Source organism: Chiroxiphia lanceolata, chromosome 10, assembly GCF_009829145.1.
Source record: "Chiroxiphia lanceolata isolate bChiLan1 chromosome 10, bChiLan1.pri, whole genome shotgun sequence".
Classification (NCBI taxonomy): domain Eukaryota; kingdom Metazoa; phylum Chordata; class Aves; order Passeriformes; family Pipridae; genus Chiroxiphia; species Chiroxiphia lanceolata.
Window position 1 is genome coordinate 11,813,786 of NC_045646.1, and position 70,669 is coordinate 11,884,454.

Here is a 70,669-nt window from a genome sequence, read left to right on the forward strand (position 1 = left end):
CTAGACAGGCAACTTAATGTGATACAAATTCATTACTGAAGACTAAAGCAAAGACCTGTGTGTGTGGAGTAAAGTGCATGATCACTGGAATGGACAGCTTTAAAGCTTTGCTCATAAATGTAGGGTCATAAAGGTGGCTCTGTTGCATTAAAGCTGCTGTGTAAATGTGAATGCTCCTGGATTTCAGCTTCTATTGGTCTGATTTGAACATTTTCAGAGAGAAGTATTCAAGAGAGAAAGGCAGGAGAAAACTATATTCCCAATTTGGAAAGCTGTGACTTGTGTCAGGTCAGTACACTCTATGCCAATTCTCCTGTATATTCCTGGTTTCTTGGCCTTTTCTTATGTCCTTATTTTTGTCCAATAATAAATCTTATTAAGTGATCAAAGAGCTTGATTAGTAAAACGTGAAGGATGTCCAGAGGAATACACTGAATTCAGAAAAACTCTAATTTAGGAAGCTAGAAATGGACTTTCAGACCTTTTCTTAGCACAGAGCTGGCTGTAACCACAGGGATTATTTGCGAGAAGTCCTTGTGTGAATAGCAGAGGGATTAGAGGGAGGAACAGGGCAGAGCTAGGACTGTGACAGGAGATAATCTGTGTGAGCTGCCCCTTGGAGGGGCAAGACCCTGAGACTAATCCCCATCTGTGTAGTGTGGGTCATGCCTGCACCATTCACCTCCCTGTAAGTGAGTACTGTGGCCTTCTAGGCAGAAGGCTCATCAGCTCTCAGTGTGTCAGCACACAGGAGAGGTGTTCTAGGTGTGTATATGTGAGAAGGGACACTTCATGAGAGGAAAGTCCTGCTTATCAAAGCTGATTTCCTTTTATGACAAGGTAACCCACCTAGTTGATCAAGGGAAGCCAGTTGATGTAATCTTTTTGGATTTTAGTAAAGCTTTCGATACTATCTCTCATCATATCCTTCTGGACAAACTGTCCAGCACGCAGCTGAATAAACACATCATGCAGTGGGTTAGACTCAGGGGAGACCTCATTGTAGTTACAACTTCCTTGTGAGGAGAAAAGGAGGGGCAGGCACTAATCTCTTCTCTCTGTTGACCAGTGACAGGATCCAAGGAAATGGCCTGAAGTTGCATCAGGGGAGGTTTAGGTGGGATATTAGAAAAACGTTCTTCACACAGAGGGTGGTTGGGCCCTGGAACAGGCTCACCAGTGCCATGGCCACAGCACCAAGCCTGATAGAGTTCAAGAAGCATCTGAATGATACTCTTGGGCACATGGTGTGACTCTTGGGGATTGTCCTGTGCAGGGCCAGGAGCTGGACTCAATGATCCTTGTGGGTCCCTTTCAACTCAGCATATTCTGTGATTCTGTAGTTCAGTGACTTTCTCTCTGGAGAAGGCTGAGTGGTTGAAAGGAAGATAAAGGTAGTCAGATTAAAGACAGTCTATGCATACCTGCTTTCGAAGCACCATTTGAAAGGAACAGAATTAAGGACAGACAGTTCCTGAGTTTCAGAAAACAGGACTGGAAAATTTGGGAGTAGTACAAGGCTAATCCTCTGGAAATATTTATTTTTTTAAAAAGTCAGTTTCTTTAATGGTTTTGCTTTTTAATAAAATTGAAATATTATTGCCTTTGATGTCTTTTTTTGAGATCTGACATCCCACTCTGTCTCACTCTCAGCTCCTGTTGCAGTTGCCCAAGGTACAGTTTCCTGGAGCCTGTTGGAGAGGTGAAGCAGGAAATGGGCTCAGTCTGTGTATCCCCCTACTCCCCAGTGGCACAGGGGCCATGGGCCATTAGAATAGGAGCTGGAAGCCACTCATTTCAAATGTGGCAATACTGATCATCTTCTGCTTGCATAGTCCTCAGCTACAGAGTTATGATCAAAGCACTTAACAGTTGACATGAGTGACTGGTTTTGCTGAACACAGAGCAGAAGCTCAGACATCCCTAAACCCCAAATCCTCTTCCTCTTATCTCCTCTCCTTTGTCAACGGGACATCATCTCATGCTGTTCCTCTGCTGCTGGTAAACAAAGGTGGGCTGCGGCTGTGAGTCCTCCCCGTCTGTCCTGAAGGCTGGCACTAACCCGCACGTGGCAGAGCACTAGTGGGGTTTAAAGGCCTCTCAAGGTGCTCCTTGATGAGGAATCTGTCGCCTGCACTGCCCTGATCGAGAGGCGCCCCTCCCAACAGACAAACTGACCATCCCTCCCCCTGAGAGACGAGGTGCAGGGGCCGTGACACCGCTGAGCAGTTTCCGCTGAGGCTCGACCGGGACACGCCTGCGTTTCCCATGACGGCGGGACAGCAGCGAACAAGGGGGTGGGATGGCTTTGGGATGGGGATGATGGGTCAGAGGCAGCCAGATCCGGCACGGGGGACCCGAGCTGTCCGAGCGGTCTGACAAGCCACCCCGACACTAGGAGGGGATCTCCAGACGCCTCCTCAAAGCAGAAAAAAAAAAAAAAAAAAAAAAAGTGAACTATAAATAAACGCCCTCGCAGCCTCCCCGTCCCGCTGAGCTCCTCCTCGCGCCCCGCCGGTGGAGGGGAGGGGGAAGCCGCCCGGGACGCCCCCGCCCGCCTCCCCGGAAAGGGTCGAGGGGCGGCGAGGCGGCCCCGCTCCGCCCCGCCCGGCGCTTTCTGTCCGCTCTCCCGCGCCGTACGGCCCGGCCGCGCCGGCTCCATCCGCTCGCAACTTGGCGGTGCGGGGCGCGGGGGCACCGCCGCGGCGCTGCCCTCGCCGGGCGGGGCGAGGCCATGGCCGGCATCGGCATCGACCACTCCAAGCTGCCCGGAGTCAAGGAAGGTGCGGGTCACCCCGGGGGACATAGGGGCGCTAGACGGGACGGGGCTGTTTGGCGAAGATGGGGGGGGAAACTAAGGGAGAAATGTTTGGATTTTTTTTTTTTTAATTTGAGGTTTTTTTCCCAACATTATTGTTTTACAATTTCCGAGCGCCGGGGCGGTGCCGAGGCGCCGGGTCAGCGGGAGGGGATGGGGGCGCTCCGGCCGCTGCGCGGGGCTCCCCGGGGCTTGCGGGAACGTCCCGGTGCGCCGTGCGGGATGTCCGGGGGTCCGTGCGGGATGTCCGGGGGTCCGTGCGGGATGTCCGGGGGTCCGTGCGGGTCGCGGGAGTGGAGGGAAGGCGGGGGGGCCGCCGGGGGAGCAGCAGCGCTCTCTGGACTGAAAGCCTGGCCCCGCTACCGACTCTCCCTTCCTGGAGTGAGGGGCGGGGGGCGGGTTGGAAGCGCCGCTGCTCCCCGGGAGCAGGCGAGGAGCGGCGCTGGGGGAAGGCGCAGCCCTTTGTCTGCGCCGGGGCCGAGGCCGCCGCTGGCGCCTCTGCCGCGCTGCCCCCGCCGCGCCCGGGCAGCCGGGATGGGGGCACCGGGCTGCGCTCCCGCGGGCAGCGAGACAGCCGGGAGACCCCGCGGGGGATGGACGTGCGGACATGTCCCTCGCACTTATGGCTCGGCCGTGTATTGGAGGTTCCGCTCGGGGCGTTGAAAAAATGGGAGCAGAACAGTGAATGTTCGCAAATTTGAGGGGGACTGGTGATGTTGAGGTCTCGGTTATAAATACTTAAGCCCAATGGTTTTTATGAAGACTGCCCTGCATTGAGCTCTGGAGCTCCGCCTCGCCCTGCAGACCCCCCGTGCCTGCCGGAGCACAGGGCGGGGAGTGCCCCCCTCGCTTTCCAGGGGTCCCGCTGGCTTGGCCTGTGCTCAGATCACGGATTCACCTTCCTTTGGGCCAGGCTGGCCTTGGCTTCCCTGTTAGCAGAGTGTCTGCCTCACACGTGTGCTTTTGAGCTCAATTAAACGTGCCCTGGAGCTGCTTTGGGTTTAAAAAGCTTTGCACGAGATAGTTTGTTCTTTCTGACAGTGATTTGTGATATAAACCAGTAGAAGCAGTGTTACAATCAAGTTAGTTTAGATTTACGCTCTGGTAATAGAGAGCACTCTGTGCCTGCCTAAAACAACCACAATTCCTTAAACTTTTTTCCCTCGCCATTGGTAATTTATTTTTGTTTTAAATTTTTTCAAATTTCAATTCTTACAAAATAGCAAGTGTGAATTTGATGATTCAGCTGGTCAAGAGCAGAAAACATACGTCTGTGCGGGCAGCTGGCTGTTACTTTTGACCTCTTGTCATCCTTCAATGCTTCAGTCAGTGCTACTGGAAGGAAAGTTGAAGTTTTAGGGGTTAATGTTGTCCCTATTAAGTCATTTGCAAAGTTGTTATTGGTCATTTTAGTGGTCAAGATCTCATCTTAAGGGTCTGTCCACACATGGTTACTCAAGAAAATGAATCCAATTAACCTCTCCTGTGGGTTGATTAAAGTGAATTAAATCCTCGTGTAGATGCTCATATTCAGAATTTAGGTAGGCTTGATTTGTCTTTATTAATTTCTGAAGTGAACTAGGTGGACCGAGCTAAGGTCGCTTACACGCTGAATGGAAGTATATTTACAGGGCTGCAATATAACTCAACCAGTGCATGGTAAATTTGCACCTATGGTATAGCGTGGATTAAGCTTCAAGAGTGTCCTGTTACAACGATTTGTTGTTACATGATAGCAATGGGATTAAAGTAGAATCCCAGAGCAGCTCCGGCGTACAAAGTAGATGAGGTTTGAGCCATGTTCTGCAAAGTCTCAGGCATGTGTCGCGCAGTTCAATGGCATCAGTTGTTTTTATTTTGGAAGTGTTGAAACTGAGCTATGCTTTGGATTAGGTCTTTTCATGCTGTGTGTTAATGCCAGCCAAGGAAAGAAATGCATCGCCTTCCACACCTAGGGAAATATTGATTGCTCCTGATAGAGAAATCACTGTTGATCCTTCTGGAAAAACATTCCCTTTCTTCTTTTGGGGTAAAGGTCGGCTTAGTCATTCATTAACAATGAAGAACATAGTTTCGGTTTGAGTAGTTTGTTCTTCACCAGCTCTCCTTCAGGAGTGGAGGTATTGTGTCCAGGTCCTCCCTGTCTACAGGTAGCTGGGACTGCTGAGAGGCAGGGTCATCCTCTTCTGGAATGGTCTCAATGAACTCCTCTAAAAAAGTGAGATCATTTCAGTGCAACGATGGTAGTGAAAATCTGATAGCTGTAGCTAGGTGCTGCAGGAAGTCTTGCTTCGTGTGTTTACTTTCCTTTCTTATCTCTGAAAGCATTTATATCAACTGAAGGCCTGATATAGATGGCATTTTGCAGGTGAAAACTGCTTCAGCTGCTTGAGTTTATTTTGTGGACAGGGGTTTATGGGTGTGAAAGCACACTTTTCCTACTATAAACTAGACCTTGCTGCTGCAGCCTGGAGTTACAGAACCATTTTTCCATGAGCAGTAAAGTGGATGTTCTGACCACTGTAGTCAGTAAACCTCTTGTAAGTTATTTGCTGAAGGCAAAGTTGAAAAGTTAGTTGAAATCTGTGGCCTGAATTGCTATGCCTGCGTTTTTGTTCACCTCCCAAATGTCTGTGACGTATTTGCTTTTCACAAAGTAGCCTTTGCTGTTTGCTCTTTTGACCTGCCTTAGGAGATTGCTCATCTTTATGTGAGTAGACCTTTTTTACCAGAGGTCTTATTTGTGAGCCTTTTGGTGATTAAAAAAAAAATCCTAGAAACATTATTTTAATTACTTATTTCTAAAGCAAATACAATAAATTCACTTGGACTCTGCTTGATCTGTCTCACATTGCTTGTGATCTGATGCATTACTAGTAGCTAAATTTGGGAAGGGCTGCACCCTCTTCTTGGCTGCTTGTTGGAAATGAGCTCTTGGACCTGAGTGGCATTTGTGGCTGCGTGCAGGCAAGCAGAGCTGCACGGGAGGCGTTTCTGAGGAGGTCTTTTGGAGTTGTGCAAACCTTGCCCACCTTTGGAGGATGTACCTGTTGTCCCGTCTGCTGTTGTTGCCTTTCCAAAGGGCTGAAGAGTGTGGCAATGCCTTTGTGAAGGAGGTACCTGTCTGCTAGGACTGAGGCTTAGACCTTGATCCATTGCAATCTCTGAGAGCCATCAGTTGTTAGCAGCAGCAGGAAAAACCCAGGGTTGGGCATCCTCGCCAGGGGCTCCTAATCTTTCTGCCAGTTTGAATCCTTTGTGAGGAGAGAAAAGGGAGAGGTGGGGGGAGGACCTTGAACTCTGTCTGCCCCAGCAGTGTGAAGCTCTGGAAAATTTGCTCTGGAAATTTGCAGTGGCTAAAGTGTTTTTATTGAATTTTTTTTTGAGTAGTGCTATAAAGACATAAAAGGCAATACATCTGTGCCAGTCATTGGAACTGGCCCTGCCACGCTGCTCTCTGGACCTTCAGCCTTGACAAAGGCTGATTGTGGCACCTGTGCTTGGAGAGACACAGCAACAATGCTCATACTGTTGTTTCTACTCTTTGTTTTAAGCATCTGATTTGACTTTTGGGAGCTCCAGAGCTGTACATTCAAATGCTGGTGGTTGTAGTCTGCTGCCGGAGAGGCCAGTTTCCCAAACGTGGTAGTAAAAGATACAGTTCTCACTGCGACCTTGGGGAAACAGGAGGGGCTGGAATATTTTCTGTCTTGGCAAGATGTTCTCTGGGGCAGGCAGCCTGACTGTCTGTCTTTTGCCTTAGCACAAATTGCATAAAAGTTTGCTGTTAGCATCAGTCTCTCTTCTTCCCAAGTACAGACCTTCCTGCTGACCTCTGCAGCTTAACATGACCTGTGCTGAGACTCCTGCAATAAAAACCTCCTGGCCGCTGACATTCCAAGTGACTTGGGGAGGGGGATCAGCTCTCATGTGCAATGTGGCAGGCTCTCATGGAACAGGCTGAGCTTATTGGCTTATGTTGGGGCCTTTGGTGCCTGTCTGTGCTCAGCAGCACAGTGGACAAGAGAAACTTGATGTCTGTCAAAGGTGGAAGGGGATTCAGGAAGTGTTGATGGCTGGCACGGTGTCTGATGAGGAGGGATTCTGCTTAAGGGTTTTTTCGGGAATGGTTTTGAGGGATGAGCTGTCAGCTGTATTCATGTGAAGGAAGCATTGGCCTTTAACTGGATTAGTATAATCAGGGCAACAATTTTGAGAGCAGCTGAGGGTCAGCCAGGTCATTGTGAAGCCACCTGCCCCATGCCCTTTGGCTCCAGCTGGGATTTTGCCTTGCAGCATCATGATTTTCTGCTTTTGTGACTTGTAGAAGGGCTCTGAAAAATTCAGGCAAGCTGGATGGCTTGAGGGCAATGGGGAGGTGGAGAGTGATGGAATATAGATGCAGGTCACTGGTTCATGTCCACTCTTCTGGGTAGTAGGAGATCTGTTTTTTTCAGCATGCATGAATCCAGTAGCTGAGGCTGTGGTGCTCATTTCACTTCTGGTTAAGGCTGGGTGGAAATTTTATTATGCATTCAGTGGTTCTGGGTCTGCAGTGCTTGGCAGAGATGGGCAGGATTAGCATATTTCATGCTCCTGGCTCTGAAAGGCAGCTGAGCAAGCAGGTCTGCCTCCTCCCATCCCTAAATCCTTAGCACTTGTCCTCTGCAAGCTTCTGTGGAGGTTGTATTGAGACAAAAAGATTGCTCAAAAAGCAGTCTTTGGCAGGACAAAGCTTCCAGACTCCTGTTGATGCTTATTGCAGAGATGTTTCCTTAGCTCCTGACAAATTTTTGGACTGGGATAAGAGAAAGCACAGCCTGTTTTGCACCGATTCCTGGAGACACAGGGCTATGATGGAGGGTTTTCTCTCATGTGTGATACTACCAGGGCATTATCCATCAGCCACTGCTGATCTCTGAGTAGTGATCCCAGCTGAGTGGTGTGTTTGTGGTGACCGCGGGCCTCTGTTTAATCTTTAATTTCCTGTGGCCATGGAAGGCCAGAGGGTGCGTATGTGCCAGGCAGGAGTTGGAGATGGCTGCTGCAAGGAGCAGGAGAGGCCAGTTGTGCTCACTTTGGCACAAGGAAACCCTGCTTGGAGAAACAATGGGATATGCCTTGGGGCTGTGTGAAACTTCTGTTTTGCTGAAATAAGCTTTCTTTTTCTAGCTCAGAGTCATCCAGTTCACATGAATGTGGTGATTTATAGGACAAAGCAACAAGTTCCCTGCCTGCTTCCTTGTCCCCCTTCCCAGAATGTCCCCAGATGGCTGGCTTCCCACTTGCTTGCTGCTCTTCCTGCTTTGTGCTAGTTTGAAGGCTGAAGGACTGAGGAAGAAGGCTGGTCTTTTGGTAAAACTACCTTAAAACTTGAGAAGCGTTAGGTCCATTTTCTGGCATGGCAGTCACTGCTGGCTTGTCCTTTTGTCGTTCTCCAGAAAGGTGATAAAGATAGTTGCCATTCTGCTGCTGGTGGATTGCACTGCATGGAGTAAAGGGCATATTTGCTGGACATTTCCACCGGGAAAGCTGTTGTCTCCCTGGAGGCTCCTGTGTGTCAGGAACACTGTTCACCTTACAGTGCTGGCTTTTCCATAGGACACATATAGGACTTTGTGGAAGTCCCTTGACACTTCATTTATAGTTCCTTTTCAAAAAGCAGAAAATGGAGCTTTCCTGCTGTTTTCTTTCTCAGTATTTAAAAAGATATCACAGAGCTTGCTGAGTGAGTGCTGTGTGACCATGGCTGGGAGACGCTTCCAGCAGGGCCGGAAAGAGAGCAGGAGAGTGCAGCACCATTCAGTATGTATGAGATGCAAGGCAGGGCTGTTGTGAGCTTTGCCTTGAACAAAGGAGATCAGTTTAGGCCTGGGTGCTCATAAAATTTACCCTGTAACCCCAGGCACCCTGTGAGTTAAGCTTGCCAGAAGTGTTACTCTTCCTGGGGAGAAAGGTGTGGATGAAAGCCTGCACAGAGCCCGCCACAGCCCTTCTGCCCCTGCCCAAGAATTTCGTGTCAGGCTCCAGAAGCTCAACTGATGATTATTTTAATTGCTCACCATCCCACAGTGCCACTGCCACAATGCTCTGGCAGCCAAATAAAAATAGTGAGATCCTTTTGTCTCAGGCCTGGGTTGGTAGAGGTTTTGTCCGTCTGCTCTTGACAGCTCTGCCCTGTGGTAAGTGCTCTTCAGGATAGAAAGTCAAAGTGGGTTTGTAAGTGAGTCACTCTTCTTCACTTCTCTTTTCAAAGGAGGTGTAACAAGCTGTGTGCAGTAAAACGGAGTTCCTGTCTGCATTTTTGTTCGCTCATTTCCGAGCCCTTTTGCTGAACCAGAACTTGGTGGCTGGAGGAATCAGCTCTAAGAGGAAATGTTATGTGGGCACAATATGAGCTGTTCAGAAGTGATGACAAAGGGGAAAAGGTTGTAAATGAGCAAATATCTGAAAGCACTGAGACACAGAACATAAGGACACTGACAGGACTGACCTGAGAAGTAATGGGACATAAAGGAGGAAAGAAGTTTGTGCAAACAGGGATATTTCCTGGCAGTGGGGGTTTTAATTTCTTTCAACAGAAACCTCTCCAGAAGTTATGATATGTGTACTACTGGCTCTTTACATCCAGGTGGGACCAGAGGCTGGAGTGTGCCCTGGCTGAGAACATTCTTTGCAGAGGAACTGTTGCCTCTCACCTGAGACGTGTCAGGGTAGTGCTGGAGTGGCTCGGGGCAGCCTTCGCTGGTGTGGATGGAAAGCTTCCCTATGTCTGCACAGCAGAAAGGCTTTGCACTGTAAAAGCACCTGAGCTTATCATATATGTCTGTTCCAGATATGGCAAACGTGACTTGTGGCGTCCTGGTGGAAATAAGTGTCTTCTCCCTCTGTTCTGATGTTAATGTTATTATTGGGGTGCCAGCTGGTGGGACGGGGAGGATTTATGTCCTAAATTCACCAGTGCCTCCTGGAACCTTTGGTAGTGCTGCTGGGTGCTGGGGTGAAGTGTGGAGGACAGCAGGGAAAAGGCCTGGGAATTTTCCAAGCTGCCGGGGTGTGGGCTGTTTTTGTGGCTGGCAGAGAGCACTGCCGTTCGCAGGACTGTGCTCTCCTGCAGGCAATCTGGTTGGCGCCAGGTTTCCGAAGGAAGTCGGTGTTGGGAAGAGGCTGGGCTCTCCTGGCCTTATTTGCAGTGCTGGAAGGACTGCGTCCTTGGCTAGGGCTGCACAGCCCTCCCTGGATTCTGCACATCCCTGATACGAGGTGGAAAAAGCAGATTTGTCTCCAGCTCAGTGCTCAGTAGTACCTGGTTCTCCAGGCAGTGGGCATTGCCCACAGCATCAGCTCTGGCCGTGTAACAGATGAACTTGTTTTGTCCTGATTTTAATTGGGTTTTTAATTATTATTTTTTTTTCTCTTTTTAAGAAGCGGTGAATATGCAATATCACCTGAGGGTGATATAGTTCCCAAAGCAAAAAACTTTACTTTCACTGACCTGGGGCTCATTTTGTTCTCTTGGAGAGGAGAAAAGGCTGCCAGCCTGCTTCTTCCTCACATTTTGCAGTGCATGTGAGCTGTGGGCTCAGATGCCACAAAGCAGTTTGCATTGGGAGCTCTGCCTCCCTGTCCATCTAGCCTCAGATGCCAGGGACTTATTCTTACCTTCATATTCCACTGTTTTAAATCTGTAGTTGCACTAATGGCAGTGTGCCAGCACAAGGCTGTGACAGGAAAGTGGACTTGTATTGTTAGTGCTGCAGCTTTACCTGTTTGTGACTCATTTGTACATGGATGTGGAACTCTGACTGATCTGGGGCCAGTTTTGGTACTTTGTGTTCCCCAGAGTTGACTAATAAATCTGGAGAAGTTAAACATAGGAAGCAGTGGGAGAGAGGAGAGAGTTCCCATGAGGAGCTGGTGGAGCAAAGAATAGGGGTTTTGAAACTACGTAGAGCATCCTCAGTTGATTGGGTAGAGGAAGGTTGTTCTTGCAGAGTGGATTTGCAACGCTGACAGCAGCTGAACATGTGACAGACAGAAGTCCTTCCTTACATCCCAGCAGCCACCTTTCTAGGGAAAAGAAAGCTGATTAGGAATCTCTGCAAGAATAGGAGCTGATTGCAAGATCAGTTCAGGTACCTTCAGCTTCCAGTGCAGCAGCTGGCTGGGTTTCCAGCAAGGCTGGGAGGCTGCCCAGAGGCCCATCCTGCATGAGCTTTGCTTCTCTTGCTATCTCATCTGGATGAATGAAACCTGGCTTGTTCACATGTGCACTGATACTGTGGTCCTTCCAGCTGCAGCTCTGGTTTAGCTACAAGCCTCGGAACAGTGTCAGGATTAGCTCTAGTCACCCAAAGGCTGAAAATAAAGTGGTGTCTCTGGGGGAGTCTTTCTTCTGCTTGTTTTCTCCAGAGATTCTTGTTCCTCTGTACAAATGCAGGTTACTGTTGTGTAAAACCACTCTGTGGGGTTTTGAGAGGAACTTGAACCTTTTTTTGACATTCTCTGTGTTGGTGTGAGGTTTCCATCAGTCAGCCTTTTGTAAGCAGTCACTACACTGAGTCAGGGCATGAAGTTGTACCTGAGGGGCATTGAGAGCTCCTGTTCCGTATCCTGTCTCCCTTGTATTTTGCTATATTATCTTTTAGGATTAAGCTGGAAGAGAAGCCTGGGAGAGCTGACACTTTGCATTATCTTCACTCCCGTCTGCCTGCCTGCTTCTCTAGAGCTGCTATGGTGTTATTCACCACAGCCCGAAACCGAGGGTTTAGAAATGCTGGTGGAAGATCTGTGACCCAGGGTTGCCATGCCTCCTGAAAGCTACCCTGAACCACAAAGTGGACCTGCCAGCTCTCTGCAGAGAAACTGCTGAACTGAACAAGGAGTTTAGGTGTGCATTTATCAGAGAACGGAAGTTTTGCCTATCTGGGAAATTCAGTGTGTCATTCTAAGAGTTATATAGTGTAAAAATGCCTAAAATGCTGAAAAAAAGGCTGAATTAAACAGGTTGAAGCAAAATACAGTAATCATTTTTGGAGGTGGGTGTGGGGTAAGGGAGTGTACATAGTGCACATCTTTTGAGATGGCAAGCTCCATGCCCGAGCAGTTTTCTGAGTGGGTGGCTGTTTTGAGTTGTGCATGAAAGAAAACTATTTTTCTTTCCCTCCCATCCCTTACACCAATTTAAAAATTAGTAGTGTTGGGCTTAAAGCTGAAACTGCCATGATGTCCTGTCATCCTGCAAAAGAAACGAAAAAAAAACCTCCAGAAAAAGACAGTGTTGTACAATCCCTGGGGAACAGCTGAAGGCATGATTTACAGCTACAGTGGTGTTCATGGGGATGTCTGTGAGAGCCAGGGATTTTGACCTCTCTTGGTGGAGGCAACTCCTGTCCTGCTCTCCAGTGACATGTGTGGTAGTTTGCCTTTGGGCAAAGTGAGGATAAAACACAGCTGTTGGAGGCAAGTGTTGTTTGTTTTGCTGTGGTCTATGGTTGGGAGGCAGTGGTTAAAACTGACTTCTAGGAAAGCTTCTCCCTGTCTCTGTTGTTGGTTGATCATTTTGCACATGTGGTATTAACCGAGTCAACTGAAGCTCTGTCAAATACTGGAGAGAATGAACTACACAAGCAACTTTAGTTCTCGTTGATGATTAACTTCTTCCATACACAGACCCAGTTCATCTTGGATGTTGAGTGAAGTGTTCGATTGCCTGAGGTCTGCTACTTGGCTGTGGTGTCAAACTAGCCAAACCATCCCTTACAAGTATATCTACCTTGAGGTTTTTGTACCTGCCCACCTAGGTGTTACTGGTGGGTCCACAGTGCAGTGGCTGAGCTCACTGGTCATCTTTTGGGTGTAGGTAGTCCTGTACAGGGTGATGGACACTGGGACACTCAAGAAATTTCTACAGAGATGAGTGTTCTGAGCTTGGCAGGTAATGACATGCAGACATTAGCATGTATTGTCTTACCTATCTACTCTTTGCTTTAAAGTGGCAAAGTACTGTATGTGTTGGGCCCCTCGAATAGAAAGCAGCAGCTGTAGGAGGAATGTTGGCTATAGGATTTAGCAGTATTGGAAAGTTCTTGTGACTCGAAGTACTCTGTATCTGGGAATCCAACAAGACATGGCTGAAAAGGACAAATTTTCAAAGCATGGGTGCTAGTACTCCTTAAGGCTCAATGCCATTTTCAGGTACGTCTGTACGTCCAAGCTTGAACAAAGTCTTGGGGCAGAGTGGCTGGAAACCCGCCCAGCAGAAAAGGACCTGGGGGGGTGCTGGTTGGCAGCTAGCTAAATATGAGCCAATGAGTGCCCAGGTGGCCAAGAAGGCAAATGATATCCTGGCTTGTATCATTAGTAGTGTGGTCAGTGGGACCAGGGCAGTGACTGTCCCTCTGTACTCAGCACTGGTGAGGCCATACCTTGAGTGCTGTGTTCAACTTTGGACCTCTCACTGCAAGAAGGACAGTTGAGGTGCTGGAGTGTCCACAGAAGTGCAGCAAAGCTGGTGAAGGATCTGGAGCACAAGTTTTATGAGGAGCAGCTGAGGGAGGTGGGTGTGTTTAATCTGGAGAAGAGGAGGCTTGTGGGGAACTTTATTGCTCTCTACAACTACCTGAAAGGAGGTTGTAGCCAGGTGGGCGTCGGTCTCTTCTCCCAGACAACCAGCAGTAGGACAAGAGGGCATGGTCTTAAACTATGCCAGGGAAGGTTTAGGTTGGATATTAGGAAGACATTTTTTACAGAGAGAGTAATCAGGCATTGGAATGGGCTGCCCAGGGAGGTGGTGGGTTCAGCAACCCTGGAGGTTTTTAAAATTAGACTGGATGTGGCACTTAGTACCATGGTCTAGTAACCACAGCATTGTTGGATCGAGGGTTGGACTTGATGATCTTGGAGGTCTTTTTCAACCTGATTGATTCTATGATTGTGTTTTAAGCGTTGAGAATAAGAAGAGTTGCTCTTATTTGGAAACGTTGTGGATGAGAGTAGGTAGGATGGAATTATCCAGTGATGAAAAAGATGTCAGCCTTCTCTGTATAAGTGGAATGATAAATTTTATCAAATTTTGTGGCTGGGAAATGCTCTAGGATAACCTTTTGAGGTGCCTTGTGGTATTTTTTCACTATCTTGAGTATTTCCACCTTACTGTTATACCATGCAGTCACATCACCTTCTGTTTTCGGGTGTCCAGCAGATGCTCTCTGTTTGAGGACTGCTCTGTGGTACAGTGTGCAAAAGTGAGAATGCCAAATTAGCAGCCTCAGAGAAGGCATTTTGTGTATGCTGATGATTTCTGTTTCAAGGCAGGTTAACAAAAAGAATCAAATTCTGAGCATTTGTTTCCAAAATGCATAGAGTCTTCCTTTTGGCAGCACTGTTGGGCATGTGAGAGCTTATTGTTGGAGAGGAGTGTAGACAGAGCACAAAAATCTCATGGCCTTGACCTCAAAGCATTTAGCTTAGAGCAGAGAGGATAACCTCCTTCCCAAATCCCAAGCTGTTCTTAGCTTCTAGGCCAAGACTGCTAGTAAAAAAACCATGGTGGTTTGGTGATTTATTTTTTTTTCTTTTGCATGTTTACACATTTAAGAATTAGGCCAAGACCCCTCAGTTTGGTTCCCTATGGGGTCATCCAGTCTCTCCTTGTGCTGCCTCATAGCTCCCAGCTATGTGTGATGCTCTGGTGCTGTGGCTGAGAAGCAGAAATTGTTCCCTTTCTCAGGCTGCCCAGACCTGCCCTCTGTCTGGGACCCACCTTCTCCCTGCGTGAGTTTTCTGATGTCCTTGGCGCTGATGGGGCCTGGTGAATAAGGTCCTAGGAAGTCTGTGGAACTGCAGCAGAGGAGACATGTCCTGGCCAGCCTCTGTCAGCACCCGTGTGTGGTAGCAGGAGCTCGGGTGTCTCCTGGTGCAATGGGAGAGGCAGGGCAGAAATGGGAAACACTGGGGTCGGGCCGTGTATCTCACAGAGCAGCTTTGCTGATTCTGGGAAGGAGATGTCCCAGTTGCGTGTTTTATCTGGAACCTTCCTTCAGGGTAGCCCTTCACCTCCACCTGGGTGGCTGCTTGGTCACATTGGCTTCATTTCAAGGAAACAGTCTGCAGATTTTGGAGGCTACCTGGCTTGGAGTGGCCTGGCCAGTCTCTAAGAGGTCCCAGCTTGCCTTCTAATCTGCAGGAATCTTCATAACTCAACATCCTCCTGAGACTGCCAGCTTGTAAAAGGCTGCATTTGCTGCTTGCCACATACTTTATCAGCTCTGTAGGCCCTAAAAAGTGATTTTTAGTGAGGAAACTTTTTTCCTGTTACTTTTGTCTTTTCTCTCCCTCCTGACCTTCAGATCAGGATTCAAAAAATGCAGATGCTCTAAACTAAGCATGACTCACACGTTCTAGTTTATTTTGTGAATTATCTAGCACACGATGCTGACAGAAAAATGTTGGGAGTGGAGAGGGTGGGGAGCAAGAGGTGGTTTTTAAGACCCAAAAGGAAATGCTTGGAACATGCATCTGTGGTCCCTGGGTCATTGAACTGGCTGATGTCCCAGAGCATGTTTTATGGGCCACGTGAACCAAGGGGGCCCTTGGGCCCTGTAGTGGATGTCAAAACATGGTCTAAGACTTCAGGCAGAAGTGAGGGGAATGTTTTACTGTGAGCCTTGCTTGAGAAGGCAGTGGGGTTTAACCTCTTGTCGAGACACTGCATGTTCCACACCACCCATTCCTGGGTGTTACCTACCTCTTTGTCACACACCTGAATATCACTAGCAACATGTAAGGCTGCCTTTGCTCCTCTGTTGTGGTTACCTTACTCTGTTTGAAGCAGTTTGGTGTTTGAAATGCTGAGGTATGGAGCTGAGGTAATCTGGAGAAAGCTAGTGAGGCAGGTGGCAGAATATAAAAAGGACAAGGTTATTTAATGTAATTTTGCCAAGTTCTGTACCTGGGGACTTCCTTATCTTTGTGATAAAGGCAGGGCTTGCAGCCAAGCTTGCAAGAGCCGCAGATGCACTCATGCATGGAAAGGTTTGTTTTCAGGGTGAACTACCATAGGAAAAGACCTTTGCTTGGAGCTTGCAGAGAGGCTCTTGAGGATCCCTCAAGCAACTGAGCTCCCTCTTCCACGCCACTGCATGAATTTTGGACTCCACCACTGTTGCAAAGGATGATGCTTCTGCCCTCATCCTCCCCTGCTGGCACCTCTGCTGGCTGTAGCAGCAGCTGGGATTTCTGGGTTGGCATTTTTTCTATTGACAGCTGTGCCAGAAGCGGGTATTCCAGGTCTGCTCCCTGCTGCGCCAAGGCTGATTGGCTTAATCAGACTACGGTAAACCTGTTGTGAATGTTTCACGCTTCACTGGACTTGCCAATTGTAGCTGCTCTGATTGCACCCCTGCTGCTTGTTTGACTGCCTGATGGCTTCCAGCCAGGGCCTGGGGATGGGAAGTCAAGTTGATTTGCAGCAATGAAGGTAACTTTAATCTTACCTTTCATTTTTTAGGCATACAGTTAGGGAGTAATGAAATGGATTTCTTTTCCCTCAATACGAAGCCTCTTGGAGAGGACAGTTGTGAGTCTCTGTTGTCATTGGGGCCATCCTATTTCTGAGCACAAACCCAGTGCACGTAATACCTAGTAATCAGTGTGCTGGAGCAACACTGAGACTGAGCAGGGGATGAGGACTAGTGCTGATGAAATTCATTTCAGACCATGCCTGGCTGGTCCACATCTCCAGTTATTCATAGTTGCCTCATTGTTGGATGTGCATCTTCAAGGACAGGAGGGTTGCTTTCCTTGGCCTCACTTGCAGCTGCCGTCGTGCTTGACTCGGTGCCATGGGTGCTGGGTCTAGTCTTGAGGGAGTGCTCTGCACTGCCACCACCCCCAGATTTGCTAGGGAGTTGCAGGTGTCCCCCATCTCTTCCCACTTGGCTGTTTGACAGTGCTTCGTTGTGTTCGTAATGGGATGTTCTCATCTTCCTTTGCACGTTGTTCTCAGGCTGATGGGACTTGGGAATAATGTGCTCAGATGAGCTGGAGTCAGCCAGCCCAGCCAAATTTCTGACAGTGACGAAAGTTCTTCTTGTGCTGTCTGCCCTGCCAGCAGCTACAGCAGCACAAAGAGAGGGCTGTGTGCTCGAGCCGTCTGTTTGGGTTTGTAAGAGTGGCTTAACAGGAGTGTGTGTGCAGCCAAATGGCTTCTTCAGCAGTGCATAAATAAATGAAAATGTGTGAGCAAACCCAAGGCTTGCTGCTGCCCCACCAGTCTGCTCCTTGCTGTGTCCTCTGTGAAATGGGGTCACTGGGGAGCCCCGACACTTGGGACCTTCCATCATGCGTATCACTGGTAACTGTCCAACTTCCCTCTCTCTCTGTACTGGATCTTGATGGGTTAATATCAGTGTTTTAAGACCCAACCTCTGTGTTAATGTCTAAGCCCTACAACTTGGGGGCTCATCCCAGGGCATTGTCCCACTTGCTTTGACACTGTGGTAAGACAGGACAGGTGGTGGCTGGGCATGGCCTCAGGTCTGGGTGCTGTGTGGCTGTGTTGGCACTGCATCTGAGCTCGGTGGCTTTGGGTCAGGAGCTGGGAATTGCACCAGGGAAGGTGGTACCCAGGGCTGTGTGTGCTTCCTGGCCCAGACACTGAGCTCCTAAACAGGAACCTTGGTCCCTGCTTTGTGTCTCTTAACATCCAGCAACTTTCAGCTGTAGTCTGTAAGAATTGAGGATCTGAGGAGTTTTGATTGTTTGTTTGGAGACCCATAGACTACTTCCAACAGATCTCTGGAGGAGCAGCTAGAAGAAGCAGGTCCATCAATGCAACACAACAGTATATGGACTTGGCCCTATTATTTTGAGTCCATGCTTTCTTTAGGAAGTTCTTAGTGGCCCATCAATCCAAAAGGGTTAAACAGTCCTTGCTGAGGAATAAACCTCACTGGAGGGGATCAGACTTTCCTGGGGCTGGAAGCAGCCATGTCCTACCACGGCCCTCCCACTTTCTCAACAAGCATGTTTCTGTCAATATGGTTTTTCCCAAACAAACAGTGTGTGTGTCTGGGTGTGGGTAGAGTGGAGTAAAAAAACAAACCCCTGAACTCCTCCTATGCACGTGTGCCTCTCTGGGGAGGATGGAGCAAAGGTCTGCAAGTGCAATCAGCAGCATGAATGACAAGGCAGAGCTCTGGAATACCACCGGGATCAGGGCAATGTGTGAACCTGTGCAGAAAGGAGTTAAGAAGGGCTGGGATGCAGTTTTATAAGCATTTCTTACAGCAGTGATCTTTATGCAAAAGAAAATGTAGCTCTGAAATGTTCATCCTTGCTCCTGTGCTGCCTGCCTTGTCTTGCTAGTACATCTGTTTGGGCAGCTGTGCAGTGGACTTGCTCAGAGACCTATTGCAGTTAAAAATAACACTGCCTTCCCCTTCTCTTTTGTTGTTTTCCTTTTTTTTCTTTTTTTTTCTTTTTTTTTTTTTTAACAATCAAGAGCAAGTGCTGCTTCCTGAATACATAATGGTAATAGCACAACCCTAGATTTGGGCAGACTGTGGCTCTGTGTTGAGGTGTCTGCTTAGCTCCAAACTGATAGTAGGGCTCAAACCTCCAAGTTGGATATCTCTTTCCAGCAGGCCAGATGATGCTTCTTGTAAGCAGTAGGTAGTTGTTCCACAATCATTCTAGGAAGCTGAAGTAGTATTAGGGACCACAGAAATCAAGTCTCTGTGGCCAAGATTCCCCTGGCCTATCCCGTAAAAATATGTTTGACTGCCAAGCACCCTGGGTTTGTCACCTGAATAGAGCTGCTGCCTGCAACCCATCTGTGGCTTTTCCAGTTCTGTGGCTGAAGGCAATGTTTCTTTCTTTGTACACAAATGCCCACTTGGGAAGCATTTTGGTGCTATTTAGTTTTTCATATAGTCTTTCTCTTTTTAAAAGAAGTTGCAATAAAAAAACCCTAGCAAAACCAAAACCTTAATTACACAATCCAGAATTGTACATGCTTAAAGTGAGCCACTTTGGGATCATATAACCATAATCTTTGTCCTCATCTCCACCCTGCTGCTTGTCACTATCCTTCCCTGGAGCGCTGCTCTGGCTGTTAGGAGCTCTTGTCATCTCTAGAACACCCTTCAGTAAAGAAAGACTCAACAAAAAATTCCATTGAATATGATAAAACATTTATCTGACCTCTTAGTGCACACAACTCGAAAGTCTTCATGACATTTTGTGAAGAAACCTGGGTTTGTCTTGATGCTTCTCTAGCAGAACTTGAATGTGAGAAGTGGGAAGGCTTGTGGCTCAGGAAAATATGGCTACTTTCTCATTTCCTTGTTTTTTCCACCCTTTGCAATGATGGAAATATTTTATCTTTTCTGTCTCTGAAGCCTTTCTTAAGCAGAATCCTCGTAAATTCCCCTTGTACTTTTGATACATTCTGGGGGGTTTGGGGTTATTTTTATTTTATCTTCTAGGCTGTGCCTGTGTTCTTCTAAAGAGAAACCTTGGTCTTCCCCAGAGGTTTGCCCATGGAGCACAGCAGCAGGGGTTTGTACTTCCCACTGTGGCTTCAGAAGCACCTCATAGTCCCCTGCTTTGTGACCTGTATTTCAAGTGGGAGGTATTCCCCTCTCAGGTCCTGTTAAGCTTCTTAGCTTGTCATATTGAGGGGAAAAATAAGTAACAGACTCCTCCAGTATAAATTTTTCAATGCCACTGCCTTAAACTCCCGTTGAAGCAGGCAGAAACCCCGTGTGAAATGGAGCCCCATCCTGCCGTTTGGGAGCACAGGTTGTCCTTGGTTCACAGAGGAGCTGATGTGTGCCTAGCACCAAACGGCTGAACCAGATGCTGTGTCTGTCCCTGTCCCCGTAAGTATGTGACCTGAGTTTTGTTGGCCCACTGCCTATCGTAAGTTAAAAATACACACTGGTGTTTTTCTGCAGTGTGGGTAGAGCATTCCCTTTTGCAAGTTCAAGTGTGAAAGTGATAGGCATTGGCAAAAATCTGCTGCTTTCAGACTGGTACCAAAGGGAGCTTGTCCTTTTCCTATTTTGCTTGTCTCTAGGTCATTTTCAACATCTTTTTAAGAAGCTGTACTTATTCTATGCAGCCCCTAACACTGTGGTTGATCCCATATCTGGGTCCTAGGTACAAATCCAGCATCTGCATTTAAAAAGTCAATGAAACTTACAAGAAACATCTATAAAATGATGCCTGAACTGGTAGAAATGCCTTGCAGGAAGAGCCATGGAGCTCAATCTGCTCAGCTCCGGAGGGGTGGCAGTGTGCATGTACCCTTTGTGCCATGAAAATGCTGTTCCCAGACTCTTTAATCTGGCAAAGAAAGTCACAGTAATCACAAATGCTTACCCTTGTTTTCAGTTGAACACAGTCAGCATGGGCATGGGTATGAATTTGAATGGAATACAGGTTTGTACACAAGATCTGATCCTGGAGTGGCATGGGCAGTTCTGTTCTTGAAGTAGAGGGAGAGTAAAGAAGGCTTTTTATGCCAACAGGGACAATGAAGTAAGTGCATGCAAAAACGGACATGAGTGAAGGATGGGGAAAAACACAAGTCCAGAAAGTGTGACAAAAGTCTGTATATTCCCCTGACTCCCACAGCTCTTTTGGTGCATTTTTGTTTGTTTGTTTGTTTTTTCTGATACTAATTCTCTTTACTTTGTTTCCCTGTTCAGTATGTCGAGACTTTGCTATTCTGGAAGATCATACCTTGGCCCATAACTTACAGGAACAAGAGAGTAAGTAGCAATAAGGTTGAGAACAAACTGAAGCAAACTTGTCCCAGTAGATAACCTGGCTTTATTTGATTTTGCTAAGAGAAATGCTTCCTGCATTTATTCAATTTTTATTCTTTTTAACAGAATACAGTTTATTATTGCTGTCTTGACTATCCTGTAACGCTACACTGCCTTCTGCTCCAGCTCACATTGTACCCTAGAGATAGTTGCATTTCATGTTTCGGTTTTGTGCTCTCCTTTAGAGTTGAGTTTGTTTATGATGTTTGTGATAAAATTGTATGTAGGAGTGTGCTTGAGGTTTTGTTGCTGTGCAAGGTTTTTAGAAATGACTAGCAATTTTGGAAGCTTCAAGTTTTATAGGCTGACCTGAAGTACCACCAGAAGAGGTCTGTTTGTTTACTTATTTCAGAATTGCCTGTGTCTGCCTTTTGAAAGGAGGCTTCCTTTTCAGATATTTTGAGGTAGGGCAGCTTTTAAACCCTAGAAGTGTTTAAAAAGGAGAAAAAAAAGTACAGCCAGGAACTTCAAAGTGACTGGTTCTTTTTTTTTAAAATGATTTTTTCATATGCTTTTCTGTTACTTTGGGTATGTTTACGTTGCAGTTTCAGGTGTGATGGCCTCTAATCAGCTTCTCACCAGTTTGGGGTCTGCCAGTACTAGGTGCTAATGCCATTCCAGCTGTTCCACCAAGGGTGCAGCTTCTTGTGCCCTTGGTGCTGGAACCTGAGACCACTGAATTAAAGATGACTCTCTGCTGCAGCTCACATAGCCATTTTTTCTTTCAGGCAATATCCATGTATGGTAAAGGCATCACAGTAGTATTCAGTTGCTCTGTTGCTAAATATAAAGGTAGTGAGATTTTTGGAACCAATTATGCTGGGATTGAGAGGAGTTCTCTTCTCTAGGGGTTCTTGAGAACAAATTAGGGAAGCGTCCATCAGAAGTGCTTTAGGTTCAGCTTATCCTCACTGGCCTCTGGTGGTCCCTTCCAGACCCACTTCATTCACTTAGGGTGATTTCCCATCGTCAGAAAATGAAATTCAAAGCCTAAAAAACATTCTCTATAAACCTGGATGTGTTAAGATATGCAGATCTTGTTTTGGTAACAGAGACATGTATACAGCCCCCGCAGTGCTAAAACAAGGCAATCTCAAGCTGTTAGCGTAATTTCAGTTCAGGACTTTCCCACCTTTAATGATGATGCCTGGTGTTCCCCTGCCAAGATCTGTCTTCCTCTCTGGCCTGGAATCTCCCTCCCACTTGGTTTATCTTGTTCACGCAATGAAGTTCTGCACCCTGATTTGGGGGTTCTTGTCTGTGTTTGTTTCCAGTTGAGCATCACTTGGCTACAAATGTTCAGCGTAATCGTCTGGTGCAACATGACTTGCAGATGGCCAAGCAACTGCAAGAAGAGGAGGATAAGAAAGCACGTGCTCAAAAACACCAAAAAGACTTGTGAGTTTGTGATGAAGCTGTTGAAATGGAAATGCTAGTTCCATTTGGTCAGAGCACTGAAATCAGCTGCTTTGATTTGACACTACGTGGGGTTCAGGTTTTGCTTTTGTTTCCTTTTTACTTTGGCTGTCCATTGCTATAAAAGTATTAATACTAGGCACAGAGTAATGAGAACAGGGTGGAAGTAGATGGTCCTGGGGCCCATCCTGGCTTATATTCTGTTGCCTGTCCATGAGAAGGAGTCTCCCCATTGTACTGCTCATTGGCAAAATGGAGTAACTTGGCCACTTGTGTTGACCTTGTGTGGGCTGAAGTCTGAGAAAGAAGGAACCATGCCACATAAATACAGTGTTACAGTGAATGAATTCTCTCTCTTGTGAAAATTGCAGATATTGATATGTTTGTACTGGTGCCTGGTGAGTGCTTTTGAGGAACTGGGTGTCCTGCTGCACTGAAAGCTGGAAGCCCATGCTTGTGCTTGCAGATATTCAGTGTGAAGTGACCTGGAAGGGGAAACTGCTGCCCCAGGGTCACTTGGTGGGGATGGGTGTTGGGGACAGGCCTTCTTTTGCAGTCACTGACTTCTGTAGCAGCTGTGAGAGGGTGTTTAATGAGCAATCCCGTTTGCTCTGCAGGTTTGCTCAGTCCCCACACAGCACATCGAACCCTGTGGTTTGGCTTTCTGTGCGCCATGACTCTGAGCTGTGGAGCTGGTGTGGAAATGGAATGTGGCAGTGCAGGGCAAAACAAACTGTACTTTCCAATCCAGAGTGGACTTGTAATGCATGAGATGTAACAAATGATTTTTGTGACAGATCTCAGCCAGATCCTGCTGGTGAGAGATGGCAGGATGGGGGTCACTGCAAATGCAGGGCTTGCAAGGCAGGATGCATCTCCCAGCAGCTGTGCTGCCTCCAGACTTGTGGGATGCCACCCACCAGATACAGCTGGTGGTGGATCACAAAGCCTGGGTGGCTCATCTGGCAGGGACAGTGATGAAGCAGAAGAGCTCTGTGTTGCAGATGTGCGAGATACAGGACTGGCTTCAAAGCAGTGGCTCATAAAAGCTTTGAAGCTGGGGCGTAACAGATCAGCCATTGTTTTCAATGTTCCCAGCACACTGAGGCAACTCTGGATAGATAGATATATATATATATCAAGTCTGTGGTTTTTTTCCAATAACTTTGTCTTTATTACCAATTAGAGACGTGTGTGTAAATGACAACATAAAAATTAATTTTGTATGGCAGAGGTGATTCCTCTTTGTTACTTGCTGAGAGCTGCAAATGATTTTCTTCTTGTAGGACTCTGTAAAATGGGATTTACAAACTGTGAGCCAAGGCACAGGCAGAACTGCTGATGCAAAATGTTGTGTCAGCAGCAGTTCTGCTCCTGGAAGCATGAGCTCTTCTGCAAGAATAGTAAAAGAAGTTAGAGGCATCCTTTTGTAGGATCTTTTTCTTCCTCAATTCTTTGTATGTTCCCACTCCTCCTTGTCCAAGAGTAGCATATTCTGGCAACAAAATAATCCTCGCTGTTGATGCTTTCTGTATTGTGTAGGTCAGTTTGACACTGCAAGGTGATAGGAGAAGTAAGAAAGTAAAAGTAGGGGGTCTTTAGAAACAGGAAATGTACAAAAGCTCTTCAAATTTGTAGGCTTTCTTTTGTCTTTCAAATCCTAAATTTTCTCAGAAAGACTTTGTGAAGGTAAATAAGAGAATAGAAATAACTTTTTTTTTTTTTTTTTAAGAATTCAGGGAAGCATCAAGCCTTATTTTTATGCTTCTTTAAAAGCATCTCTCACATCTAGCTGAGCAGCCTGCACGCTGCTAAGTGTAGTAGCAAGATGACTAAAATAAAATAGTGTGAAAATATGTCCTTTCCTCGTTTTGCTCCCAGGGCTGTAATGGTTCTGTTGTATTAATGTAAGCTAGTTCCTTTGAATAATTCCCTTAAACGTTTCCTTTTTTTTCCATCATCTGGCAACAACTAGTAACTATAATCAGTGTGAATGGTAGGGAGCTTTCTTATCACACAGATTTTTGGGTGTTTTCTCTTTTTTGTTAAACTGATACAGAGTTTTCCCAACACTTTTAACACTCCTGCAGCCCAGGAAGGAAGGACACGTAGGTGGAATGTTCAGGAAGGGTGATGTTTATGTTGCTCTGGCTGATTTCTGGAGTCTGATGGGCGCTTGAACTCACACTAAAGAAACTGAAGGATGAGAAGGGCTGTCAAAGTTCTTTAACCTCTTTTCTATGCACACTTAAGTTAAAACACTAGCTTATGTTGATTTACTAATCAAGTCTCAGTATTTAGTTACCACTGAGCAATAAACCCCAAAACCTAGTCCTCTGTTCTTGTTCAGTTCTAAGAAATTGATATGGTGTATTCCAAGATGAGTGTCATCAGGAACAAGAAAATGCTTCTGCATTTGCATTACTTCTAGTGTTCTTTGCTGCAAATGGAGAGGCAATGACCTTGTTGCCTTGGCTCTGAAAGATGATTAGCTGTTTCTGTGTCCTGTTTGTCTGTAATAAGATGTATTTTAAGTATTTAGCAAGTCAGTTTGTGCTGATGAACTTGGCACTTTATCTCTGCTCACAGGTGCCAGGGGAACTGGAGACGTGCAATGCCTTGATGTGTCTGACCTTTCTAACTTGCTTTCTACCTGAATTCACGTCCTCAGAGGCTGGGGTCATCAGGGATCCACTATCAGGCCTACTGGCAGCCTGCCCCCTAGGATTTGCTTATTCAGCTATTGTTTTGCTGGGGGCTGTGGTTCTTTGCTGGGTGCCAGGTTTGCCAAGGTCCCTTTATATAAGGCAGGTTCAAGAACTAGAGTTGCTGCTTTGTGAACTCTTGAGCCTTTGAACACGTCTCCCTCCGGAGTCAAATGAAACACACACAGGCGCATGCTAAAAATACCAGGTTTCATTACCTGGATGAAAGAAGCTGATGTCCTGAGATGTTTGACCTATTAATAACTCCAGCCCGATTGCAGGTCTGCTTCCAAGGAGCAGTTGATAGATATAAAAAAGCTTCTTTTCCCTCCTGCTGCGTGTACCATTTTGTTCCTTAAGACAGATGAGTTGTTTCTTGGTGACATTTAGCCTCTAAACCCTCTTGTTGCAATGTCCTTCTTCCATGTATCCACCCTTTCTGCTTCTCTCATTCCTCACTTTCTGTAAAAGAAGGCTCTGTGGTGCCACTGACTGCTCCAGCCATGCCACGTTTCTTGATTTTGCAACTTAAAGTGCTTATCTGCACTTGAAACTATTTTAACTTCCTCTGTTCATGTCCTAGACTCTCCTGCAGTCCTTTATCTCCAAGTTCACTAGGTTGTTTCTACCCAGATCCTTGCTCAAGCCTAGAACTAGTTACTTCATCCCACACAGCGCAACTTTGACACAGCACAACCTGCTTCTCTTGAATTATTTGCTTGTCTTCCATAATGTGCTCTTGATAGTCTTCCCATCACCTATCTGATCATTGCCACTGTGTTCTTCAACACATTGTATTCTAATAAAGCAGGCTCTGCCTGTTGCTGTTCCCATTTTTGTCTCCTCCTATGCCTTGCCTTTCAGTAGTTGCAATTGCAGGGGTTGAATTTTTGGACCTGTTTAAAGCTAGTCTTTAGCTCAATTTCAACAGTGCCGAAAGAGACAATTTTTAATCTTTCTTCTCAAATCCCCCAGCCCTAAGGGGGCTAAGTTGCCCTAAGGGATCATTGGCCATTGTTCCAGCCTGTTTGCTGGACATTGGAACATGCTGCACTGTTCTTGCAGATGCTTTTGCTGTGATGCCCATGAAATACAGCCTTCTAGGTCTGTCTGCCCAGCCAGAATTCTCCTGTCTCAATTACTCTGGTATCTCTTTCCCCAGTTAATGCAATCTTGTGTTCCTGCATCCGCACTGGCGGGGTGGAGATGGCTCCCTCCCCCCGCCTTCTGACGCATGTTGCTCCCTCGCCTCTTGGCACTGGTTCTGCTTTTGTGTCTCATCCCACCTCAGCTGCATTTCTCATCATTACTGAACTGGCGCCTCCAACCTCCACTTGGCCTGTGTACTGCATTCCTGCACCTTCTTCTTTCTGGCTTTCACGTGAAAACCACTTCCCAGGTATACCTGCATTAACTGTCCCCTGAACCCCTCCTTTGATAACACACATACAGAAACTCAGCAGAGTTAAACTGTTTGCAGACTCCTGAGTGCTACCTTGGCCTGCCCTATTTTGTGGTACCTACCTCCTTTCTTAGCAAACTGCCGATGAATCTGTTTTCTTTTACTTTATAGTCTTTGAAGGTTTTGGGAAGTATTTTCTAAATTTGGTTAGCAGTAGGTACAGAGAGTACCCGTCCCTGGTGAGGATTCATAGGCTCTGCACTAACACTGAGTAATAATTCTTTTGTGTAAATCAGATGGATTTTTTTTTTTTTTTTTTTTTTTTTAGCTATTTTATCCCTTTATTTAGGCTGACTGATGCCTGTGGCTTCAACTGCCTGTAATCCTTGTCTCCTTACCTTCTAGGGAACGACAGGACTGCGAGATCGCTCAGGAAATCCAAGTGAAGCTCACGTTTGAAGCAGAGGAGCGCCGCAGGCAAGAGGAAAAAGACGAGGTAACCTTTAAAGCTGCAGGGATGGCAGGGCTATTTGTAGCAGTCCTTTCAGATCAGGCATTTCTTGGCCAGTAGCCACAGGAGTTGGCTTGCATGGTGGCAGTCCTCGTCCTCGCAGATCTCTGTATGCACAGAGATTTTTAGGGAGTCCTGTTACAGGAATAAGATACAGTCATAGTCCTCACAATCAAGGGTCACAAGGATTGTTGGTGCCAGTGGCTTTGCTAATGAAGAAGGCAAGTAGTAGGTAGGTCTTGTTGAGGTGTTCATTGCCCTGGTGTAGAAAGTTGCAATGGTTTATGCACTCTGAGACCTGCTTGCTTCCTCAAATGCAAGAAGAGAGGTACCACTTTTGGAAGAATCTTGGATCATGATTTCTTTGTCTTTCTTGCAAAGATTTCAGGAGGACTCTCCGCCCAGCCATCCACTTCTGGCTTCTCAGTTCTTTGGTTTGGTCTTTCACAGCCTGAACACCCTGTTGTAGTTTCTTGCTAGCAAATTACTTTTGTGATTTCAGAATATTACTTTGCTGCTGTTGAGCAGTTGTGAGTGGGCAGTGTGGTTTGTCGATGGTGTTCCAAGGATTTGGCTTGTTGATCACCTTATTGGGTCAGCCTGTCAGATTGAGTTTTAAGAAACCCACAGAGTAGAGGAACACCTGCGTAAGCGTTGAGTGTGCCCCCATTTTGGATTACAGATGGTTTCCTGAGAAGTCTGAGTAGCCTCAAGATGCTTAAGAGGCACTTGGTGGCATTTTCTGTATAGGAAGAGCTTGGAAACACAAAGCTGCGTTTCCTGGAAGAACCTGAAGTAAGAATCTGTCCTTACCTGACAGATGCATCAGTTTGCTTGTGCAAGGCTTAATTTTATTCTTGTACCACTAATTCCAAGCAAGTACTGCAAGGCTGTCCAGACAGATGTGGAAGGGCTTGGCTTCCAAGAGGAACTTGTAGTAAGGGGGTGGGAGTAACACTTAGGTCAAAGAATTTGTGCTGTAAAGGTGACAAATCTGTCTTATTTTTATCAGGAAGGTGAAGGAGATATAAAACTAATGTTGACTTGGGGAATTGCACCTTTCCTTCCTGCTTTATGTAGAGAGCTGCAGGGATGTCAGTGGTGTGACAACTGGTCCTTGCAACTTGTCAGCCTGCTGACCATCTTGTGCTCTTGGGAGCAGTCTTCAGATGACTGTGGATTAAAGCAATGAGAAGTCATAAATATTCTTTCTCTCCATCTTGGTACATGGGAAGTTCCCGAGTGTGGCTGAAACGTAGCTGTGGACTGAGGCAGGTCTGGTCTGGACTGCAGGGTTTTCAGATGAAGCTCTAAGCCTGCCTGCTTATGAATCCCTTTTGTAAGCAGTGGTTTGTGTGGATTTGCAAGTCCTGAGCTGTCTCAGTCCTGGAGATAATGTGCTTAAGCATATATATTTATAGATTTACTGTACTTGCTAGAAGAGGTTAACCTTGTCAGGAGAAAGAGGTTTTGTTTTGGCTTTCTTTTTTTTTGTAAAGAGTCTGTGGCATCCCCAGGTCCTCCACAAAGCTGGCTATCGAGCAGATCTTATCTGAATCCTGAAATAATAATTTGTACTTGAACAGCCATTCAATGTCTTCTAGTGCAGGCTTTGCTCTGGAGGGTGTTGACTCTCAGTTTGCATTTCAGCGATGCCTTTCCTGCCCGCAGTGTCCACTTTACATGCATGACTCTGTAAAGGTTCTGAGGATTAGGAAGGCTTAAATGAATAGCATCCAAAGGGCTAGCATGCCATGCTGGTATCTGCCAGCTTTGCTTCCTGGCTTCAGACTGGTTCCACTGATTCGCAAGCTTCTGGACCCCAGATGAGCAAACCCCAGGGAACTGTCTGTGGTTCCTAGGCCTTGTTGATCCATTAGTCATCTCGAAGGAAAACCAATTAGGAAAATGGAGTGCTTGTCTCTTTGGCGTATTTACCAAAACCGTGACAGAAGACAAATGGCTGCAGTCCCCACTGAGCTCTTGCCTTGTGCCTGGCTCGCTCTTCCTAATGTCCCTTCGATTTTCTTTTCCTTCAGTCTCTGTCTGTCAAACTGATGCATTTCTCTGCCTGGCATCCTACAGTCCCTGCAAATTACAGCCAGTGTGAAGCGAGGTTGTGACTTGCTGTGGGAACTCCTTCCAGTCAGAAGTGCCTTCAACTAGAGACAGCCTTAGCCCCTGTTTTTCTTTCCCTGGCAGAGTGCAGGGGGCAGATCCAGCCCACTCCTGTAAGTGGGTATGCACTTCTGTGACTTCTAAATCATAATTGAAAACCTGAGGTTGCACAGGTAGTCCCTTCTGCCCTGCTTTGGCTGTTAGGGCCAAATGTGTGCAGGGGGAACAGGAACCTGTGAGTCTGCCATGGGGTTGGAATTTCCATGGTGGGCTTGGGTGAGGTTGAATACTTGTTGCTGAGATGGTCCCTTGTGTCATCCACTAGGTTGAAAGCCCTGTTCCACCTACGGGTTGAATTTGAGTAATGTTGTTGCCATGTCTGAAAAATTAAACTGTCGGGATTTTAATAATTGAATAAAAGAATCTGGAGATATTTTCAGTGGTGATTTTATGTCTATTTTCTCCCATCTCTGCAGGACATTGCCCGTCTCCTACAACAGAAAGAACTACAGGAAGAAAAGAAGCGCAAGAAGCACTACCCAGAGTCCCAGGACTATGAGGAGAGCTATTATGCAGAAAATGGAGGTAGGTTTCTGCTAGATAAAAGGTCATGGCAGTATAGTTGAACCTGGTGATCTGGCAACTCCATCTAGGAATTTTCCCTTATTCTGCAGTCCTGTATTGAGCACTGTAGCATTACACCAGTTTCAAGGGTCAGAATCATTGTTTTCTGTAATTAGGAAATATTGAAGTAAAAAAAAAAAAAGAAGGCAGTTTTATAATTTTTATTGTCCTAGAAAATGGCCTGGAGGACAGGGGTAGGGTGTATGATGTGTACTGTACAAGTACAGCCATGCATGCATGTTTTAAAAGGGCTTGTGGAAAAAAAACAGTAGCTGATGATCCACAGTTACTGCTGTGTAACACCCAGTGTGTGGGGGAGGAATGTCAATGCAATTCCATGCTTGCATTTGAAGAGAAACAGTTCTGTGTGCTCATTTGTGATGCTGGCACAGCTACATAAAGGAATAAATGCTGCTTCATGGAACTATGTTTCAAAAATAGCTCCTTGCAGGTACGTATCCAAGCAGTAAAATTAGCACAACCACTTTGAATGACTTACTGAAGAACAAGGTCATCTCCACAGAGTGTCTCTGCTGTGATTATCATCTGGGACTGTACATTGTGGAAATTATATGATCCACAGCGCTGTATTGCTTTCTCTTGGTCAGCTTTTGTGATTGAATACAGACCTTCTTTAAACTGGGAGGTGAGAATCAGGGTGTGTTTAATTATGGAGCAATCTGGGGATGGCTTTGCTGTGCACTGGTGGTGGTTCCTGTGTTCTTCCTTCAAAAATGTGGTGGGAAAGATGGGTTGCTTTTGATTAACAGATTGTGAAGATGAAGATCAAACCTCTTATTTCTCATTTTAACATCAATGCCATTGGCAGTTTTCAAGTCTTGCATTTGAACTTACACAAGTTAGGTTCAATTTGGAAGATGTTCAAAGATAGACAAGGAAATACAAAGCAGTAAGTGCAAAGCAGTAACCAAGTGGAAACTTCATGACCACAAGTTGTGCTACATGTACAGAGCTGGGAAAAAAAGCATCTTGGAGTTCTTATGGCCAACCCACACTTCAGGTTTTTAGAATTAAATGGGACAAGTCTCTGAAAAAATACAATGTAGGTAATACTGTTGCCATGCAGAGATGGTAGGACAATATGGATTTTTATGACAAATCAGCTGACAAAAATTTATCTGCATCCAGGAGTCACATGGATTAGGGCTATTGCTCCAAAGCAATCTGAACTCTTTAAAAGTGGAAAAATAAACATGAAAAAAAGCAGAGTTCCTCCCAGAAGTGTCTGTGCCATTTTTGTATTCACTCAGTCACTTGCTGCTTAAGAGAGTAACACCAGGATCCAGAGAGCGTTTGCACAGCCCCTTCAGAAGGTGCTTCAGGAACCAGCACCTGCTGATGAGTTAAACACCCTGAGATACCCCAAAACCAAGTCTTTGGCTTAGGTTGTCTGGCATGGTTGTGCTACCTGCAGCAGTCTTTTCCTAGTATAGCCATGCTTTCCTGTTTTGTGTTCTGCTCTCTGCTGCTGTATTTACTGAGCTTTCCTTAATGACAAAATTGAATTAATTCTTAGACCCTTGTTAGTGTTGTTCAAAAACTGGCTCTTGCTTTCATGCTCTGGTCTCCGTTGTTCAGTAAGTCAGATTGTTTTATTGGATATTTGTTTTCTGTAAATCATATGAATGATCTAACACAGGAAAAAAACAACCAGTTAAAAACCAACCACAGCAGTTCCTGTTACGGTTCTTGGACTTCTAAAAATATACCTGTTTTGGATAAAAGTCATACAGATTTGTTTTCAAGGTGGATTTTCTGTAGGCTGTATTTTTGCTGGCTCTGAAAAAGTTTTTTCTGAGTAGAATGCCTTGAAGGGAACATTCAGTTTTGGTGCAGGGTTTGGGTTTTTTTTTCCTCCTGAAATCTAGATGGATTGTAAGGGAGGCAGAGCTATTTATTAAAACAGAATGTAGTTCATGTGCAGTGAAATCTATTTTAAATATATTTAGATACTATAAAAGAAACGTCTTGGCAGCTGAGGAGGAAAGTCTGCTGCTGCTGGGATTTTTTTCTATTTTTTGGGTGGAGGCTTGTCTGTGTAGTTCTGTTTCAAATCAGGCTCTGCTTTAAGGCCTCTTTTTTTGTTTTGAAAAGCTGCTGAGAGATAATCATTCACTCCGTGCAATGATTTTTCTTAGCAAATTGGTTGATCGGAAAATAAATCAATTAGTAGATTGTAAAGAGGCAGACTGTTGCATCCTCCTACCTGTTTCAAGTTTATTACTGAAACTAAGAGCAAAGAAAATTTCTACCTGTTTTCCGGAAAGAACAGAGGAAACAACTCCACCAAACTGCCAAGTAAGTGGCTTTTCTAGCTACATTGCTGAGGTCAGGAGCCTCTGCTTTGTGAATTCTTATTCTGCTCTTAAATTTCCATAACCCTCTCTTTATTCAGAGCTGAAACTTTTATTTAGGCAGTATAAAAGTACAGGACCTGAAACTTCTGGGTCTGCAAGAGATATATGACAGTCTGTGGTGGAAGATGTTTGGATGCTGCAGCTATCCATCATCCTATTCTTGCTTTTAAAGAAACAAAAATCCTATCTCTTGTCTCCTTTTCTGCTTTATGTGGATCTTACCCCCATCAGTGAAACTAATGAAAAAACTTGTGCCTGAAGGCAGGGCAAGGCACCAGTGTTTATAAACCAGGATCCAACCTTACCCCTCTGCTTGGTCTCTCCTGGCCTTACACCCCCTGTTGCTTCCCAGCGTTACCTGCATCTTGTGCCTTTCTTTGTGAACCTTTCTCAGGTGGTTTCAGGATCCTGCAGCAGTGATGTGTCATCAGGAGATGAGCTGCTCTCTGGCTGTTTTTCAGCCCCAGTTGCATTGTTAAAAGTCATTTATCTCTATATTGGCTTGTCCTTGTCTAGGAGGTCTCAGACACTTTCAGGCTGGACCTGTGCTTTCTGCTCCAGCCTTGTTGCCTCCTATTCTGCCCTGCTGCCATTTCACTCTACCCCCCGTTGTATCCTGCAAGCGTTATCTGTCCCTGTTATTTTTTCTGACCCCATCATACTTTCCTGCATTTTTAGCTTCTTGCATCAAGCACCCTCATTTGCCTGCTGCGAGTCTGGCCTCAGAACCACCATTAACCCCTGCACCACTAACCCAGTCGTTGTTTGTCCCCCCCATTGCTCAGAGCACCCCTGGCGTGACCCCAGAGAGCAGTTTTCTGAGCCTCACAGGGCACACAGTCATGACAGGCGCAGGCACCACCAGAGAGAGCACAGAGGACCTCCCTCACCTTTGGCCAACGGTGCTTCCAAACACGGGCGTTCCACCTCGGAGGATCGTCGGAGGTCTCCTTACCTGAGAGAGACCAGCAGTGGCCATCAACAGGAATGGAAAACAGCCAGCCAGGAAAGGTCCCGGAGACATCCTAACCTTGATCTGGAAAGAGAGGCTGAGCACGGTGCCTATGATCACAGCCATAGCTGGGAGCTGCGGGAGAGGAGGACAGCTGCCCGGGAGAAGGGTAGGAGACCTCTCAGTCTTGACCTGGAGTCGGAGCACGGACTTGCAGATGAGGCACAGCACAGGAGAAAGCCCCCAAGGCAAGACAGAGAAAAGCACCTTCCCTTTCTTGAGTTGGAACTGGAGGCTGAGCAGGAAACCTGGCATCAGGGCAGCGGCCGGGTGGTGCGCTCTGAAAAACACAAATCTCGCCGTCGGGGTCACTCATCGCACAGGATGGCACATGATGAGAAGCTCCATGATGCTGAATTTAGAGATGATCATAGAAGGGGTGAGGCAAGAGACTGCAGAAGGGCGGGACACAGGACACATTCCCCATCCCCACATGTGACCCAGGGGAAGGGTGGAGGCTGCCAGCGAGACTCAGGTAACCAAGTGATGGGAAAGGTGTATGTATGTGTGGGGATGGACCTTTGTGTGCCCCATACTGGTATCTGAAATATGTATTGCTTCCTTTGAAGATGCTTGTCTCCACTATCTACCTGCAGTGTGTACACAGTTAATCCTGTCCAGGTTTCTCCCTGATTTAGTGGGATTCTTCTTATCCATAAATGTTCTTGCTCTGTTTATGTCCTGATGTTCCATGGAATTGGAGAGGATGAGGAAGAAGGTATTGTTGGAAATGGTGCCCTTGGTATCCTGTGTTTTAAGAAAAAAACCCTCCTCCCCGAAAAAACCCAACCCAACCAACCAACCAACAGCCAGCTTTTGTTTTCATGATAGATTTTGTGCAGTGGTCTCACTGCACAAGAGAAAAAAAACCTAACAAACCCCCAAATGTAAGGATTATGCTTATCTTTTGTTGAGATGCAGGACTGTAAGTGAAAACACTTTGCTAAAGCACTAAAAAACACAGCAATTTTCATCCACTTCTTATTGAAAACCCTGCTGGCAACTTAATCAATTCATTTTGGGCAAAGTTCAGTAGTGGCACTGGGTGTCTAACTGGGCTCTGTTTGTAAGATGGGGTTCTAGCCAAATTCTGTACAAGTGGAGTTTTCTGGGAAATGTGTACCTGTGTAGTTCTTGTTCAATAATACTTGGGGAATGGGGGCTTTAGAGATCCAGAAGCATCTTTCTGCTTTTAAAACCACACTGGAAGTAGGGGTGATCTAGTGAAAGTAGGAGACTTGGATCTGTGTCTGTAACAACGTGAGGAAACTTATGCTTAAAGCCATCTAACTAATATTCCGATGGGTAAGATGAGGATGATAATGGGTGTCTGTCTCTGGAGATACTGGGACAGTTATTCTTCCTCCTCATAATATGAAAGCCTTCCTTGGGGAAGTGGAAGGTGTTAATCAGGTTTATCTTTAAAATAACAAAACTCTTTACTCAAAACCAGAACTGAATATTATATGAACTTTAAATATGCTTACTTGGCTGTTTCCTCATTGAATTGTAAAATTCATCGGTCATCCCAAGGAAGAAATAGTCTGAAATCTCATGTGAGCCTGTCCCAGGCAGCCTTTGCAGCCCATGCTGCTCCAGCAGTGCATTCAGAGTGCTGTGCTCATAACAGATGTTGGGCTGCTCTCTGCTGCCCAGTTTTGCCAGTGTATCTGTATCAAGGCATAGTGTGACAATTCTTTTGCTAGCATCACTGTCATCAAAGACTTCAAGGGACGTGGTTTCTTCTGCCATATAGTTGCATTTGTCGTAAGACATGGTGTATCAGGTATTTCTGTGTGCACAGAGAAACCTTCCTAAGGTGTGTGCTGCACCTCAGCTAAAGATGCTCTCAAACCAGCTGTGTGGCAGGTACAACGTCGTGGTTCTCCTGAGGGGGAGCCGAAGAGAATGGTTGAGTTGATTGTTTTCCTCTCACAATTCTGTAGGCACTAATTTGAGGGGGATGAAACAAACCATGTATGATGCACCCCGAATGGAACAGGAGTTGTCTGATGCGGAGATTGCTCGGAAGCTGCAGGAGGAAGAGCTCCTGGTAAGTTGAGGGGATGCATTAGTCATCTCGAAGGAACTAAGGTAGCCAGCCATGACAACTTTAATTTGTAAACCTTTTATCTATAAGAGTGACTTTAAGACATAAAGTGCTACTGTGCTTTCTAGTAATTATCTTTGTCTTCCATACACACACATATGGAGTGACAGCTGGCATCCACCCAGTAAGGACCTATTATTTAAATAAACACCCCAAAATTAAATTACTGGAGCAGAGTGATATTAAATGAATGTTTCCAGGCAGATGAAGACGGCCTGTAGTCAGTGTGGCCAGCCCAGAAGTGAGACAGACCAATGCCCATCTTTGAGAAGAGGGCAGCAGAGTTGGAAATCCATTGTGGTGTGCCATAACAGGTACATGAGGACAAATTTCAGCTGAAAAGCTGAACTGACAGTTTATTGTTGGGTTGTAAGTATTGAAGTAGCTAAGTATATTTGGGGAGCATTGTTGTGTATTTATATGGGCACCTACTTGCCCTGCTAGTAGATTGAGTATGAATAATTCAGAGATGTTACTCTTTTGTCTCTGTTTTTTCTTCTGCCATCTTTTATTCTTTTCCCCAGGCTAATGAGGCAGATCAGAAGGCAGCTCAAGTAGCCCAGGATGAGGTGAGCAACAAGTAAAATATTTTTGGAATTCCTTTACTTGTGGAAGCTGCCAAACACCACTTGTTCTCTCTTACCCTCTAGTTGTTCATTTCTCTCCTTGTAGGGGAAGCTTAGAGCTCTAATTGGGGTTTGCTCCTACCTGAATTTCATGTATATGCTCAGGCCGGCCAAGCAGGCAGTTGCCCTGCCTGTCGCAGCCATGACAGAGGAAGGAAGTTTATGGTTCTGTGAGAGCATTTCTTTTCTGAGCCCCAGGGGAGGCTATCCAAGATGCTGTGAGATGAACCACCTCCTCCATTAAGGAAAAGGAATAGGGGGCAGAAAGGCTCTGCAAATGCAGTTCTGGCAAATCAGGGATCTGCTGGGCATGCTGCATGATGTCTGTCTTAATTTTGCCCTGTCACTTGATTTCTGATCACAGATGGGTGAAGTCCTGGATTTGCACCCTTCCCATTCAGCAGCTGTCCACGGGAAAGTTATTCAAACTCACAAGAGCAGTAAAAGTATCTGAGGCACTGTCTGTGTTTTCCCTTCTAGGAAATTGCTCGACTGTTGATGGCTGAGGAGAAAAAGGCTTTAAGGAAAGAGAAAGAGAGAGAAAAGTCTTCCTTTGAAAAGAGGAGGCATGATCAAGATTGGAAGGTATGTCAAGCTTCAGGAGTCACCACAGATAATGTTATTCCGATTTCCAGAGGGAGGTGAGTGTGTGTGGTGAAAGCAAAAGGTGGTGATGCTTCCAAAGGGTCTTGCTGTTTATTATTCAACTGCTTCCCAAGACTTTTGGAGTCACCTACTTGGTTAGATGCTTTTGGCATCTGGCCTGGGAAGTTGGCACTAGATGTCACAGCACTTTGTGGCCTTCCTGAAGCACTTTCAGTCCTCCTGGTGCAGGACCTTCCCTCTGCTGAAATCCTGACTGTAGCAATAAAAACAGTAGTTGGATCTGTTTGTATAAGGGCAATGCAGATGCTTCAGATGTCACTCTGCCTCGTAATAAAATTGGCTGTGTAATGAAAGTACTGAGTCTATTTGCCTAGGTTTTTGCATGAGTAATAACAGAAAGGCTTGGCTAGCCAACGTGGGAGAGGATAGGAAACAGATTTCATAGTCTGCACTGGTGAGGTGCTAAATGGGACGTTGTGTCAGTCTTGGGGCCCGATGGAGGTAGCTCTGATGTTTTCAGCCTCCTTACTGTGTTTAAGTGGTTGCAGGAGCACAGCTGCGTGCAGCTGGTCCCTTGTGCTCAGCCCAGCCATGTGTGCAGTCATCACACACTGTGTTTGACCCCAGCTTCAGGACGGTCCGCGAGAGCTGTCACATATTTAGCACAAAAATTGAGTTTGGCTCAGCAAGGCTGAGTTTTGTTTACTGGAAACTAGTCCTGGTACTGGCATTTGAACGTCTGGCTGTAGTTAATCATACAAACCAAGCACGAAAGGGCTGCATGGAGCTGAGTCAGGCTCAGTGCACTGGGGGGTTTCTTGCAAGGCACACAGATGAACAGATTTCCCTCCTTCCCATCAGCCTGATGCAGGTGAGTCCACGCGCTCAAGATCAAGAGAAGGACCTGAAACTCAGCGACACAGAAGCGACAGGTCTTCAAGGTGAGCTTGAACTGGCTGGCAAAAATGGGGAAATGCAACTGGGAAGCTGCTGAGAAGCTGAATCCTGGGGAGAAGTTGTGGGATGACCAGCCTGACCCACCCAGGAGGGAATTGGTGGAGTGCAGAGATTTTAACACTGAGAAGAGATGGAGGGCACAGAGCTCGTGAGGTGTTCGGTGACATGCGTCACTCACTGCGCTCATGGCATTTGTCCATATTGGTCTCCATGCCTTGTGCTGACAGAGATTGATGAGCTTGTGCAATGACATTTGTTAAATGGCAGAAAAACATTGAGAGGGTTAAAGAGCTTCTGGGGATGTGAAAACAAATGTCATATCTGGGCAGAAAGGAGTAATCACCATGCATTTGCACAGCTGCTCCCTTGCGTCTTTGCTCCCAGTTAAGCCCTGTACACAGCTCCCACTGCTGCATGTGGACACCCCCTGCAAGCAAGTGCATTGTGCTTTGGGGTTCCTCATCCCAAACTGGGAACATGCTGTAGCCCATTGTTGCTTCTGAATCTCTTGATACTCTGGCTCAAGGCCCCTCATGAGGGACTGGGCCCTGGAAGTGACCCCAGTGCCTTTGATTTCCATTCCAGAAAGGAGCCTAGAAATTCTTGATGAAATTGCAAAAGAAACAACAGATAAGGTGTGAGACTGAAGAGAGATCATATTAAAATACTCTGGGACTAAAGCTGGGCAAGCTTCAGTCACTTCAGTCACTTCAACACTTCAAAATGTTGCTCTTTTGAGTGAGGTTTGCATCAATCTTCATGATGGAAATTCTTTCTTTATTTCCTGACAACTTGAAACCATTATTAAATGAAAGAGTTGCAGGAGAAGCAGTAAATGCTCTGCATTTCTCACTGCAGAAACAGTAATGGGCTGTGCTCAGAGGAGCTGCTCTGCAGGCGGGAAGTCAGGGCCAGGCACAGTTTGCATCAAACTGACAGCGACAGACCAGACAGCTGAGATGTTCCTGTTGACACACTGTTATGCCTTTGAGCTATTTCCCATCACTCCTTTTACCCTGTGCTTGGCAGGTCACAGCCTCTCCTCGATGACTTTGAACACTCTCGATATTACACAAGCCAGCCCAGCCCCTTGCACCAGATCCCCAGACCTGAGCACTCTCCTAAAGGTAGGATCAATCAATCCCAGGGCTGCCCCAGCTCTTGGGTTGTTGTGAGCTGTTGTACTCAAACAAGCAGCCTGCAAGACAGAACCTGCAAGACACCAGCAGCAGGTGGTGCTGGTCAGTGTTTGGGGCTGTACTTGCTGAGCATGTTGCAGGCTGAGAGACTAAAAAGCTGAATTGATTTACCTGGAGTTTGTCAAACTGTTGTCTGCGTGTCCTCCATGATCTCTTAATGATGAATGACTGTAAATCCAGGCAGCAAATGATGGAGAAATGACAGTAAGACAATGACATGATGGATTTTAGGTGACTCACTAGTATCAAACAATCCAATACAAGACAATCTCACATTATCACCTGGCTGGCGAGTAGATGGGATGATCAGACAGAAGCCTGTCCTGAGGACAGGCTTATTTTGTTCCTGTGGCATCTCAGCACTGCTTTGTTGGCTTGTTTCCTGAAATCACTGGGCATAGAGCAGTGTGATTAAGGTCACCCCTGCAGATTTTTAACTCAGAGCTGGCATTCAGGTTTTTCTGTGGAGTCTCTAGGGAAGGAAAAGGGCAGTCAGAATTTAACTCAGTCTCTCAGGTTTTGTTGAGCTCCACTATTGTGACTTATATGTGGACACTTTTTCCTTTCTGAAATGTAAAGTTTGGGAAACTTGTGTTCTGTCTTCATCAAGTAATTTGCAAAGTTGATGGCACTTAGATATCTGAATTTGTAAGCCCAGTGCTCATTCAGTTTTCTTCAAACTGTGAAGTGGGGCTGCAGCATTGTTGACTCCCCAGGCAAAATGTGAATGTTTGCCTGACTTGTGGATCTATCCTTCCTTTTGCTTGGGTAATGAAACATATGGTTCCCATTTTGGCCTTTGACTTTACCAGTCCCTGGGAAGCCAGACAGATGGACAAGATGGCAGGGCAAGTAAAATAGAATGGCAGGACAAGTAAAACACAACTGCAGGTAATAGTTTCTTCACCAGGATCTACCCTCACAGGTTTTTTTTTTCTTTGTTTTGTTTTCCAGGTTCCCGTAGGAAGCAGTAAACTGTGCTAGCCTTTGCTTTGGTACTGACTCTTCTGTAGCAAATATTACTGGAATTGCCAGGCAACTTCCTTGATTCCTGACCCAATGGGAGGCCCACCCTCCACTCCCAGGATCATCTCTTCAAGTGTCATCATATTAAGGAAAATTATTTGTTTCAGTTTCTTACTCATATGTGATGACTGAAGCAGTGCAGTATAATCTAGCTGCCACTGAGCTGTGCAAATCAACCAGCTGGCTTAACAGCTCCTTCATACATCCTTTTGAGGCTTTCCTTCTATTTTTATTTTTAATCTTTGGCTGGAGCTTTGACAAATAGGACAAATTGAGATGCATGTAAAATGGAGGAAAATTAAAGAAATGAGTTGGGTTATGGCAGTGCAGCGAAACATCAGAAGTACAAGTCCTTTCAGTATTAGGATTGCTTAGCGCAAAGAGTTGTAAGAGGAAATGTGTTCCTTCCTGTGTTGGATAAGACAACTGACCCAACCTGACAGTCATACTAGGAAGGAGAATGCATCTTCAAATGTACACCAGCAAAGGCCAGACCCTGGGACCGGTGACAAAGAAATTGCCTATGGAACAGAACTTAACTGCTGTATTTCTTTCTAGGGTTTCCAAAAATCTGGATAGAGTGTGTAACTAGGCATTTAGCTCCAGATATAGGATAGAACAGTTAAAAGAAAGACAATTTCAACTGAAATTAGACCTTGTGTGCATGCTAGGGAGTTCAAGAAGCTGTGAGTTGTGGTTTGGGAACTCACACGTCTGAATGGAACTCTGTGGTCACCTGCTTTGAGCTTCAGTGTGGTAGAAGCCAAGGAATTTCACTGAAGCCAAGTAGGATCTCCTGTAACTCCTAGCTTGGTTACTGATGCACTTGAGTACAGTAACTTGTATCTGAACCTGCATATGTCTTGGAAACGTGGGGCTGAAATAGGGCCATATGGGCATTGAATTAAAAATCTACAGTTACAGGGAACTTGAGCTAGACATGGAGTGCTGAATGGTCCACACCATGTCTGTGCTGACTGCCTTCCCTCTACAGTGCTCTGTCTAGCACCCCAGGCGGACTCCAGTCTGGAATAAAAAATTATTGTTCTCCAGGGCTTAGCAGGCTCTGCAGGTTTGTTGTCTGTATAGATTTGCCCATGCAGTGATTCCCCCCTTCCACTTTGATGGCTTTCTGCTCTTTGAAAATCATTTTTCTCTTGCACAGACAAGTAGCCTTTTCTCTTGGCCTCCACTCATTTCGATTCTTTTGTCTTTTTAATATTTTTTTTGCCATTATTTTCAGGTGTATTTTTAAACTACAAAGCTGAACATTTGGACGCTGGCTTGGAGTCTGTTCATCTGGTACAGGCAGGTTGTTCATGTGCCAGTCCAGTTCACAGCAGTGAGTTTGGCTGCCTTGCCCCTACCGCCCAGCTTCCTTAGTGCCCAGCACTGAGTCTGTCCTGCCATGCTCTTTGTTGTCTGCCAGCATCTGCAGTTCTGCCACTGGCTTTGTGGAGGAGGGGAGACAGAGCTGTGACTTTACTTGCCCTCACCACTGATCTGCCTGGGAAGGGAGCCTTGACAGCTCTCTGGACCTATAAGAAACTGGAAGAGAGCATGGCTGTCTGCTGTTTCTCTAGTGCACAATTCAAGTCCTAAGGTAGCTGTAAGGCTTTAACCTTGGCTGTTGTCTGTGGTAGGATAGTTACTGGGCCAAATCTCTAGGAAGACTAGGCAGGTTTTTTTTGTCATAAGTTGGAGGGGCAAGTTTAATGCCACAGCACAAACTCATGTTTTGCCTTGACCAACAGCTCAAGAAACTTCCATCTCTTACCCCCACTGGCCTGTTGGCAGCAGTTCAGTATCTGTGAAGAGCCACATGACCCCCAATAGACCAGGTATACACTATCCAAAAACCTTGTAATGTACATCAGCAGCATCCTGCTACCTGCATACCCTTGCTTCCAGACTGTGAGCTCACTCACCTGCATGAACCCTTAAGTGACTTGCAAGGTCTTGCTTGCTTGCTGCTGCTTCTCAGGAAATATCCCAGCCAGCAGCTAGATTTTACTGTCCTTGCCTTGTTTTCTCTTCTCGTTCTGTCTCTGTCTATTCAGAAGTGTTAACATTGTTTAAAAGGATCCAGAAAAATAACAACATAGATCCTGTTTTTCCTTTTTTCTTTTTTTTTTTTTGATAACTTGGCCCAGTGTGGCAACCTCATCTACCAAGATTTTATTTTATAAAAATTTATTTTTGTATTTCATATAACAGTCAAAATCTCTGCTGCTGAAAATGCCATTTTTTTTTTCCTGTGGGCTTTTCCCCTCCACTGCCATCAGAGTAATTATTGTTGTGAAATGAATGCCTGGTATGTTTTTATGAATTAACACTTCCTACATAACAGGCACTGCTGCTTGTATCACCTGGTGCACTTGTGAAAACTGGATGGGGAAAAGTCCTGCCAAATCAGGAAGTGGTTGAGCTTTGTACTTGCTGTGCTTGCAAAAAACTGGTGACCCTCTATAAAAGGCAAAGGGAAATTGCCAACTAGGAATTCAGCCCTCTGTGGGTCTCTCTGTAGGGTGGCTATGATGGATTTTCTTGCACTGCAGTTGGCTGATGTAACTCTTGTCTTACCCTAATTAGAAAAGTCATGAAGACCGTGAGCCCCCTGACATTTGAAAAACCTGTTAATTCAGAAGGGATGCTTGGTGGTATCCAAGTTGTTGACTTCAATGGGAGCGAATAGAAATGATATGAGAGAAAACTCTGATTTAGTTTGGAAGCTGGGTAGAGTCTGAAGAACACCTCAGTGCCTGCTCTGCGGAGCTCCAGGATCTTCTTAATGGCCTACTTGGGCCAGTCAAGTTCTCCAGCCATGGCACCAAGAGACAAAGAGCCCAAGGGAAGGAGCATCTGCTGCTTCCTTGGATGCCTTCAGGAAGTGCTGAATGCTTTATGGGCTGTTTTGCTCTGTATCCTCCCTTCTTCCATATCTTTTTATTCTTACTGTCTACCTTTATTCATTTGCTGTCCCTTTGAAGTGTTTCTCCTGTTTTATAGCCCTTGTGGAAAGGGGGGCCCTAAGTTTTTGTTAGAAGGGGCTGACACCTATCGAGAGAGAGAAATGCTAGGAATGGTAGCTGAGGAAAGCAGATAGCAAATGGGGTATAAGCAGAGCAATTGTTCATCTGATATACATTGGGGTCCTGATGCAGTCAGACAGGTTAGAGACTTCCCGAGGCAAAGGTTACAACTGGACTTGTGTGTTCAGTGACCACTTTTGGAAGGGAATTCCGTGGTCCCACTGAAGTCAACAAGAGTTAAGATCATGGATGAACAAGGAGCCAATTCTTCTTGGGGCTCAGCGGCCACAGTTCTGCTGAGAGTCAAGAAGGTGCAGTTGGTGTAGGCGAGATGCAAACTCAGCACCTTGTACATGTGTCCCTGGCAAGAAGCACAACAAAGCTGATCTTTTATAAAGAAACAGCAATATTTCCTTCTTACGGCAGAAAAGTGTTTCAGTATCTTTATTTTTTCCTTGTTTTCTCTTGCCAAGTTTTAGGAGCTTTGTCTATGGGTTTGCTCCAGATTTAGTAGGATGTAGGAGTCCTTGCTGGGACCCCTGCCCGGGTTGTTCAGGTCTTGTATCCCTTTCTCAATCTGTGCATTAACAAGGCATCAGGCACCATGTGGAAAATTCATCTCCATGAAATCCTGGTACTTCCTAATATTCACAGTTGGCACATCTCAGCCACAAGAGCTCTCACCACCTCCTTGCCTCCGTCCAAAGCACAATGTCTGCCGAAGAGAGGTTGGGTGAACCGGAGGGATCGTGCCTTACCCGCAGGGATACTCCATGTCTTCAGCAGGCTGATCTGAGTCGCCTTGCTATGAAACACTGTCTTAATCTGGACTGTACAGCTTCCTGCAGCAAGAAGCAGCTGTTGTCACGTGGATAGATCCAACAGGTTAATTTTATCTTTTTTTTAAAGAACTTCACGGTTTTGAACTTGGTGGGGCGAGAAAATATCAGCTGTTAAGGGATAAATGAAGTCTCATCATTGAATTTCTCCTCTTGGGGAGGAAGGATAGAAGTTACAGATGCTGCAGTCTGCTTCACTCTGTAAAAGGGATCTTGTATGTACAGTATTTTTATATCTCTGCATTCCCACCTATCAGGATTTGAATCAGAATTGATTACATTCTCTACTTACGGAAAAAAATGGATTGTTATTTTTACAGTGCTAGACCTCTTTGTGTTTATTTTGTGCCAAATTACACCCAGTTACATTCTAGTGTTTTCATTCAGTTTATTGCTGAGGATCAATGTGTGTATTATATATTTTTATTATCAAGGTTTTTATTTTAATTCATATTATCCTGTATACAAACTAACTGTGGATTGCTAATTTATATATAAAAAGGGGAGCACTCGGAGACAGTGTGAGGATTCCCCTACTTAGTTTACACTCTTGTAAGTTAGCACAGCCAGTCCATGAAACTCGTTTCTTCTTGCCCAGAACAATCTCCTGGGTGTCTGTCCCCTTGAGCAGGTGGCTCCTTTTGTCCCTCATGGCAGCACTGTCACTGCAAGACTGTGTGAGATGCAATGGGAACCGAAGCACAGCTCATAGCATGGACTAATGGGCAGCTGAGCTCAGTGCTATCCAGCTCCTGGTAGTGATCCCAGGGAGGGGCTGCTTTGAGGGTAGCTCTGCTCTATATCCATCTCCAGCCAATGGACAGTTGGTTTTGCCCCACTCTCCCAAGATGTTCAGGGCTTAGTTTTGCAATCGCTTTGAGAGGTGGGTGTGGGACACGGGGCTAAGGCACAGTGGTGTCCCTCACATGAAGTATACCACAGGCAGCTTGTCTTATGTTTGTTGCAGAGGACAGGCATAAACCTACAGAGAACCCAGTTTACTCCTGAAATGTGCTGTAGCACGTTTGTGGTTGTGCAGCACTGCTGTGGAGGCACTGGCTGTGCTGCACACATGTGCCCCTTGGACTGCTGTGCCCAGGACAGGCTGTGGGACATGTGTTTCATGTTGAGAAAGCTGCCCTAACCTCAGCATCTGGGCTGGAGATACATTAGCCACCTCCTCCCCATCAGTAGCACAGGGCAAAGCTTAGCTGTGCAGTTTGGGCTCTTCCAGGAGAGTTCCAGAGAGGACAGTGGCACACACAAATGAGTATTTTCTACTTCGTGATAAACAAGTTCCACTGTATCAGTGTTCACTCTAAGTAGACTCCATGGTCTGTCTCCAGCTGCATCTGTGCACTGCAATATAGTTAATTGCCTCAGAGAAATAACTGCAGTTGTCTCATTTAGCTCTTCAGGGTAAACTTTCAGTCTGTTGAATCTAAATATTAGCCATGCGATGAGGTGGATTAGTCAGAAGGCTTAAATTCCTCAGAGCTGCAAGTGTACCCTGGGTTGTAACAGCTAATCCTTAAATATGAATTGCACACTGACAATAATCTGTCTATGCAAGCCTGTTCTTGTTTTAATTTTTGACTGTTCACTCTATAATTTTACCAAGTTTGGCATAGAACTTCTGAATGACATTTAACCAAAGTATCACGTCTGTCTGTCTGTGTGTGTGTGTATAGCATGTTTTGCTTCATACTCCTGAATTCTCATTGAATGTAAAGGGAACATTGCCTTGCCCCATTTTGTTCAATAAACCGCTGTATTTTGTTACCCACCACATCCTTCTGTCCCTCTGTGTGCTTTTTCTGGAAACACTGAAGTGGGTTACACAAAAGCAGGAGAAAACAACACTTTGTTCCACGCTTTGTTCTGAAGCTCAGCTGCTTCTACCAATGATTACGGTCTTCCACTGTAATAAATGTAGCAAACAAACAAATTTGTATTTAATTTGATTATTTTGTGGACAGACAGATGGAAAAAAAGCTATCTACTATCTTGGAAAGGATCTGGACTGTTTCATTTCCTGAGACTGTGATACTGAAAAATAAAGCAGTGTAATTATTTTTAAGGGTAGGATGCTTTTTCTTATTTAATTAACACAGCTTTTAAGTTTGCAAAAAGCCTGCTTGAAGATTCCCACAAACAACTTGTACCTACAGTGGAAGGCAATGGAAGGCAAGAAGGAAACATGGCAAATCCCCTGTGACTGACTGCAGTCTTCAAAGGCATCAGCTGAGGATGCAGCCACAAGCAGCTCAAACATGATCTGAAGCCACTGTCATGTCACAAACTCAGTTTGTTACTGAACATGTTAAAATAAAGGGGAGGTTACAGAATGTAAACTGGATTTTGGATCCAAACTGTAAACCTTTCCTAAATATTTATTTACTCACTTCTCTCCGGTTGCCAAGTATGAGAATTGCAGAGGGGGCAGAGAGCCCTTTGGCACCCCAGCAGGGGCTGTGCCAGGCTGTTCCTCCATGGCCCAGAGGTTTGGGTGCAGGGGTGAGTGCTCTGACTCCAACCGAGTTCAGTTTTGGGCTAGATTGGGGTCTGTGTCACAGCACTACCCCAGTGCTTTCAAATGTCTTCACATCATCTTTATCTCCCACCAGCTCCATCTCGGACTCCCTTAGATCTTAGCAGTGAGAAGAAGTAGGAATCAGCAAAACAGACATGGCTGGCAATGCAGCAGCCGTGTTGTAAAAACAGGGTGCTGAGGAGTGCCAAGAGCTCTGCCAACTTACAACCTATTGCAGCCTCTTGTCTGGAGTGACTGGGCTGGTCTGTTTTCTCTGAAAGGCTTCTTTCATGCCAGCCTTGGCACTTGTTGAAGCAGTAGGCTGTGGTGGGAGGGGGTCCAGCTGGAGCCCTGAAAAGCATTGTTCACCTGCTACAGCAATGTGCACACAGGGAACTGGATGTGGGAGCCACAAAAAGAACACTGAGGAGCCCCTGGTGACTTTTTCTGTAGCAGAAGACCTTTCTGATCTCTGAGTTTCCAAGTTGCATGCTGCTCTCAGACTGTATGGGTGTGGGTGGCCATTGCAGGTGGGTCCATTGTATCGTTGGTAATGGATCAAGGTTTTCCAGGTATCTTTCATCTGTGAAAAAGATAAGACAGCAGAGATGGCAAAAAGTCACTGTTGCTGGGTACCCACCAGCCTGACTGCCCCCTTGGCTGCTTTGTCCTATACTTCAAGGTAGGAGTTGCAGGTGGCAGCTGCATTCTCCTGCCTGTGTGCGTGTTCAGATCCTCATCTTCCACCCAGGTCCATGCTGTGTAACCAGGGGCTCTTGCCCACAAAGACTCACATGTTTCTTATGTTTTGGGAGGGCTGAACCTGAGCTACAGGCTGCCAGTGGAAGGAACTGCAGGGCTGGGGGTGCCACACAGCAAACAACTTTTTGTGGACAGCCAGGGCCAAACTGAGCTGTGGTTTGCTGACTCATGCATTGCTCTGGGAGCAGTTGGTGGGTGACTTACGTGGAACTGTTGCTCCTCTTGTTCAGGAGGCAAATCATGGCTGCAGAGTGACCCAGAGTCTAAACTAGGTGAGGTATCTGAGGTACAAATTACTTACTGTAGTACACATGGTATGTATGTACCATTCCCCATTCGTTTCCCAGAGACCTGGTGGGTTACAGCAGGCCTGGAGGTGAAGAACATCCCCTCTGCCATGTGAAACCCTGGTTTATTCCTGAAGCTGTTCCTTCTCAATTTCAGTATTGAGCAAAACTAGCCCCTGTATCTTAATTCTTTGCACTATCCTGCTCAGAAACAAGTGACAGCTCCTGGCACCGATCAGTTGTCTAAGGTCAGAGGTACATGTGTCCATCACCATGATTTGTTCTTGCAGAGACAGTGATCCTTGAACGCTGAGCCCATCAATTTTACCCTGACTCACCCTGGTCAGAATTCCTGACACAGTTGATGGCAAAAATTAGATTTAGTAAATGAGACCTGGGATCAGGCTGCAAAACAAGTTTAAAACAAGCACAGAACTTGAGTCTGGCAGCTGGCTATTTGTTGAATGTCTGTGCTTCCCTGACCCCAGAGAGCTCCTGACAAGCACCCAAGCAGCTCCGCCAAAACCTGCTCCTGTTTCATGTTATTGCTGGTGAGCAGCAGCTGAGTACTGACACCTCAATTTTCACAAAGTCTCCCTTCCCCTAGCACTGCTTTTGGCTTAGTAATAGCTCCCCTTGTCCCCCAAAATGGACATTCTAGCTCCATGACTCATCTCGTGGCCTTTCAAGGCCAGGCTTCAAACACAGGCACAGTGAGCCCCTGGCTGGTGCTGGGAGCTAGAAATCGTGCTACACATGATTTCTATTTATGTATAAACAGCGTAATGCCACGTCACAGGGCAATTTTTTTCCTGGCTATTTTAGACTTGGATGGTGTCTCATTTTCACATTTTACTGAAAACACAGTTGACATATGCAGCACTGAATTGTGAGCCAGAGGAACACATGTGTCTCACTAGTGGGGTTTATGCCCAGGAGAGCAGTGCAGGAGTGCATGAGCATCCCATTCCCTGGGATGAGCATGGAGCTGGCACAGGTTCTTACCCAAGAGTGCTCTCTACACTGCTGCCTTCCTCCGCTCTTCATCCTCCCCAGGTGTAGGCAGTGTCCAGAGGGTGATGCCATTGCATGCACATGACACCAGAGGTTACTTGTGGAATGTGAGCTTTGTCCCAGCAAAGCTGTAAAAGAGCTGATTTGTAGTTAACAGTTGCTGGTACAACAGTAGGAGGTTTACCATGGGAAGGTGGTGTTTGGGGAGAGGATGAAATGTCCAGCTACTCAGGGTTTATTCCCACCACTGGCACTGGCTGCCAGCTGCCACACTGCATGCTGTGCCAAAAAGTTCTGCTCAGCCTGTCAGGGGACACAAGAACCCCACTTAAGCACTTCACTTGAGTATTTTTATTTACTTGTTAATTGCTCACAACTGATGAAACACTGAGGGCCAGCCTGAAGGTGCATGTTAATGTCCGGGAACATCCCTCCCATAGTGCGCAGGCAGGTCTGGAGGAAGGGATTACTTGCAGTCCCCTCTCCAAAGAAAAAGAAACACATCAAGAACAACTGTTTCTCCGTGAATTTTCTGGTCTGCTAGCAAACCCAGCCAGCTTGTCCTGCTCAAAAAGTCCTCAACCATAGGAAGTGTGTCCTGTGCACAGACAGGATTGCCACTGTTGCCGCAAGGAACCTGTGAGAGTTGGTGCAGAGCATCTCACAGGAGAAGGGGGATGCATTGTTGCAGCACCTGGGGCAGAGAGGACCCACAGCTGCTACACGTTTGGCCATAACTGCAGATCTGCAGATCTGGTTGCAGCTGTGTCTTGTTGACACCTTCAGGGCATAAGAGGGACCAGTAGCAGCAGTGCAGGCAACTGAGGTAGGTAGGTCTCTTTTAGCTAGAGAACGCTGTGCTGTTCCAACAGCAGTAGAAGACCAGGTTGCACTGGTGCTTGCTTCTCTGCAAACAAAAGGAGTTAAATCAGCTGTGCAAAGGTGTAAGATAGTGCCAGTTTACCTCATCCACAAGAACACTGAAACCGTTGATCTCTCCTGTTCTCTGTCTTCTACACCTATCTGAGAAGAGACCCCTGTGGGTCCCAGCGGACAGGAGTGGCCTCCATCAGAAGCAGGTAAGCCAAGAAAGGATGGCTTTTCTTCTCTGTGGGATAGATACTGGTAGCTGGTCTTGGGAAGATGTCTGCTTGAAGTCAGGACGTGTTGAAGTTTGTGCTAATTGCTCTGTGACCTTAAGGTGTGTGAAACATTGCTCTGTGCAGATTTTGACTCAGTCTCAAAGTGGTTTAGCTGTGTGAGCACAGCTCAGGGCTGGAGCTTTCCCACTCGGCCTGTCAGCACGGCAAACGTTCAAATATTGTGTGGCACTAAACTACTTTTGCTTTCAGATAAAACTCATAGCTAACACTGATACATCTGTACTCCCATGGAAATGTCTTGATACCTCTATCCCATGCTTACTGAGTGTATTATCAACTTTCTTCATGTTCCTCACATGAATGAAGTCAGTTTTAGTGCCAGCCATAGCATGCAATCCAGTCCATTCTGGTCACAATTTTTTTTCTCCCAAGTATTCTTAACAAGGGATGGGAGAAATACACGGAGGTTTACCTAAAAATCCATCTCTCCCTTGAGAAACAAAGAGCAAATTAAAAACAAAAGCTTGAAAATTAACTTGGATTAATAAAGAAAATTTATAATAACCTTGGGGATAAAAAAAGAAAAAGGAAGGCGGAAAAATCCTTTATTTTCCTTTTAAGTGATTACTTTTGCCCCCATGCCCGTTCGAATGCTGTGTCTGGGCCCAGGATGCTCCAGCAGCACGTTCTATCCCAGGGCTCTCTCTAGTGGTTAGTTCGCAGAAGGGGAGGACTGTGCAGCCGCTCACTGGTGGCGCTGCGTCTGCACCGGGAGGGACACACTGTACCTGCACCGAGGGGGCTGCGTTTTTGGGTGCTGCCACACTGCAGCAGAGAGAGCAGAGCAGCTGTATGCTCCCCTCTCGCAGATGTGTCTCCTGCATGGACCAATCAGGCCTCAGGAGCACAGGCAAATGTAGCCAAACTCCTACATGTGAGGTGTACAGAGAGAGGAATCAAACCCGAGACAGATGTATCAATGGTGCTTTAGCACTGCTGAGTCCTCAGGGTAAAAAAAGTGTAAGTGGGCTGTATTGGATGAAGCTATTTGAAACCCTTCAAGAGTCAAAACACTCCATGGCCTCAGCATCCCTTTACACAGATGGATGGGGTCAGTTATTCACTCTATATATAGCTGTATCAGATTGGTTACAAAACAGATCTCAAGTTTGAGAGCTCTGCCTTGCTCCTTTCAGCACACTGCAGCTGGGGACTGACAGCAGAGAGGATCCCTCTGCTGGATTGACCAGCAGTCTTTGGAGACCTGCATTTAAAAAAAAAAAATTATATATCATTGGGAACGTGGTTGGGTAATAGCCATTGTCACCTAAACTATTGATTGCTTGAAGGGTAGTATTTGGGCAATTTTCTTATTTACAGTATTGGACATTTTATATTTATTTTCTTAGAGTAATTGTGTACCAAAACCTTAGATTTTAATGATGTTAAATATGTGGCACTCAAAAACTTGGGAAATAGTAGAATTAAAATAATAGAGATAGTGCTAATTTAACCACTTTGCCAGTACACAATGTAATCCAGGGAGAATTGGGACAGTATTTTTCCCTGGACTCTTGCCTCAGGCCCAACTCATTGCATGCTGAGCTGTGACTAGTGCTGCCACAACCTCAGACTTGGGGTGGCAGCCATAGGCATGCTATTCACTAGCAATCCAACACATCAGCTTCTAGGACATTAACTAAAAAAAAAAAAAAAGGAAACCAGACAAGTTTTAAAGCATTACATAAAAAGAAAGTAAAAACTCCCCAAAGAACAGGGAGTTCTGCTTGACAAATAACACAACCACCCACATCAACTCCAGCCGGGACCCAGAGTCTCCACCACCTTCTCCTGTAAGCTCTTAATGCCCCAAAGCAAGTGACAAGTGACTCCTCCCTTTTATCACCAGCCCTTCCCAGCTTGCTCTCCTGAGAAGAGGCCTTTTCACACTTAGAAAGATGCTTGTTCCCATCCTTCTAATGGATTTAAACTTTTCTCTACTTTTGTTGTGAGTGTTTTGGTTTACTCTTTAGAGGATTAAAAATTGACCTCCCTCATGCTTTTTGTAACTTTTGTGTGAAATACTTCAGCCTATGGCTCAAATACAGTAAATGGTATCTCGGGATTGCAGTGCTTTGAGTTTTGGAGAATATTGTCGTTCTATGGCATGAATCCCAGAGAAAACTGTGGCTGGTGGTTTGCAAAGAAGCTTTCAGTGACTTTGCGTGTAGCACCTCTGCAAAACTGTACTGGATACCCATGTATCAAGCAACCTGTCTGAAAACTTGGCCTTGCAGCCTTCTTTCAAAGGGGAGAGGTGTGAGTGGCTTCTGCAGTGCAGGAGGGTCTGGGTGGGGTATGGGCTGATACAGAGCACTGCCTCAGGCCCTGCAGCCAAGCTGCTGCAGTAACTGCCTGGCAAGCATTTTAAATGTCTCACTGAGCTATCATAACCTGTGGAAGAGAGATGTTCTTTAGCAAAACTACCACTTAGTGCTGTGAAAGACAAGAAAAAGCACTTAAGGAAACCTTCTTGCTAAATCATTCCATTTTTGCTGTGCATGAAGGCAGAAAAAGCATCACTACTCTGTAGAATATTAGGAAGTTTCCTTGCAGGAGTTATCTGCATCCCACTGCTTTGGTGCTGTACAATCCTTAAGCAATCCTTACCTTAAGTTGCTTCAGGTGCACATGCAAGGGAGAGGCAGTCTGGCTATAGAATAGCATCTTACTAACCCCAGCCTTTTCTGCTGAAGTAATCTCATTTATTTTCTTTAAAGGCTTCAGAAGCATAGCTGTATTTATATGCCTGAATCCCATGGACCTAAGCACATCAGTATTTTTACATCTAGATGGTTTTTTTCCCCTTTCAGTCTTTATCCTTTACAGCTTAATTGGGTTCTGTGTTACTGAAGGCTGCTTGCCACTTAAAGAGCATTGGAGAGTTGCATTGAAATATTTATGTCCAGTGCACTACTTCATTAAGGAAATGATCTAAAATGAATGGAGATTGAATTATGCCCAAAATGCCCTATAAATCTGGATGCTGACTGATTACTTAATGGTTCTCCTGATACGTGATGCATTAGAGGTCTCTGTTGCCTTTAATTTTTCATGGGCTGAGCTCAGTCTTGCAGCAACCTCAGATTGTTGGTTAATGGGCTTTCCTTGTAACAAAGAGTATCATTCCTTTTTTTTTCCTTGACATACATGGTATTTTCATGATATATCAGTTGAAGTGTCAAAGTATGTTTTGTGCTTGAGAAGGTATTTGGGGTCACTAAAGGGATCACTCCCATTTCAGTGCTCATAAGCCAACCTGTTCCAAAAATACTCCTGCAGCTCAGGAGAGTCCTTGCAATGTGTTTTACCTTTAGACACATACAGGTAAGCTGTCTCACAAGTACACTGGCTGTGTAAGAGAATAGTTCTGTAGTTAAAAATGAAAGAGCTGAATTTGGTGCTAACCACTCAACAGTGTATTTGGACAGCAGAGAGCTTTTATCAAACCTCAATTTGGTCTTCAGTAACACATAATGAATTCTCCCCACTGTGATCAGCTAAAGCAAATAGCAAAACAAACATTACAGGATGCGAAGGAACACTGTGATAGGTCTTTTAGACACTGATGTCCTCACTTCCAAGCATGATGTACATATTATTTTCTCTTCTGGAGTCTTCCTTCTATTTGTTTCATTCCTTAGGAAAGCCTCTCTGTGCCTCCATGATGGAGATTCTCCAGCCTGTGTGGACTGGACAGGACTTGGAGTGAATCTGTGGACAGCAGAGTCTGCAATAGTGAGCTGGGACCTGGCAGGTCTGCCTTGCTTGTAACAGTCCTGCAGCATCATTCCTACTTCTCATGGCTGGTCCTGCAGGCCTGGGCAAACCCAGCTTCTCAGGACCTGTGCAGTGCCAGTTTCAGTGCCTGGGAGGGATCTAATCACCCACAGGCAGTGTTGGCCTGGCCTTCTGCAGGGTGAAAGTTCTTCAAACCTTCATTTGTACAAAGGAAAATGTCCAGGATTTAACAGAAATGCCTTTTTATAACAGAACTTCCAGCTGTATTTCCCTTTTGGCCTGTCCCTTAATTTCACTGTCTCATGCACTAGGAAAATCCAATCCTTGTGGAGTTAATTTTCTTAATTGATGCTTATTGGATTATCTTTAAAATCAAATGAGCTTTAGCTGGGTGAGCTGGAAATAAAGAGCATACAGGGACTTAAGGGCAATTCAATTCATTAGTATTCCTTTGCTAGTAAAATGTAGCTCCTGCAGAGCCCAATTTCCTGAAACACTGGAGATCCCTCTACTGTGAGGGATAGTTGTAGCAGAAAATACAAGACCGGGAGTCTGGAGAGTTGGAGCCACCTTCCAGTTCAGTGTAAGTGCAGTGCTGGTGGGGTTGAGGGTACCAGCAGGAGGTGCCTGGTGCTGAGCAAGGTATGTGAAAGGCATTGCCAGCACCAGACCTCTCTTGGGGAAATCTGGGATTCCAGAAGTATGATTTAAAAGATCAGTATATTGACATACTTTGGGCTATTCACCAGGAAATGCAATGTGTGTAGGATATGCCTGGTTCAGGCTGACATCAACTTCCATGGCTCGAGGGGCCCCAGACACTTTCCAGGCAGCATCCACTGCACTAGTGTAGCAGCTTTCTGCATCCAAAGCATAGGTGGTTAGCACGCTGAAAACCTGGGTTTTATTCTGTCTGCTCACTGAGATGCAAAGCCATGTCTCCACTGTGCCAGGAGAGTGTGCTGGCTACACAAATTTGGTCTGATAACACTGTGCTCTCCAGGATCTGGTGCTCAAGCTGTGCTGCCTCTTTGATGAACTGAGCTCCCAGGACCAAGGGAAGTGATGCAAGGGGGAGCCTTAGGTGTCCCTCAGAAAGAGGACAGTCCTGCTTCTGCAATAATTTAGGTGTTTGGCAGCGTCATTAGATAAAATCCTGTAATATCCTCGCTGTATGGAGCCAAGCTTGGCACTTGCAGGATGCATAGTCCTGGGGCAGCCTCACCTTGAGCATGTGGATGGAATTGGTGTTCCTGTGGCTTCCAAGGATCTTCTGGGAGCTGTGTCCCTCTGAATGATGGCAAGCAGTGAGCCTGGGAGCCAAATACAACAGCTAGACAACAAACAACTGTGGGGATAAATAATTGGAGGGAGATGTAGGGGAGTGAAGATTACTGTGGAGTGGGGCATAAAGGAAAAGACCACAAATGCAAAGGAAGAGAAAATAGCATTTTTATTGTTTTCCTTCTAGAAGAAACTGGGGGTTTTGCTTTGCCTTCCTGGGGAAAAGGGAATATCTACTCCCTGTCTCACAATGCAATGAAAACCCAAAGCAAATCTTCTGACTCCTAACAACTTGTGGTTTTTGACTCCCAACAGCTTGATATTTTTAACACAGTAAACAAAGCAACTTGTTTTCTCAAAGTCAAAAAAGGACCTGTGGTTTGTGACAAAAGTTATTAATAAAATGTGTTCTCTTGGGCAGTGAATTTGGAGGTTGCCTCATCAGACAGTAATTACCAGACCAGCACCACCATTCCTGAGACAATTGAAATTTAGCCTCCTGACAAAAAATTGATTTTTGAAGATTAATTGTCCCCTGTAGCACAGTTTTAGACTGATCTGAAATACAGAGAGGACAATTGTCCTTTGGGTTTAATAGAGCTGTCTCTTTGATATCCACAGAGCTAGAGCAGCTATATGTGTTTTTGTCCTGGCTTACAGATGATGACAGTAGGAAGAAGGCATTTTCAGAGAGGTGCCACTGTCAGGAAGGGGAACACCCATGGGTGATGTCTATCCTAGCTGCACTCCCAGTACCTGTGCTGGACCGAAGGTAATGACAGACTTTGTAGTTTAAAAGTGGAATTTCCTCATGTGGCTCTAACTGCAACAATGCCAGTGCTGTATAATCTGTATAATCTGCACAGTTTTTAAACCTGAGTTGGAAAGACAAAGCCAGCTGGAAATAAAGAGCATGCAATAACATCAATATCTTGATGTTATTTTTCAAACCTGTATGAAAGGGCATTACTTAGAACCCTGGCTAGCTCTGGTCTCCCCCGGGAGGACTTTTGAAGTGCAATAAAACAACCTTTGCTCTGTTTAACACAGTTATGGTTTATCTACTGTGGCGGTGTTTCTTTGAGCTGGGAAAACTTTTCTGTGTGGAAATTCTTTTGGGATATACCTTTTTCCTTGCCTGTCTTCCTGTGGTTTGAGCTGAAACTCCTCTAATCTTTGAACCTACAGGTGAGCTTTAGTGAAATTGGCCAGGGGCATCCTCAGTAGTAGAGAATTCACACTTGTGGTTGCTGAAGGAAAATAGGCTTTGCATGTTCTCCTGCTCAGGAAGAAACATACATTTGATTCTCCCCAGAATTCAGGCAGCTGAATTTGAGTCTGGTATTGAACCTTCACAGGAAGCAGTGGGATGCTGGGAGAAGGAAAAGAGAAGATGTGTCTCGGGGGAAAATTTGTTGTGATTTAATATTTCAGGACTGCAAGTGCTGCTGGTTCAAGTGGATGCCTGAACCTCAGTGTGAAAACATTGGTCTCTTGGCAGAAGTAATACAGGTTTTCTGTAACAATCCCTGTCTGTATCCCATTGCACGTGCTCCCTTTTATAGTGGCAAATTCATAGCAGCAAGAAGACTGAGAACTGACCTAGCCATGTTCTTGGTGTCTCCTCGTGCACAGTTTCTCCTCTGCTCAGTGGTAAGATTTCTTCATGCCTTCAGCCTGGCCTCTCTATTCAAGTGTTCATAGTCTCTGTCCTGGGACTTTTTCTTCTTGTGCCTTGTAGGAAATTGAAAATTTGCAGAGTTAGCTGTTCCAAGCAGGAGGGGCTGATCATGTGTATAAATAAGATGATTCCTGGGGAAGCTGCAGACCTAGAGGCATGAGCACAACCCCAGAGCATGCTCTCAGCTCTTCTGCAGATTGTGATGGGAATTGTTTGGGAGTGGGAAAGAGAAAATGCCTTTTGGAATAAGCACTGCAGGGAGCAGTGAGGTTTGGGACTGCTCCCTGCCATGGTGTTTAACAGTTGAAGCTCAGGAAACCTGTAAGCCTGGCTTGCAAAAGCTATAACTGTCCTTCACCTCTTACATCTGCACATGACACTTATCCCATAATTCCTCACCCTCTTAGCCTCTGGTGTGAGAGAAACCCCTTCTGAATCAACTTACTTAATACAAGATTTAGTAAGTTGATTCCCAAAAGGTACTGGCAGGCTCTTGACAGCATTATCAGCTGGGGATGGTACCTACCAGCACCTCTGGGGCTTCTGGGCTTGCTGCCAAGCTCCCAAGCCACAATCCCTCATTATCAGAGGAGAAGGTGTAGAAAGGAGTAACTGATGGCAGCTTTGGGCTAGGATTAGCTTTGAAATGTTTTTTTCAGCTCTCTGAAAGACATCTCCCCATGGTACTGACAATAGAAAATGATTTTCAGCTTTTCCAGACTCTCTTCCATTCCACATTGTGTTGCTGATAACCTCACAGCAGGGATTCTGGGGAAAAAAAGCAAAAGCCAAATAAAGAAAAAAAACCACACTAATTTACTTTATACTGGGAAAAGGAGAGAAAGGGCAAACTCTGAAAAGTAAAACTTGCACAAACTTACTATGATGTCTCTCTTACCTAAGCGAAGGCCCCAGTGCCAGGGTCTCCTTTGGGTCACGTTGATGGGCTTTGTCACACACTCTGCAGGGGCACTTTCAGTACAGGGTACATTCAGTCTTTCAGGGAACATCTGGTTTCTTTTCTGTTTGTATTTTTTTTGCATGTTTTTACTAGGCTTATAATCAAAAGAGGGAAAGGAAGAATAAAATGAAATTATGTTCAATAAAGACGTGGAGAGAAAACTTCTTGCTGGGCAGTGAATGACCCAGATTTACTTAAGCTCAGATGCCCCACTCTCCTCCCAAACGTTTCTCAGCAAGTCTGTGGTTTCTGTGTATGTGCAACTAGATTCTTTGGCCACTTGATGTCTCTGTGGGTCGTGGAGAGCCATTGCTAAATAAATAGAGAGGTCATGTTGGAGCTGGATAGAAGCAGCAGCAGTGATAAGCTTGCTCCTCAGAGATGAGCCTTTGCTAGAGCAGCGTACCAGTTCCCCTTCTCTGCTTGTTTCTTTTAATGAGCTTCAAATTTTCAAACCAGTTGGAAAAACAGGAAGATTTGGGTAGCCAGTTTCCAAAGGGAGTTGATGAGGATCTGCACCCATCAGTGCTGTAGGTATGGAACATGTCATAGAAATTTGGGACAAGGGTCTTGGCCAGGCCCCAGCCCTGTCTGCTTCACCTCTAGTCAAAACCCAGTGGTAGAAGAGGGCCAAGATGCCAGACTGTTTCAGTGTCTCCATACAGGGGAAGATGAGGCTTAGTAAATATCTGGCCAAAATCCTCACCATTGCCTGGTGGGGTCTTGCATGGGGTAATTGCTGTGTGCTGCCATAAACACAAAACTCAGCTCTGTGCGGGGGTGGGTCATAAAGAGAACCGGGGTATTCCTGTGGCTTTGCAGGTGTGCCAGTCTGTTTCAAGAGTCTGATCACCCTGTGACACTTGGACAGACTGAGGGTTCGGGTGGGACAGAGATGATCCTTCCAGTCTGACACCATCACAGTCCTAAAGACAGCATTTGCCACAAGTCTTTTTTTTATGCATTGTGAAAATCTAGATAAGCCTTTGCTGGAGCCAGACTGATATCTCTATGCCTTCGGTTCTGGAGAGATGGTTGTGCCTGAGATTGCTTTGGGCACTGTATAGATAAATTGAATGTGATTACAGCCACAGCTGCACATGGAAATGCCTCAGGAAAAGAAGTTTCCCATAGTTATTTCTGCTGGTGGTGTTAATTTCACTGAGATAGCAGCTGGAGGGTCCAGCTCTCCTGTGTTAAATGGAGCAGCTTGTGCACAGCTGGTTCTTCTTTCCAGTCCTTCTAGTCCTAAAGAATTTGAAGTTTTGCTTCTGCAAACACAGATCTGCCTAGGCACAGGCTTTTCCTCATCGTGATTCAGCAGGACTGTTGCTGTTCCCTAGGAATGTACAGAACCTTTTTAGGTACAATTAAAAGAAGTCAAATGACCTTTTTTTTCCAACTCAATAAAAAGTTCTGCAATGGTTTGTCTCAAACAAGAAGTTTTAGCTCACTGCATGGGTTTTCAGCTTGGGCCATTTATAAAGCTTCTGCCTGCAGTGTATCTGTCACTTTTCCCAGAGCCACTTCTGAGGGAGAAGAGCTTTGTGTTGGAAAGATGGTGACCAGGAAAGTGCTCATCTCCAGCAAAACAGCTTCTCTGAGCTGCTTCCCAGCGTCAGGGCACTTGAGCAAAATTGCACACAAGGCTCATGCTAGAATTTGCTGTTACATGTGTGGGAAGATAAACTTGAAACATCTCAATCTATTTGTTAAGTTGCAATTTATGAGCTACAAATGGCTGAATCTTAGAGGGGAATAACAGATTTGAACCAGAACTCTGCCATTCTGTCCCTGGAGGCAAAGACCAGTCAAAAACCTAACTGCTTTGAGTGGAGCATATGGATTTATAGAGGTGACAAGCAGCCCTCTCGGGAGCTGGCAACAGTGCCATAGGCTCTGTGCTGCACATCAAAGCAGTTGGGGCTTAGAAGTGATGGGCTTAAAGTGAGTGGCAAGGACTTGAAGAGGAAATGGACTGGGAAATACACAGAAATAGCAAAGGCTTCTGTGTTCACATACTCTGCTCCTGTACAGTTCACAAGAGAAAAAAGGGAAATTTGTTTATTAAACAGCTTTTTGTGACTTATTAATTCCATTCATCTGAGGATAGAGCAGCTCCCTTCAGAGTGCTTGTTATTGCTTGCTGGGAAATCAGTCAGGGTCTGGCCATGAAATGATGTTCTGGTTGAAACTCCTTTTCAGTCAGTAATTTATGCAATTGCTAGGAGACTGCTCAGATGGCTAAATGACTTCTATTAACATAACTTTAATTCTGTACTTTTAACAGAAGTAATTTATGCTTCCTTTTTCTTCAAGACCCTTTATTAGACTTCAAATCCAAGTTATGGGGACAGATCAAGACTTTGTCTTTTTACCAGTGATTGCTTCAAGTTATCTTTGAGGCTAGAAGCTGCTTAAATTTTCTCAGAAGCCAGACAGGGAATATGGAACAGGTCTTGGCAGGTATCAGTTCCTAAAGCCTCTTATCTCTCCCGAAGGAAGCATTTATTGGGACTTAGTTACACCGACAATTATGGTCAGGTTGGCTTCCCCTAGAGAGTGCTGGTGCTTGTAAGCTTAATCAATTCTTCTAGCAAATGTTAGATGTTTTGCCTGCACTTATTTACTGTAGAATAAAAAAGTTTGACTGGTTTGGTGCAACCATCAGCAATAACAGTTGCTGTGGTCTCTCTTATTAAGTCTGATAGTTGTGATTTCTTGCAATAGCTGGACCAGCTGGTACTCTGCCATATCTCCATTTTTCCCCAGTTAGGAACTCAGCCAGTTGTCTGTGGTAGATTGGGGCCTGCCAGCAAGATCTAGATAGGAAGGGAAAGTGCTTTGAGAATTTAGGACAGAAAGTACCATAGAGGAGATTAGCAAGAACTGCCTATTAATTATAAAGGGTGGTATAAATTCCTAATCTACAAACTGTTTTATTAATAGTGACCATCATTAATAAAAAACACACCCTAAATGTTGCATAAGCTATGGAGCAACAGATGGGGGATCCAGTTCTTGCTTTGTATTAAACAAAACTACGTGAGCACACAATTCCCAGTGTGGGGAAATTCCTGAAAACTTTACTTCTTCCATAATCTCAAAGGGGATATTTTTAATTGAAAATAGGCACCATAAATGGAAGAATCCACTTGGAGTCCTTCACCTGGATTACTTTGTAATGCAAAAGGGGAAAAAGTCTGTCTCCAATTATGACAATATATTTTGCCAGCCTGCACTGATGGAGTGTTGCCAGGGAAACTCTCTAATCATCAAAGAACATGTTAGTGTTAATGTGATTTTTTGTAGGTCTCCTAAGAGAATGGCTTATGTCCTTCCAGAAGAAAGGCACTGCTGAATAAATCATCCAGCATTCCTTAACAACAAGGCTCTCCTAAGTATATTGAACAAATCAGGATTATTTTTCTGAAAGGAAATGTGCTTCTCCTCCAAGCAGCATATCAGGCATTGCTGGCAGCAGCTGCTTGGAGGCATGTAAGCAATGGGGTTTTTCTTGGAGAATGCTGCCCAGAAAGGCCCTCGAGCTGACAGCGTGGTAGGTGGGACAGCAGAAACATCATGCAAGCAGGTCATTAGCCCATTGGGGGAGATAATGAAGTCCAGTGGCAGACACTTCTGGAAACTAAGCTATGGTGGTTTGTTCTCCGTGCATCCTTGCATCTGGCTATTGAGCTTTCTTCTTTTTCTGCCCTTGCCATCCAAGAGCCTTCCTCTTTCTTGGTACTGCTGCAGAAGAGTATCCAGACAAGCTGCAGAACCTCCTAACCTGTGAGGAGCTGTGTCTGGTGCAACAGCAAGGATCTCTTCTATGCAGGACTGCAGTAATCTGCCTTTCTCTGCAGCAACCAGGTAGCTGCTATGGAAGACAGGTTTAAGCGCATGTGATCTTCAGCCCCAGGGCTGCCATAAGCTGGAATGTATAACTAAAAAAATACTTCCAGGGATGTGTTTCTTTGTATCTGGGCTTTCAAGGTAGATTGCAGCAGCCCAGAGACTTTCGAATAGACTGTCCCATCTTGTGGGAGCTAGAGCTGGGTGGTTCCCCCTGACTTCAGGGGTTAATAGGTGTGTGACTTTGGGTGCTGATTAGGGAGCTCACCTGCAAGGGGACACATGTAGGCTGCAGCCACTGGCTTCTAGGACAAATATCTCTGTCTGAGCTGCTGGCAGACTTGGAAACCCACTCATACCCAGCACTGGCTCTGTCAATGATAACCCTTCATCTATCAGGAAACTGGCTGAAAATGGGGTGGATGATGACTGCTCTAGTGCCTCAGGTGGGTTTTCAGTCACTTTCTGTCAAGGACTGGCACAGGCTGGCTGAGCAGGAGACAGGAGAGGGAAGGTTGGCAGAAGTTGATGGGGTGTTGGGCTGCCTGGAGGCACTGCAGCATTTGTACCACACAACACCAGCATGACACCAGCACTGGTATCCTCTACCTATCAGTCTCTAGAGAACCCTCATGAAAGCTCCCTGAACATAGCCCTAAATGTTTTGTTGAATGTGGTGCCTCCCCTCAGTCCTGGTTTTCAGCTGCAATTGCAGGAACAACAGCTCCTGAACAACTCTCTTCGAAGGGGGCTTGGGAGAATTCTGGGTCTCAGATGAGACTAGGGTTCACTCAGTCATCTATGCCCTTTCATTCAGCCCTGGGGACAAGGGCAGCAGAACCTGTTGTCATGAGAAAAATCTGAGTACTTCTCCACTCAGACTTTGGCCTGTCTATAGTCCCTTCATATCTCATTTTGCAAAGGCATGTTGTTACTCCTTGGTGATATTACTCACTAGAAGGTAATGAGGATGGGAGCATCCTAGCAGCTAGTACTGTGTCCTAAGGATATATGGCAGGATCAAGATATGACTTGGAACATCCATAAAACCTCCCATGGTACCAGAGTGCCACACAAGCCCCAGCAGCACCCACAATGACAGGACCTCTCACACATACTGTACTGGTTTCCCCCTTATTCAGTACCTCAAGTGAAGGTGGGAAGAAATTGGGGCTCCTGCACACTCAGTCCTTGGCTCTGCTGAAGACACAGCACAGCCAAGGTGGTGCACAGCCTGTCACAGGTAGGCTCTCTTGCTTCATCATATTTTATTACATTTTCAGGAGGTGAATGTGGAAGCAAATTCCTTGTCCTGTTTTGGTTGAAAGGCTCACCTTCAGGTCAGGCAGTCTGTCTTACTCTACGTTTGCAGAAAGCTAAATTAATTTCTAGGGCTGTTTAACAGAAGCATAAGGTTTACCAGTGTGTTGTCCTGGAAAGCTCTGCTAATATACAGCCTACATCAATTGTGCTGCCCTACATCAATTACACTGTCTAAAGAAGTCTTCCCTGGGTGACTTGTTTTGTATTGCCCCTTCTCCAGCTTTGTATAAAATAACTACCTTAGCAAAAGTCAAAGAAATGCACTGAAATCTTCCTGGTTGTCTGCCCTCAAATATTCCCTTGTTATCCCTTGAGTGTTGAGCAGGACTAGTGAAAGCACATGGGACAGCTTTGGCTGTGTCTGGCTTAAGGGTCCCTCATTCCCCTGAGATGGTGCCCGCAGAGCAGAGCTCTCAGCTGTGAGATGTGTGGATGTGGGTTCCCAGGGTGCAGAGGTTGAGCTGTCACAGCAGCACTCCAGGGAGCAATGGAGGTAACACTGCCCAAGCTGGCTTCTCCTTGTAAGGGCAGATTGCGCTAGAAAGCTCTTAGAACTCTTTTTTCTTCATTCATGCTGTCCAGGCTGGTCTCCAAGTATACAGACAGTGCCTAAGAATCAAAATAATTAAGAGAAAGAAGGAGGAGAGGGAAGATGTTTTTATGGGTTGCAGCCAGAAGATTTGAGCACTGGTGATTTCTACCCTGAGGTTGGCAGCCCCAGTGCTGAGCTCAGAGAATTTTTGGATGCCATGGGAAATGGGCAGGATCATTAGAAAAGTTTGGGTCTGTGTTTAGCTGGAGAACCACCGAGACTCAGCAGGCCAGCAATGGGGACTCTTCAAACACTGTTCCTCCCCTTGGGCCATGCTGTCCCCTCTTGGTGCTTATCCATAACTCTGGATAACTTTTGCTAGTCATGTTACATGACAGTGTCCCAGTAGAGACAGAACTGGAGAATTTGGCCCACTTATTTTTAACAGAAAAGTAACGGCTGACAAACCAGATTTTGACTAATGTGTAGCTGTTTTCTTGTTGCAGTTAACACTAATGACAAACCATGCATGATATTAAACAGGTGTTCATTAAAGGTTGCATATCATGTTCTGTATCTCTTCGTCTCCTCTCTCTCCTTCTTTCTGCCAAAGCAAAGTTCACATATGGATGGTTTTTTACATTTTTTCAGAGCTCTCTGCAAACATTAACTAATTAATCCTCACATCTCACTATACATATGCTTTAATTAATAAGCACTCATTTACTTAACTCACACTGTTTCATTAAATATAAATTGAATATATGTTTGGGAACTTTGACTAGAAACATTACTGGGGATTTATACAAAGAATGAATGCAAAATATGTTAATAGTAGCTGGAGGCAGCAAAATTCAGATACTAAGGTATTTAATGAAAAATATGTTGTGGTGTCAGTGAGCAGAGTCAGACAGTTAGCTGTTCCTATAATATGCATATGTTGTCATGACCTTGAAGTCATCATTCACTCTGTGTTGTTACCATAGTAATCCTGACAATTTGCTTCCCATAATGGCTGTCTATACACTTTCTTCTGTTAGTTTAGTTTTTCAGGCTTGCAGAAGCTGGGCTGGCAGCTTGCTGTGAGTTACTCAGAGCTGGAGTGTGCTGACATAGACATGTAAATGGTAATGTTGAGACTTACTACGGACACTGGGTGGCCTTCTGTTATCATCCCCACCACCACCTTCCCCCGGCAAAGCAGCCATGAAACTGGTAACAGTGTTGTGGTTGTCTCAGTAGCTTTGTCTGGAGGCTGTTGGTGGAAGGGGGAGTAAAATGGAATGTGTCTCAACTTCCCATTACCCACTGTCACTCTTGGCGACGACAGGGTGCTTACTGCTGCATGCTGACCAAACTCTCCCTGGATTAACTGCATTGTCACAGCTCCCTGCAGTTATTTAGGGCTAAACTGCCGTGGGTGTCAGTGAGAGTTAGAGCCAAAGTACTCCTGAGGATTTGAGCTGTTTTTTCCAGGTATAATTCTCTTGGCTGTGTCTCTGCTTGTTGCATCCTCAAGCATTGAGCGATTTAAATGCTGCCTGCCACCCAAAAGGCAATCACAGCTCAGTGATGACTGAAGTGTTCTCCTATGAATAAATTTGTAAATCAGAAGAGGAAGAGTTGAGGGTTTTTACAGGGTTGTGAGTGTCATTTATGTTGCGGGAATGTGGCTAGAAATTAAGCATTATTTGGACACCGTAGATTTGGGTTAAGTCCTCCAAATCCCATTGTATTTATAGAAAATTATTATTGTTTGAAGTCTTGTGGATTACTTTACCTTTTCTATCTTCCTATACCTTGGAGAAATAGTGGACCAGAATCCTGACTTGTTGCCAAGAGGCATCTCCAAATGTAACCGAACCTTTCCTCAGTATGAAATTGAGAGATTTTTCTCCTAAGTTTTGTCGCCAAAAGTCAGATGTGTTTTATTTCCCTTTGTTTTTTAATGCCTCATGAAGAGCTCCCTCTTTTTAAAAGACAGTGAGTAATTCCCCAGTGCTGAATGGTGAGGGATGGACTTCCCGCTTATCCTGCAGAGACCAGTTGCTGTAGGAACAGTAGCAGCAGGAGCACTTCAGTTTTGACAAGGTTTGTACATGCAAGTCTGAATGTATATTCCTTTGATTGATGTGCTTTCAAATCAGTAAGAACTTCCACACACAAAGAAGCTCTTAGTGATGCCTGATCTTTTATCTAGAAATATGTTTCCATACTAGCTATGTGTTAGCTTGTTATCCCAAAGAGTTATCGGAGCTTGGGAGCGCTTCTGGCTTTCCTCCTTCTTGTGACTTCTCTGTATCAAGGAATTTCTTGCAAGCTGAGTGCTAACTCCTCTTGCAACCCCTGACACCTTCAGGAAGATTTTCCTCTGGTACTTGACTGAGTCTTTGCCATCAGTGTTCCTGGTGACACACAGGAGAGGGCAAAGCTTTTTATTTTTTTAGGGCAAGCAGAGTTGAGTGTTCTGTTGCTCAAGCCAGCACATTTCTTTGAGGACACACGTACATATCACATGGCACAGTAACACTTCAAAGCAAACTTTGCTCAAAAGTATAATGAGAAGCACCTGGCATGACAACAAGATAACTACTGGAACAAGGAGCATGATTACATTTTGGGAAAAACATTGTAAGCACTGTTTGTGATTGAAGTTTCTGGAAAAGTGGTACTTCTTTCTCTTCCTTTTTTTATCAGAACACTGAAAGCATTCAGTAACATTATTTCCTAACCTTGTTTTTCCTCCCAGCAATCTTTTGTCTTGTTCAAAAAAATCTTATAAGAATAAACATGCTTGATCTGGGCTGGTGTCTCATTTACAGCAGCATACAGGCAAGCAGAGTGGTAGTTTTCCAGTCTTGCTTCCAGCAGTTTGTAGTTCAGGGTTTTCATAAACCAAAGGCAGTGCCTGTCTGCACTTTTTTCTTTAGTGAAATGTTCCAATTTTTGGCCCGTGTCAACTTCTGTCATCCACAACATTCCGAACAATGAGTTCCTTGGCTGCAACACACATTTATGAAGAACCACCTCCTTTAGATTGTTTTGAACCTATTCTTATGGTTTTGTCTGATAGCCCTTAGTTCTGATTTGGAATACGCAGTCTGTACCTGTTCCCTTTCTCCATGTCACTCCCGATTTTATGGGTATTTTTATACTTCCCTTAGCTGTCTCTTTTCAGGATTGAAGAAACCTGATCTATTTAGACTGGAACCATTTTAACTATCTTTGACTGCTACCTCAGGATGAAGATATGAGTATATGGAGCTGCCATTCAAATAAATTCACTGGCTTGTCCTTACCTTGTGGGAACAGTTTTACTGAAATCAGTACCAGTCTCAGGAAAAGAAGCTTCGGGTAACAAGTAGTCAGACTATTCAGACGAGTCTGAGGACACATGAATGTGGTGACTTTGAAGGATTGGGGTTTTTGGTGCTGTTTTTGTGATAGATGAGTATGGTAGGAAAGAGATAGAAGAGTTACCTTATTTTAAGATCTTTCTGGTAGATTGCAAGTGTGCAAGAACACAGCTATAAGTGAAGGAAAAGGCTACGTAGAACACTGAAAAGAATGTAGGAGGGGATTAATTATGCTGTCCTGTTCAGGATGATATTATGGTTTTGGAAGAGATGTGGAATGTGTTAGAATGTTAGTCAAGTCTCACTGATGCTTTTTAATTTTCATTTGGATAGCTAGGGATAATTTATTTTGCTCCAGTTGGGAACGTGTCTAGTGAAAAGGATAAAAAGTTGAATTAAAAATATCTTGAGACAGTTGCAAAGAGAATAAGCGTTGCCTAAGGGGATGTACATTGTTTGCCAACTGTAAGTCAGTTGCTGCCTGTCCCTTTCTCCTGTTATCCTAGAATCCTAGTATGATTTGAATTGGAAGGAACCTGAAAGAACACCTTATTCCAATCCCCCTAACTATGGCAAGGACACCTTCCATTAGACCAGGTTGCTCCAAGCCCCATCCAACCTGGCCTTGAACCCTTCTGGGGATGGAGCATCCATAGCTTCTCTGGGCAACTGGTGCCAGGACCTCACTACATCCATAGTGAAGAGAATCTTGGATATTGCATTTTGAACTCCTTCCTTGTGATTCATCAGTTCATTACAAAACCTACCCTATCAGATAGATTATTCAATTCTCTTGAATAAAGCTCCTCTAGTGCTGTCTTGGGGACTCTTGTCTCTTTCTGCAGGATGTCATTTATCCTGGGCAGCTACAACAGCACAGAGTCCTGGAGAACCTGCAAAGGGATTACTTGGAGTCTTGGCTCTTAATAACTTATTTCTTACATGACAGCATTTTTTTCCTGGGGCCTTTATTAGGAAACACTGAGGTGAAAACAAGAGAAGTAATTAGTGTGCTCTGGTCCTTGGAGTTCTCCTGGGTCCTGCTCTCTGAGGCACTGTGAGATCCTGACTGTTTGTAAGGCTGCATGTCCATTTGTCTATAAAGCACCTCTGTGCTTTACTGCTTGTGCCAAAGTCCTCTTGAAAGAGGGACTTGGTGAGCAAAGTGTGATGCAAATTCCTCAGGACTGTCTCAACAAAGGCAGGTTCTATTTTGTAATTGGCTTCCCTGGTAGCTGGTACTGTTTTCTGGGTTTTGCCAAGCAATGAGAAGACAAGGTGAAGTGTGATAGTTTCACCAGTCGTCCAAAGCATGGGTGGGAGGAGAAAAATTTTACAGCCCAAGCCTCTGCCTAGCACAGAAAATGATGGGATTGATGACTGTGAACTGTGCTTCATGTGAGTTTTCAGTATCCTCCAGACTCATGAACTTTGTTAGGAACAGTTTAAAAGACAAAAGGCAGACAAACTTCCATGTGGCTTTGGTTCTCTAGTCCTACTCCTATTTTTTTTTCCCCTGTTATAGTTCAGCTTGCCTCATTTAGTGCTTTTGGTTCTTGCCAGAATTCTCAGATCAATATTCGCAAAAGGGATTTTTGTGGAATCAGCTAGAAGCAAATGCACAATGGTTTGTGTATATGTAGAAGTTTAAGATCATTCTTCTTGGCCAGCTGCAGAACAGAGACATGAAGTCAATGTCTGCAAAGAGTTTACATGATTAGATTTCAGAATTAATTCCCACAGAGAAACCTCATCTCTTGGCTACCTTTAAGAAAATCTGGCCTCTAATATGAATTTGGCAACTTTCTTCTGGAAATAAAGACATACAGTATTAAAACTCCTTGTTTATTGCAAACTGTGGTATAAATGTAAAATGTTTGAATAATCCATGTGAAGCTGCTGTTCATGAGATTTTTCCGAAGCCAATTTTGTAACCTGCAGAAATACCTGAGCTGAATTTACCTGAGAAGGAAATTACTTTCTGCTCACCTAAATCCACCCCCACATTCACACCAGAGTTTCCACTGGTTACAGGAGTCTGCTATACTTCAAAGCCTTCTCCAATTTGCAGTGTTGCTCTGGGTTGTTAAGCACACAGAACTATGTCCTTCTCCAATGTTAGCATCATTGGTATCTTGATGAGTTCAGAGATAAACGCCTCCATGAAACCTGTCTGCTGCTTCTCCATTCACCTCTTTATCTTGCAGTGGAAAAAAGAATTTTTTTAGTTCTTTTCATTTCAATTAAAAAAAAAAAGGCAATATTGCTTTTTTAACAGATCTGCATTTCTTCCCCTCTGCAAAAACCTCATGGGAAAATATGGTTAAGAAGGGATGACTTTACTGCTTTTCTGTTTTGTGGGAGATGTATGGGAGGCGAATGGAGAAGATTCCAATTAAAATGCCTTTTTTCTTTGCTCTATCTTTGGTAAAGTATATTCGAGGAAGATGAGAAACTGTTCCATTTTAGTGAGGCAAGTGCTAACAATAGAAGTCACAGGAGTTAGAGAAAATTGGGTTGGAAAGGCCATAAGTCTGTGTCTTTCTTCTCGTTTAAAGGCAGGATTTGACTCACCTTGCTGTGCCTCTGAAAGATGCTTTTCTAAACTGTTCATGGAAGATTTTTATGGCTGGAGAATCCAGATCTCTCATGCACAAGTATTTTCAGTCCTTGTCCATTTTTGAGGGGCTAAATAACAAGAATATTTTTGGAATTTCCCCTACAGCAGTCCAAACCCATTCCTTCTTGCCCAGACCGCCACAGAAAAACTGATAACTTCTTTTCTGTAGTAACCTTTTATTTGTAGAGCATTAAGCGCTTCCCCTCCCCTTTTTCTAAGCCAAATAGTTTGTTTCACCCTCTTCTAGCTCACTGAATTTTCCTCCACATGTTCCTGAGCTATGATTCCAGGACTGGACACAACTCTGGCAGATCTGGCTAAAGAGTAAAACTTTCTAACAGTGTCTTCTGGGAAAGCACAGGGGTTTTGTGGCCCTGGCAAGTTTCTCTCTTCTGGCTTTACAGCAGATGTCTGCCTTCCCTATCTTGTGATCCTACCTGCCTCAGCCTGTGGCTCTCCAGTTTGCCTTGATGTCGGCGAATTATTCCAAATGAAATTCAGACACTGTTTGTTTGTCCTTTATTACACTGTTTCAACCTTTCCGTGGTTTGTCACAATTGTCTTGAATTGTTTCTATCCCACAATGCGCTCGTGGCTCTTCCTAGATTAGCAGCGTCTGCAGCTTCCTTGGCATGCTTGTCCCTTCTTTGTTCCCTTCAGCACTGGAAGTCTCCAATGGTGGCAGACCAAAGCTGCCATCAGCAGATACTGCCTTTTGGTCTCTCAGCAAGCCGTTGAAAATGACTCCTGGAGTCTGTTTTTCTCTGGCTCCTTCTGCCTCATCACAGCTTCACAAGTTCTTGTGTCCATAGCTTGGCTGTGGCAACACCAACGGGATTGTGGAAAGTCAGGTTCATTGATATTTGTGCTTCTTTACCCACAAGACATTGTAATTCCTTTGAAAAGAAATTAAGATGCTTTTAAGTGATTTGGTTTTGACAAATTAGTCTAGAGTTGCCCATCTCTTATTGCTCTGTAATTTTTCGGTGGTCTGGTGAAAGCTGGCTGGTTTCTGACACCACAGCTCCAACTTGTCTTAAAAGACCCCTTATCCTCTGCTGATTCACTTGAGGGTATTCTCATGAGGGGTGACTTCTACAGAAACTGGAAACAGATGAAAAAACCCATAAAATAAATAAGGAAAGGCTGAACAGTTCCAAACTCACTAAGACCTCTTTTTTCCTCTTGTATTTCTGCCACCCCCCACCCTGTCTCCCTGTCACCTACCACAAAAAAGGAATAAATTTTTTTTTCCTTCTGACCTACTCCAGGCTCAGGGGGAGCTCGGGCAGGAGTGATAAGGACTTGGCTGAGGGATTCAGGGAGGGCAGAAAAATAAAAAGAGAAAAGTCAGCTTTTTCAGGGTGAAATTAGCACCTGCTGCACCGAGCTCTTCTTTATGGGCTGGTGTTTTGTAGTGCACTGAAAGCTATTAATTGATCTGTGCTCCTCACTGTTGCATATCCTTGGGTGTGTTACATCATGTCTGTGCCTCAGTTTCTCTCTTTTTTCAAGTGAAATGCATGATCCTGAAGACCTCTGTAGAGAATTCTGAAAGCTGGGGGTGAGGACAGACAGGGATTTAGCACCCCTGCCCTCAGTGGATGTTACAGACTGAGGACCAAGGATAATTTACCTGACTGGCCCAGTTCAGGCTGTTGGGGTGATACTTGTGCTCAGAGATGTCTCTTGGGGACTGGCAGGTAGCTGCCTCTTGGGTTTGAGAGAAGGAATTAACTGGTTCATCTTTGACTGTTTGTTGCACAAATCAGCAGGTGTAACTTGGTCAGAATTAGTCCCAAAAAGGGCGTGGGATGTGCACCACTGTTCACACATGCAACTGTGTGCGTCCTCTTGAAGGTCAGAACAGTGATATACAGCCTAAGTGCTTTGGTTACCTAGAATGTAAGGGGTTTATACCAGAATGACTTAATTCTGCTTGCTTTTAAAGGATGGCAGACTAACCTTACCAATCCATGGAAATCTTTCCTATTCCTTCACAACATTATACAGTTGCCCTTTTTTCCTAGGCAGCTCTTCCTGTGCATATGTCAGAGGGATTTGTCCTGCTTATTAGCTGAATTTTCTTTCCAAAGTGAAAATGCAACTGGTGTAAATGAACATCTATTTCTTTTGGGCTAGAACCATCTCAGAGCTGGGGCTGAGTAGCTGCTGCTATGTCATGTAATAGAAATCACAACTCTGTTCTTGCAGCTACACAGATGAAGTCTCTGGCAAATTAAATCAGCCACAAACTCTTTACACTGTTGCTGCACAGCCAGGGGCCATTAGATAATGAAATGGGGAGAATAATGGGCTTGGTAAGAAGTATCCTCCATCC

At 45.2% G+C, this 70,669-nt stretch overlaps 1 protein-coding gene across 2 annotated transcripts; it reads left to right on the forward strand.

Moving 5' to 3' along the window:
- The first annotated feature begins 2,685 nt into the window (after window positions 1-2,685).
- Window positions 2,686-45,292, forward strand: CCDC50 (coiled-coil domain containing 50). Of its 2 annotated transcripts, XM_032697531.1 has the most exons (12): window positions 11,579-11,708; window positions 20,536-20,598; window positions 21,930-22,053; window positions 26,584-26,674; window positions 29,284-29,392; window positions 32,595-33,296; window positions 34,768-34,874; window positions 35,456-35,500; window positions 36,038-36,142; window positions 37,025-37,104; window positions 38,150-38,247; window positions 39,274-45,292. In XM_032697531.1, exons 3-12 carry the CDS (start codon window positions 21,989-21,991, stop codon window positions 39,291-39,293), a joined length of 1,422 nt encoding a protein of 473 aa, XP_032553422.1. In that variant the 5' UTR covers window positions 11,579-11,708; window positions 20,536-20,598; window positions 21,930-21,988; the 3' UTR covers window positions 39,294-45,292. The 2 variants fall into 2 exon arrangements, with proteins under 2 accessions (XP_032553423.1, XP_032553422.1); XM_032697532.1 differs by lacking the exons at window positions 11,579-11,708; window positions 32,595-33,296 and adding an exon at window positions 2,686-2,783.
- The last annotated feature ends 25,377 nt before the right edge of the window (window positions 45,293-70,669 follow it).

What these genes read in the sequence shown, in the direction of transcription:
- CCDC50 (XM_032697531.1), top strand. Translation starts at nt 21,989, where the DNA reads ATGGCCAAGCAACTGCAAGAAGAGGAGGATAAGAAAGCACGTGCTCAA. An exon ending in GGCAAGAGGAAAAAGACGAG is followed by an intron (nt 26,675 to 29,283) that starts GTAACCTTTAAA and finishes CCATCTCTGCAG; the next exon opens with GACATTGCCCGTCTCCTACA. An exon ending in GGCATGATCAAGATTGGAAG is followed by an intron (nt 36,143 to 37,024) that starts GTATGTCAAGCT and finishes CCTTCCCATCAG; the next exon opens with CCTGATGCAGGTGAGTCCAC.